Below are 64,592 nucleotides of genomic sequence, written 5' to 3' on the forward strand. Positions count from 1 at the left end.
TTTATTCCAAGATTTATTTTGATATTGTTCCTAATATTGCAGATTATACTATAGTGCGTATCTTATGTAGGGAATAATTAATCTTAGATTAACTGCACATATATCTATATGGGTTTACCTAGTAATAGTATTCTCATTTGATACTGTGCTACAAACTTATAACACATTCATCCATACTAAGCAGGCTTGATTCTTACATAATACTAAGCCTTAAAAGAAAATGGAACCTGCTGATATTCCCCAAGTAGTCTATAACCTGAGTCAAAAGGTAGACAAAATGGGACAGGCTATCCTGGACTTACAGCTTGAAAATCAGGTTCTCAGAGAACTTATAAAGGAGGTAAAAGAACAACAAACCCCCAGTTCTGAACCACAGATAAGCTTGCCAGAATTATATAATGGGGATAGAAAAACCTACAGGCAGTTTAAGAATGCTTGCTACTTGCTCTTTAATTTAAAACAAAAAACTTACCCCACTGACAGGGTAAGGGTTTTGTCCACAATATCATTTCTAAGATCTGAACCCAGAATTTGGGCAGATCATTTGTGTGGAACAAATGATCCTCTACCAGACTCACTAACAGATTTTTTTCAAGCTATGGATGAGCTATATAGAGATACTGATATTCAACTAACGGCTGAACAGAAGATGAGGAGCTTAAAACAAGGAAAAAAGACAGTGGAAGAATATACCACTGAATTTAAGCTGTACGCATCAGATTCAGCATGGAGCTTGGTTTCTCTCAGAAACCAATTTAGATTGGGATTGTCTGATCCCGTCAAGGATGAGCTAGCTCGTATAGAGCTTCCAAGTACCTTGGATGCCTTAATGAAAGTCGCAACCCAAATCGACCGTAGGCTCAGGGAACGCAAAGCAGAACGTGGTCATTTTGATCCAACATTTAAAGCCACCACCTCCACCTATGCACATACAAAATCCCCTCCTACGGAGCATGTTACCCCCATGGAAATAGGAGTTATACGTGGACCGTTAACTCCTGAAGAAAGGATAAGGAGAAGAACCAACCACCTCTGTATGTATTGTGCGAATCCCAGTCATACAGTTACGGACTGCCCAACACTACGAAAAAATAAAAAGAGTAAGTTTGTTCATATTAACAATACTCAAAGTTTAGATAAACAAATATCTTACTGCAAACTATCTCTCCTTTTACAGTGGGACCTTAGGAGATTGTCTACATCTGCCATCGTTGACTCTGGAGCCTTTGGCAACTTTATAGATAAATCTACTGTATTGAAAAATAAAATACCCATTGTGTTGAAGAAAACACCAGTCTCACTCAAAGTTATTGATGGCTCTGTGATTGCAAATAGTCCTATAACACACAACACAATACCTATATTAGTCATTACTGAGGATGGACACACCGAATATATAACATTCGATGTAATTCCATCACCCCATTTTCCTATAGTATTAGGTTTATACTGGCTACAGACACACAATCCTCATATTGATTGGACTACTTTAACTGTTACCTTCCAATCAAAATTTTGTGAAAACACTTGCTTTCCACATCATAAAATACTTCACACAGAATTAGAACAGATACAAATACCGGAACCATACCAGGACTTCATAGAGGTCTTTAGCAAAGTTGAGGCTGAAACTCTTCCTCCCCATCGAGTATATGATTGCCCAATTGAATTAATTCCAGGTGCAACATTACCGGTTGGTCATTTGTATCCATTGAGTCACCCAGAGTTGATACATCTAAAACAATACTTACAAGATAATCTACGGAAGGGTTTTATCAGACCCTCTTCTTCACCCACAGCAGCCGGAATATTCTTTGTAACCAACAAAGACACATCCCTTAGGCCGATAATAGATTATCGAGAGCTTAATAAACGGACGGTAAAAAACCGTTATCCATTACCTCTCATCCCGGAATTAATTGAAAGATTAAGTAATGCTACCATCTTTACTAAGTTGGACTTGCGTGGGGCATACAATCTCATACGTATAAGGAGACTCACAGCATTCAGAACTCGGTATGGACTTTATGAGTACCTTGTGATGCCATTCGGTCTTTGTAATGCCCCCGCAACGTTCCAACACTTCATCAATGATATTTTCCGGGATTTATTAGACATATGTCTAGTAGTATATTTAGACGACATCTTAATCTACTCCAACAACTTGTCAGAACATATAAAACATGTCCGTTGGGTATTAGCTCGTTTACAAACGCATAAACTATATGCCAAATTAGAAAAGTGTTCCTTCCACAATACCACTATCTCATTCCTAGGCTACACTATATCACCTGACGGTATCCAAATGCAAACCGAGAAGGTTGAATCAGTAAAAAATTGGCCAACTCCTAAGGACAAAAAGTCTCTCCAAAGGTTCTTAGGGTTTGCCAATTATTACAGAAAATTTATAAAGAATTTTTCTTCTATTGTGAGACCACTCACACAACTTACTGGTTCTACTCAACAATTTCATTGGAATCAAACTCATTCCAAAGTATTTGAATTCCTGAAACAAACTTTCACAGAAGCACCCATACTTAAATTCCCGAATGTTGATTTACAATATGTACTGGAAGTTGATTCCTCAGACTTTGCGATTGGTGCAGTACTTTCACAACAGAAAACATCCAAAGATCCTTTACATCCAATCTCCTATTTTTCAAAAAGTATGACATCAGCAGAGAGGAATTACGCAATAGGAGACAAAGAATTACTCGCCATCCGCAAATCGTTAGAATTCTGGAGACACTTACTAGAAGGTGCAAAAATGCCCTTCATAATTTACACGGACCACAAAAATCTCCAATACCTGCAAAATAACAAAACTCTATCAGCTAGACAGGTAAGGTGGAGTCTTTACTTTGCAAGATTCGACTTCCAAATCCTATACCGCCCTGCAAACAAAAATGGAAAAGCGGATGCACTTTCTCGACAATTATCTGAACCTATTCCTAATGAAAATCCTAGATCTATAATTCCTTCTGAACGCTTCATCGGATTAACTTCAGACTTTCTTACTGATATAAAGAACTCTTCGAAAAATTCACCTACTGACACTAAGGTTCCTTTGGAACTGAAAGACGGATTATACTACTTCAAGAACATGATCTATATTCCTAAAGATTTGAGACATCAAATCCTACAACACCACCATGATTCACCCTTAGCTGGTCATCCAGGGGAATCACGCACCATCGAACTTATAACAAGGACATACTGGTGGCCTCAGTTGAGGGAAACTGTCTCAAGTTACATAAAGAGTTGTGTTACTTGTCAAGTATGCAAAACAGAACGGAAATTACCATACAGGCTTTTAATATCCATTCCAACTTCTGACAGACCCTGGAAGCAAGTAGGAGTTGACTTTATTGTGGATCTACCTCCATCAAAAAATTATACTACTATCATGGTAGTTGTTGACAGTTTCACCAAAATGTCGCATTTTATCCCATATCATAAACTTCCCACTTCAGCAGAAACAGCTAAACTTTTCATACAACATGTGATTCGGCTTCATGGAGTACCAACAGTTCTGATATCTGACAGGGGATCCCAGTTCACATCTAAATTTTGGAAAAGTCTCTGTCAATCTCTTAACATAACCCATCAATACACAACAGCATTCCATCCACAAGCAAACGGACAGGTTGAAAGAATCAACCAATGGTTAGATGAGTACTTACTTTGTTTCTGTTCTTATCAGCAAGACAACTGGATAACATACCTACCCTTCGCTGAATTCTCCTACAATAACCTAACCAACTCATCCACAAAATTATCTCCGTTCTTTGCAAATTATGGGTACCATCCAACCATCACTTCAGTTAGTACTACTCCTTCCAATTCTCCTCTGGTTGATGAATGGAATAATGCACTCCTAGACAATTTTCGGGTTATCAAAGAGAACATTTCTAAAGCTCAGAAATCCCAAAAGCACTATTATGATTTGCAGCACAGACAACCACCTTCATACCAAATTGGAGACCAGGTATGGTTGTCAACGAAAAACCTAAAGCTACATCTCCCGAGTAGGAAAATGACGCAAAAATTCTGCGGACCTTTCCCCATTACTAGGGTAATAAATCAGAACGCAGTTACCTTAGATTTACCATCATCTATGAGAATACATCCAACTTTCCATGTTTCCCTCCTCAAACCATACGTTCCTACGAGAAACAATACACCCCAATTACTGCCGACCAGTTCCATCCAAGACTCAGATGTCTACGAGGTGAAAGAAGTACTCGATTCAAGGTTTTCCAAGGGAATTCTGGAATATTTAATTAGGTGGAAGGGATATTCAGAGGATGATGATACCTGGGAACCCGCATCTAATCTTAATACACCTCGACTTGTTTCCCAGTTTCACAGGAGATATCCAGATCGCCCCAGACTTCAAGCTGAGGATCAGCTTGTTTGAGGGGGGAGTCATGTCAGGGTTTAGGGTGTACTGTTTCCTTAATTAGAGATCAGCCAATCACAACCTTCTCACTCCCATAAAACACCTGATCACTAAGCACACCTTGCTTAGTATTTTGTTATTCTCCTCAGAGTAACACTGAGCCTCTCAGTTCTCAGTAAGTTTCTAAATTGAATCTTATCTCTTCTACAACTGGAGTTACTTCTTTCAAGAACATTTTACTAGGAATCACCCAGAGTATTCCAGCCTGATACAACTCCCTCAATATTGATAATCAAGTGTTTGGGCAAGTATTTACATCTATTCAAGCTGTCTGTTATTTGTGGACTTACGCTACCTGTACCATCTTATGTGCTCATATGTTATTTAAACAACCTTGTGGCTCCCATTAAGAATAACCGGTTATTGAAGTTCCAAACAGTTATAACTTATCTGCTCCGTTACCTTAACATTATCTTGTTTTCGGCTGCACCGGAGAATCGTGACGTCACACGCTGTCAGTCAGTCGGCTTCAGCGTGTCTCAACTCCTGCTGCACTCGCAGTGTACAGAACCCGGAAGTGATTGTCACTACCTACCGCACTCACAGTTTGCAAGGTACAATACCTCGTTTGCATTATAACTTTTTGCTGAATTTCTCCATTATGTGATTCTATCTATTTACCTTGGATAAGACTTACTTGCTGTGTATTCAATTTCTTCATATTACGCATTCAATTATTATTTACTCCTTACTTATTCATTTGGAAAGTTTCACCTATTCCTTTAACCTCTTATATTTTACAAGCCTGTTTATTCCAAGATTTATTTTGATATTGTTCCTAATATTGCAGATTATACTATAGTGCGTATCTTATGTAGGGAATAATTAATCTTAGATTAACTGCACATATATCTATATGGGTTTACCTAGTAATAGTATTCTCATTTGATACTGTGCTACAAACTTATAACACATTCATCCATACTAAGCAGGCTTGATTCTTACACCGAGGGATGCTTAAAAGGCGCCAGAGGCAGCAGACAATGGAAAGGTTCCTACAAAAACAGCCTAGACATGAAGAAGAACCTGCTTGTGTTAGTGCTGCCCAATTGCCCTCGTCCTCCTCATCTTCCAAACAGTGTTGAAATTGTTTTGCTATTTCCCATGTTTTCCCTGTTGACGTGTTATTTATGTACAGTTAAAGTGTACTGTACCATGTTACCAACAGTCTGCCATGTTTTAAAAGTTGATGTGTGATGTTTTAAAACATAAAGTTGGATGTTTGAAATGTTATTGCTTGATTAATCATGTCCCTGTACAGTATTTATGCCTTTAAAGTGCACTTTATAAAGAGTTTTGAACAGATAAAATACTCTATTTGACTTTTTTCTCACCTCCGGAACGCATTAATTGGTTTTCAATGCATTCCTATGGGAAACCGTGTTTCGGTTTACGAATTTTTCGCAATACGAAACGTCCCGGAGAACGCATTAAATTCGTAAACCGAGGTCCCACTGTATAGGTAAGTAAATCCCATCAATGAGGACTGTTCTGTACATTACACTATGAGGCCGAATTATCAAGTGTCTGTCGGAACTGATCCGACAGTGCGGATTAGGTCCGACAGACATCGCTGAATGCGGAGAGCAATACGCTCTCCGTATTCAGCATTGCACCATCAGGGCGATTTCTGTCTGCCTCATCAGAGCAGGCGGACAGAAACACAGGCCCTCAAGCTCCATAAGGAGCTTAATAAATGGGCCTCTATGTGTCAGTAAATCACACTGATATGAGGCCTTTTTCACAGATCACACTACATATCTTAGGGCCGGACTAGAAAACCAGACGGCCCTAGAAATGTTTGAAGACCGGCCACAGAACCCCCGGCCCCGTCTCCATCCCTTGCCCCAGTCCTGTTAAAATGTATTCATCACCTTCACATACTTAAAATCAGGTAATACCCCTCTGCGAGACACACTGTTCTGATGGTGAAAACTGCCTTTAGTGATGTAGGACAGGTGCTTCATAGTACTGGTGAGAAATCTTAGAAAATCTCATAAGTCCAGAGAGCTTTAGATCATATGGCCTGAAGGCTTTAGAGTTTATTTACAGAGGATCTATAATGCTTTTTCACACATTATACGTTTGACTTCCTTTATTTTTCAAGCCTATATCAATGGTCATGTGTCACATGTCATCATAAATGAAATACTTTCTGTTTCCTGTGCTTAAAGTTATACCTGAAAGAAAGAAATCTCTAACACTAAGTTCAAGGTTCTTTCAGTTTAAAATAATGTTTGACACACTTTTCAATTATACAAATTACCATTGGATGCTGCAAGGCAGAAGATGCTCTTGATTTATTATCATTGTAAAGATACATTTTTAGTGACAATTAATTTTTTTGTAATAGGAAAACAAATCAACATTTATTGTAGTGTTTTCTTTTTATATCATTCCAATTTTTTTTTTTTACATACAAAGATCTGTATAAAAGAGAGCAAATTGTTGATAACTACTAAATGAATCTCAAATAAAATTAAAGGGACATTGGATTTTACCAAGGATTTGGAGAACAGCAACCAATACAACAATATCATAGAAGCTGTTGCATTGTTTCAACAAAAATCGTTTAACAGCTTAAAAACATTTTGTTTCGGCTCAGTCTAACAGGTATTGGAGCCAAAGATCTCACAGCCTTCTTTGGGCTAGATTCATTGGGGCCTATTTATCAAAGGTCTTGCGGACCTGATCCGACAGTGCGGATCAGGTCCGCAAGACCTCGCTGAATGCGGAGAGCAATACACTCTCCACATTTAACATTGCACCAGCAGCTCACAAGAGCTTCTGGTGCAACGCCGCCCCCCAGCAGGGAGGTGTCAATAAACCCGATTCTTGTCCGCCTCATCAGAGCAGACGGACAGGGTTATGGAGCAGCAGTCTTTAGACCGCTGCTTCATACCTGCTGTTTCTGGCGAGTCTGAAGACTCGCCAGAAACACGGGCCCACAAGCTCCGTTCGGAGTTTGATAAATGGGCCCCATAGACACTTGTGAGGTTGGAGAGGGGCCATGAAATAAAGGTCAGATCATGTTCCAAATAAATTGAGTTCCACCATTTTTTAGTGGGCCCTTATACCGTTTACATGTATAGTTTTATATCTCGCACATCAAACAGGAACCACAAGGAATGCGGAAATACAACAATTACAACTGCAAAACTTAGGAAACTCGTCTGCAAAATGGTTCACCTAAAGTTTTCTAATTGTTACATATTTATATGTCTGTTATGTTATGATAAAGTTGTCTCCCTGGGTAGAATGTAAGGTGCCTCCCTGGCTGACTTTGGGCATTCCGGATCATTCTAGAGGTGTAAGTAAGCTTCTAACACCTTCCCTCAGCACAGTATGAATTATTATGAAAAAATGTATTTGCGCTGTGAAGTATCTTTTCTTGTGCTTGTGTCTCACTATTTTAAAGGTTGTTTTCTGATTATGCCCTTTGTTTACACAAATGTTCTATTTTCAATACTGCAGTAATGAATTTTTTAGTATAGGTGGCAGTTTCAACAGACAAAAGCAGCTATTTTAAATGATGAAATGAAAGTAAAGGAGTAATTTACAAACAATTTAATAGCCTTCAGCACTTCTGTGTTTTATATAAATGTTAATGTTATTAGATATCTATCACCTAGATTACGAGTTTTGAGCTCTATAGGGAAATTAAAGAACGCAACAAAAGTGGCGTTATTTAACCCCCTATAGCGCTGCCATTACAAGTTTAAAAAAACCTGGCTTGTGCGGGCGATATGGAGATTTTGAGCTCCATACCGCACCAAAAACAAGCAGTGTTTTGATGTGCCCTTGCACGCTTTCCCCATAGACATCAATGGGGAGAACCGACAAAAAAAGTCTAACACCTGCGATCGCGGTAACAAAAGCTCCGTAACGGACCCCCATTGATGTCTATGGGGAAAAAGAAAATACAGTTTAAGCCGAACATCCTAACATAAATCCCGAGTCTAAACACTACTAATCTGCTGCCCCCCGGCATCGCCGACGCCTGCCTATAGTTATTAACCCCTAATCTGCCACTCCCGATATCGCCGCCACTATACTAAAGTTATTAACCCCTATTCTGCCGCACCCCAACATCGCCGCAACTATATTAAAGTAATTAACCCCTATTCCGCCGCACCCCAACATCGCCGCAACTATATTAAAGTTATTAACCCCTATTCCGCCGCTCCCCGACATCGCCGCAACAAAATAAACCTATTAACCCTTAAACTGCCAGCCCCCCACATCGCAACAACCTAAATTAAACTATTAACCCCTAACCCTAATGTAACCCAACCCTAACATAACCCTAACATCCCTAACTTTAACATAATTCAAATAGAGCTAAATTAAACTTACAATTATTAACTAAATAAAACTATTAACCCCTAAACCGCCAGCCCTCCACATCGCAACAACCTAAATTAAACTATATTAACTCCTCAACCTAACCCTAACGTAGCCCTAACCCTAATCCTAACCGTCAGAGAAAAATAGGGGTGCTGAGGTTGGATGTGTACGATGTGTATGATTTCATATGCAGATATAATAATAAATCACATTGCATATCCAGCTTGGTTAGACAGACAAAAGTTCATAGTCATGCTATGTCAGTGGGTCAACCCCAATCTCCCCTGATAATAGCAAAATAAGAATAGAAATGTCTTATATGTATATATATAGAACTCTCCAATGCAGTTAAAATGGTATCACATATGTATGTATCATAAACAGACTCACCACGGTCCTGTTTCAGGTTAATCTTTATCATGTATCCTTGCGGTGCTGTTGATTTTATTGTGATGCTCCTCTTTGCAACTGGTGAGTGTCCCACTGACATAGCATGACTATGAACTTTTGTCTGTCTAACCAAGCTGGATATGCAATGTGATTTATTATTATATCTGCATATGAAATCATACACATCGTACACACCCAACCTCAGCACCCCTATTTTTCTCTGACTGTTTTGAGCATTAGATAGAGCTTTGGCCGAGCTCAGGGTGGGGTACATGATTATTGTGTACATTATTTGCCAATAACTCTGCAATAAAGGGTATGCAGGGTGAGAGTGTTATGTCCAGGACACCAATTTTATTTTCCCTACGCACAGCTGAAGAGAGAGAAACAGCAGCCTGGGACTGCAATCAAATCTTCTCGCTTAACAAAACAAATTACAGCTTGATTAATCTTTTTGAGGAAGTAGAATTCCTCCTCATAAAGGAAGATCAATTAAAATGGGATGTGAACACCTTAAATAAATATCTGGAGCTAGGCCTGGTACCTAGAGGTTTGAGATTAAACAAATTTCCAACTTTTATCACAGATGATAAATCTTTTATAGAAAGGTGGAACGATCATCTAACACAGTGTTCATTCAATCTAATGAAATTGATTTGTGAATTCAAGGCAAAGGCCATAGAGGATCTTGGCACTAAAATCAAAGAATTACAGGACGAACTCAATAAGATAAGTGAGGAACCAAGCTTCTTGAAATTTGATGCCACTTTGCAAAAAGTGTTGGCAGAAGCTAAATCTGCATTATTAGAAGCAAAACGCACAAAATATCTACGTGATTTACAAGATTATAACCTAAATAGGGTTTACGTCTGGAACAGGAGGGATCGCTTTGCCCTTAGAAAGGAACAAAACAGACAAACCCCGTTTTATAACAGGGGCAGAAGGGGCAACAGATCAAGGGGAAACAGAGATAGACGAGTGAATTTCCAAGAGAGTGAGGGAGAATCCTGGGATGAAGGCTCCTCTTCAGGAGAAGATTTAGTACCACAGGAAGCGACAGTAAGACTGAAGGAGGGATTGAATCGGCTCCCCCCGATCCTGAAGAACAAGGGGCTAGGCTCAGTGCCAACTACTTCACACTACAGGGAAGAACCGACACAACCGAGAGTAAGCCAAGGGCCCTCAGGAGATACGGAAAGATCCCAGATCGAGCAGGTTTTTCAGGTACCCCCAAGAACATCAGAAGGGGGGGAAGAGACACTTTAGAGCATTATCAACAACCGAGGGAACAAAGAAGATATCCCCAAAGAAGAGGACGGAAGAGGGGAAACTACAGGGACTAAATGTTATTAATTTGTCAAGTTATGTATTAAATAAATTTGAATTGGAGGTTCTGAGCTTAGGTCTAACCTTTGTACCAACTATGGACTTTAACCTATTTAAGACCCTGTTGGACGTTAACAAGATGATACGCAATATGACCCTTAAGAAGCATTTCAAGTTAGAAACAAGGGAGTACCACGAATCAGATGAGAGTCCACGTTCCGCAGACAATGAGATAGAGAGTGGGGTTTGCAGCGCAGCCATGAATTTTCAGGAACTATGTGATGTCAGGGTCTTGGAATCTCTCCAAGGGGAGATAGAAGAGGAAGAGGTTAGGAGTCTAAGGACTCCAAGATTAAAGAACAAATCTTTATTTTACCCCCTACAAAGTAGAGGTCCCCTTTTGGAGAAATTCCAAAAAAGAGTGGAAGGTGATCTAGTCAGGCTCCAATACACTACGCAAAGGGGCCAGGAATCTAATATAACACGCAGACAGAAGGAGGCTCTAGATAGCCTAAAAAACAACAGGGGTTTGGTGATAAGATCTGCTGATAAGGGCGGAGCCATTGTGGTTCAAGATAGAAACAAATTTGTTCAAGAAGCTTGGAGGCAGCTGAGAACAGAAACAGACTATGAAACACTACAACAGGACCCCACTAAGTCATTCCAGCGACAATTGGTCTCCCTGGTGGATGATGGGGTAGATCTGGGCTTTATTGATCAGGAAACTAAAACGTATCTACTTGTACAGAATCCAGCTATACCGGTGTTTAATCACCTACCGAAAGTACATAAGTCTACTGATAATGTCCAGGGGAGACCAATTGTCAGCGGGATTGGCTCACTCACTGAACACCTTTCAGAATGGCTGGATGACATCCTGCAGCCAATGGTAAATACCCTTTGGAGCTTTTTAGCTGACACAAAACATGTCCTCAATTTACTTACTGAAGTAACTTGGCAAAGCAATTATCATTGGTTAACTGTTGATGTTAAGTCTCTTTATTCAACTATACCTCATGAAAAGGGACTTGAGGCTTTAGAATTCTTTCTCTCCAGATGGTATACAGGGAATCAGGCATTTATTGAGTATGTTATAAGAATAACCAAGTTTCTTCTTACCCACAACTATTTCCTGTTTGAGGGGGAGTTCTTTCTCCAGAAGCGTGGGACGGCAATGGGGGCCAAGTTTGCCCCCTCTTACGCCAACCTATTCATGGGTTGGTGGGAGCTCTCCCACGTCTTTGGAGAACGGAACCCCTTCAGGCAGGAGATAGTGTGGTACAAACGGTTCATAGACGACCTGTTGTTCATCTGGAAGGGTTCGAGAGAAGATCTAGAAGACTTTATCAAGAGTTTAAACCAAAACACGGTAGAGATCAGTTTCACTTCAGAGGTTCAGGAACATAGGTCAGCTTCCTAGATATCACACTGAAGGGCCAGACAGGTCAGAAAATTATGACTGAAACCTATCGAAAACCGATCTCAGGTAACTCACTCCTACATGCAACAAGCTGCCATCCAAGGAGGGTTTTCAAAGGGGTAGCGAGAGGGCAGTTTATTCGTTTAAGAAGAAACTGCACTAGTCAACACATATATGAAAAACAAGCAGATGAACTTACAACAAGGTTGCTAGAAAGAGGTTACCAAAAATCGATAGTCACTAGAGAAAGAAATCTAGTCAGCAGAATGGACAGGGCCAGGTTACTAGAACAATCTAAAAGCAAGCAGGAGAACAAAAACAGGAACAGGAGAAAAGATAGAAAATGGTGGGAACAACTAAATGAAGGTAGTAGAATTCAATTTACAACTGATTATTCACGGCAGTACCATCAGATATGCCAGATAATCAAAAATAACTATCAACTTCTCTTGGCTGATGATGCATTAAAAGATATAGTGAATGAAGGCATACGATTCGCTTACAAAAGGAATCGAACGATAGGTAACATAATAGCCCCCACTAAACTGAAACAGGAAGAAACCAGTGGCTCAACCTGGTTAAGACTGAATGGTACTTATAGATGCAATTTTCTTTCCTGTAAGGCGTGTGAGAGAGTGGTAGTGGGAGATTCATTTAGGACCCTAGTCACGGGTGAAACTTTCCAGAAGAGACTGTGCTTAAATTGCCAGTTAAACTTCGTGGTATATCTAATTTCATGTACACATTGTGCCCTCCAGTATGTAGGTCTAACGACCAGGGAGGCACGAGTTAGAATAAAGGAACATCTGGCTGATATAAGAGCAGGGGAGCTAACTACGCCTCTGATCAATCACTTTTCGGTGACACACCAAAAAGATCCCAGGTACTTTTCGTGGACCATCATTGAGAAGGTCCCAGTACAAAACAGAGGGCTCGATAGAGCCTGAAAACTGGGTGAAAGGGAGGCCTTCTGGATCTTTCGGTTGAGAACCAGGTCTCCGGAGGGTCTAATTAATTTTTGGTAACTGCAGTTTCTTACCCCTCAGGCCCAGTCCCAACTTTTCTATTTCCCCTCATCCTCCTATACCTTACTCCCTCTCCCCAATCCCCCACTTTATAATACTGATCATGAACATACACTAGAGAGGAAGTACTTTATTATAGCAATTCATTACATGTTGTCTTTTCAAGGTTCAAGTGCTATATCCAGATGTTTATAATGAGGTATCAGGGAGTGAAGCAACATAGTATTCATACACATTCCTTTCACTTATCTAATCCATTAACGTATTTGTAACTATAGAAATTACTGTTTAAACGTAATATTATGACGAGCCTTGATCCCCCGCAGCGAAGCACTCGCATTATGTACAGTTTGGTATTCACGTTAGGGGAAGTATAACATGGTTCCAGGTCCGAGTGATCCTGTCATACCCATTAGGGATAAATATACTTTAATTAAGTGAGGGTATTAAGTCAGAGCAGTCGAACTAGCAAATCTGTTCATCAAGAAATAGGGGTCATTCGACACACCTCCTACACGCACATCACTCGAGGAAGAGGCGTAGTCTAGCTATGGCAGCTGAGGGGAACGCAAGCCTATAGGGCGAAACTAGAGGTGTGAACTATACGTCACTCTAGTAAACAAACAAACACATACGCAATCTGAATAGCTGAAAGCGCATCCCTTGCTATGAGGATACATACACTATCAGTCAGTGAGTAGCTTCTGACCCAGGCGGTCCCAGGTAACTTTTCTTTCTTTCCTTTTTAAGATGTGGTAATGTTTAAAGAACGCAAGGGATCTGTGAGCGTTCAGTATACTGAGATATGTAAACATATAAATGTGATCATACAAATGCAATTTTTTGGCTATATAAGCAAAATGTCTGATGATAAATACCACTTTTACTGGTTGAATAGACGTGGCGATGAGCATTTTTATGCGGTTTGGGTGACAGCATTGAAAAGTTTACAGTTAAAACTTTAGGAGGGCTGATCCGACATCGCCACACCTATTAGCAGTGAGTCAGTAGGGAAATCAAGTGTCTGAACAAATTAAATTGATTTGATGTTTAACATTGGTTAACTACTTTAAAGGTGTGTACTCCACACCCAATTGAAACACAGAGGTGGGTTTTTAAATTGTGAATTTACAAACAATTTTAAGCAGGCTAGGATTAAGGCAGACGGCGAAACTGGACAGCCTTTTTGTTCTCTGTATTTCGTTTTTTTGTGAACACACTTTTACCCTGGGGTTAACTAACCCTTTTGTTAAAATAACTGTAAATAAATTATGTTTTTCACTCGTTTTTTGGTGCTCCTAATCCTAACCCTAACATAATGAAATTAGATCTAAATTAAATTTACAATTATTAACTAAATAATTCCTATTTAAAACTAAATGCTTTCCTGTGAAATAAAACCTAAGGTAGCTACAATATAACTAATAGCTTTATTTGTTGTTTTATTTCACAGGTAAGTTTGTATTTAGTTTAACTAGGTAGACTAGTTAGTAAATAGTTATTAACTATTTACTAACTACCTAGCTAAAATAAATACAAACTTACCTGTGAAATAAAACCTAACCTGCCTTACACTAAAACCTACCATTAAAAAAAAATTAAAAAAAACTACCATTACAAAAAAATTAAAAAACTTACCATTACAAAAAATAACAAACAAAATTATCCAAAAAAATTAAGATTATTCCTATTCTAATACCCTTTTAAAGAAAAAAACAAACACAAAATAAAAAAGCCCAATCAATAATAAACTACCAAGGGCCCTTAAAAGATCCTTTTGGGGGCCCTTAAAAATGCCTTTTGTAGGGCATTGCCCTGAGTTTAACAGCTATTTTGCTCCCAAAAAATATAAACACCCCCTAACATTATACAACCCCCCACCCCCAAACTACCAAGGACCCTTAAAAGGGCCTTTTTGAGGGCCCTTAAAAGGGCCATTTGTAGGGCATTGCCCTAAGTTAAACAGCTCTTTTGCTAAAAAAAAAACACCCCCTAAAAATATACATTACACAAAATAACAAACAAATTATCAAAAATAAAAAAAAAATCCTATTCTAATACTCATAAAAAACAGCACCCAAAATAAAAAACCTAATCTAGAATAAACTACCAATGGTGCTTAAAAAGTCATTGTAGGGCATTGTCCTAAAGATATCAGCTCTTTTTCTGAAAAAATAAAATAAAAATACAAATACCCACTAACATTACAAACCCCCACCCCCCCCCCCCCAAACCCACAAAATAAAAAAAAGCTATCTAAAAAACCTAAGCTACCCATTGCCCTGAAAAGGGGATTTGTATGGGCATTGCACTTAAAAGGGCATTTAGCTCTTTTACTGCCCAGACCCTAAACCTAAATTTAAAAAAAACCCACCCAAAAAAACCTTTAAAAAGCCTAACACTAACCCCCTAATGATCCACTTACAGTTTTTTAAGTCCCGCTTGAACGATCTTCATCCTGGAGTTGAAGTCCTGATCCAAGCGGCGAGAAGTCTTCATCCAGGTGGCCTCTTCAATCTTCATCCAGGCGGCATCTTTTATCTTGATCCCAGGGGCGCGGAGTGGGTCCATCCTGAAGACATCCTGCGTGGAGCATCCTCTTCATACTGTCGCCGCCGTACACTGAATCTTCAATGCATGGGATGCGATTCAAGATGGCGTCCCTTGCATTCCTATTGGCTGAAAAATTTGAATCAGCCAATAGAATGAGGGCTGCTAAAATCCTATTGGCTTTTCAAACCAGCCAATATGATTTAAGCAGCTCTCATTCTATTGGATGATTCATCAGCCAATAGAATAAGAGCTGCTTAAATCCTATTGGCTGTTCAAATCATCAGGGGTTAGTGTTAGGCTTTTTTAAGGGTTTATTGGGTGGGTTTTATTTTTTAGTTTAAGGCCTGGGCAGTAAAGGGCATTGAAGATGAAGTGTGGCTGGGTCTTTCAGCATGACAATGATCCCAAACACACCACCCGGGCAATGAAGGAGTGGCTTCGTAAGAAGCATTTCAAGGTCCTGGAGTGGCCTAGCCAGTTTCCAGATTTCAACCCTATAGAAAACCTTTGGAGGGAGTTGAAAGTCTGTGTTGCCCAGCGACAGCCCCAAAACATCACTGCTCTAGAGAAGATATGCATGCAGGAATGGGCCAACATACCAGCAACAGTGTGTGACAACCTTGTGAAGACTTACAGAAAACATTGACCTCTGTCATTGCCAACAAAGGATATATAACAAAGTATTGAGATGAACTTTTGATATTGACCAAATACTTATTTTCCACCATAATTTGCAAATAAATTCTTTCCAAATCAGACAATGTAATTGTCTGGATTTGTTTCCACATTTTGTCTCTTATAATTGAGGTATACATATGATGAAAATTACAGGCCTCTCTCATCTTCTTAAGTGGGAGAACTTGCACAATTGGTGACTGACTAAATACTTTTTTGCTCCACTTTATAAGTCGAAGAATAGTGCACTCTCACTTCTGACGTTCAGCCTGGGGTTGCTTGAGAACAATAAGTATGCAAATACACAGCACTCTCTCTTTCTTTAAACATGTAGTTTATTATGACATTTCGGGTAAAGAAAGGGGAAGTTTTATACCTGAAACGTCACAATAAACTACCGTTGAAAGAAAGTGTTACGTGCTGAGAATTTGTACGTATTTATATATATATATATATATATATATTTATATTTATATATATATATATATATATATATACTGAATATATACATGCATACATAAACTGTATATATATATATATATATATATATATATATATATATATACATATATATATATATTATAATGCACTAGTTAGCTATATACAATAATTAATATAATAAATAATTTTATTATAAACAATTAAATGCTGTAGTCTTCATTTGAGTATACCTTGTTTCGCTTTCAAAATGAATCGTCAGTATTCCTTTCATATTTATATTCTTAGACACCTAGATTACAAGTTTTGTGCTATAGAGGGTGCAAAACGAACGCAACAAAAGTTGCTTTATTTCACCCTCCATAGCGCTGCCATTCCGAGTTTTGAAAAAGCCGCCTTGTGCGTGCGATATGGTGGCGATGAGCTCCATACTGCACAAAATACAAGCGCTGCTTTGACATGCTCGTGCATACTTTCCCCATAGACATCAATGGGGAGAAAGTGTTCGAAAAAAACTAACACCTGTGATTGCGGAATTAAAAGCTCTTTTACGCAACCCCATTGATGTCTATGGGGAAAAAAAAGTTACATTTAAACCTAACACCCTAACATAAACCCCACGTCTAAACACCCCTAATCTGCTGCCCCCGACATCGCAGACACCTACATAATGTTATTAACCCCTAATCTTCCGCTCCCGACATCGCCGCCACAAAAGAAATTTATTAACTCCTAATCTGCTGCTCCCAATATCGCTGCCACTATAATGAAGTTGCCTAGTCCCCCGCACCCCAACATCGCCCACACTATAATAAAGATATTATCCCCTATTCCGCCGCTTCCCAACATCGCCGCCACTAAATAAAGTTATTAACCCCTAAACCTCTGGCCTCCCACATTACTGCCACTAAATAAACCTATTAAACCCTAAACCGACAGCCCCCTACATCGCAAAACACTAAATTAAACTATTAACCCTTAAACCTAACAACCCTCTAACTTTAAATTAAGATTACAAGATCCCAAGATCCCTGTGAAATTACAAAAACCTAAGTTTAAACTATAAATTAAACTATCATTACTATTATATTAGAATTAAAATAACTATCAATTAAATAAATGAAATTACAAATTAAAAAAGCTAACACTACTAAAAAAAATTAAATCTACAATTACAAAAAAAAAAAAATCCTAAATTGCAAAAAATAAAAAAATACTAAAGTACAAAAAATAACAAACTTTAAATTAAGAAAAATAACAAACGAAAGTATCCAAAATAAAAACAATTACACCTAATCTAATAGCCCTATCAAAATACCCCCCCCCCAAAATAAAAATTGCATTTGTATGGGCATTGCCTATAAAAGGGCATTCAGCTCTTATTCGTTGAAGGCAGCGAGGTCTTCATCCATCCAGTTGGCGTCTTCTAGCTTCATCCAGATGGCATCTTCTATCTTCATCCTAGCAGAGCGGCTTCATCCTGAAGACATCCGGCGCGGAGCATCCTCTTCATAGGGTCGCCACCATATATATAGAATCTTCAGTGCAAGGGAGCCTCATCCTATTGGCTGATTTGAATTTCCAAAATCAAATTAGCCAATAGGAATGCAAGGGACGCCATTTTGAAAAGGCTCCCTTGCATTAAAGATTCAGTATACTGCGGCGATGCCGCCTGGATGAAGCTAGAAGACGCCACCTGGATGGATGAAGACCTTGCCGTCTGGATGAAGACTTCTCGCCGCCTGGATGAGGATGGATGTTCGGACTTCAAAAACTGTAAGTGGATCGTTATTTTTTTTTTAGTGCGGGACTGACGTTGCGTTACAGGCTAAAAGGCTTGCAGTACAGTTATACCGACAAGACTCTTAATGACTGCGTTGCTGTTTTAATGCTGAAATGGCCATTTTTTCAGCGTTAAGACACAAACGCAAAACTTGTAATCCAGGTGAGAGTTAGTTTGTGCTTTCTTGTTAGTCAGAATAAGATTGCTTCCTTGATGCACAGTAGAAATTTCCCCAAGGCTTAATGTGTAATACATAATAAATCTAGGTTATATATAGAGTCAGGCATACTTGTGACTCACATTAAAGTGTTAAATGACTTAATTGCTGTTTAGTTTCCTAAAGAGCAATTTTAAAACATTAGTCATTTTTATTATTTTGGATTTATTTATTTACTGAAAGTGTAATTTTTTATGCTAGAATGATTGCCACAATTTTAGAGCTCTGGTTAACTGTTTGCGAAGCATAGAAGTTGAACAAAAAATATCAAAAATACATTACAAAGTACACTTACATTCATAACACTATCTAATAAAATTATTAAAAAAATGATTGCACACAAAAGGCTTTAACATAGAAATACATACATATACATTTCTAAAGATGTATATATATATATATATATATATATATATATATATATATATATATATATATATATATATAGAGAGAGAGAGAGAGAGAGAGAGAGAGAGAGAGAGAGAGAGGTAGAAGAAAAGACTGCACTCACTGGACTTTGTTTGAAAAATAAAAGATAACTTTTAATATTAGATAGTAAAAACAAGGGGAATTGGCATGACTTTTTGGTGCTGTACTAGCACCTTTATCAAATGTTCCCAAATGAAATGGATGTCGAAAAGAATTATGCAAAGATCGTATACCCAATACTGATAATAAGGCACTTGTGCCAACTATGGTGCACCTCTGAGTAATGGATTCTCACCCCACTATGTGCAACTTGATATTATGGTTGATACTATGATTTTTAACTTTCTCTACAACCCGTTCTACAGTTTTTTTTTCATCTTGGCGTTTCAGTTTACTGTGACAAATATACGGGTTCCGCATATGGATTATCATCTTCATTCGAAGGCGCAACTGTCATTATACAACAAGTGGTTACTGTAATGAGGAACAATATGAGGAAAAGACACATCCGCTTTGTGTGGGGCACGAAAATGGAGTATGTTCTCCTAGAGGCAATAAGGTTGCTGACAACTGTGTGAATTGTATCCACCCTCATCTATTCCCTGTGGCTATCGAAGAATCCAAGCTATATGATGAGGTTAGCCGGAGGGGCTTGGCTGAACATCCGTGTTGTCAGATATGTAAATTAGCCATGGGGTTACTTTACAATGTGACTGGCTCACACAAGGAATGATGCCTACCAATTAGAAAGTGTTAAGATACGTGTAACGAGTAGGACATGCTCACTGACAATGCTGACATGGAACAGATGATCACTCTCACCAGAAAAGAATCATGCTTGATTGCTCACACATGAAGGGTTTAAATAAGCTGAGGCTTTATGGATTTTATGCTTTCCTTTGGGGCATCACATTGAGGATGAACCGACACTGAGACTCCTGTATTTTCATTTGGGAACATTTGATAAAGGTGCTAGTACAGCACCAAAACATCATGCCAATTCCCCTTGTTTTTACTATGTAATATTAAAAGTTATCTTTTATTTTTCAAACAAAGTCCAGTGAGTGCAGTCTTTTTTGGATCTCTGCATTACTTTTGACATATGCATCCTGGCAGTTACTATATTGTGGATTAGGAGTGCAACACCTTCTGGGACTGTATATACAGTATATATATATAGATCTATATATGTGTACCTATGTATTTATATTTATATGTGTTTATATGTATTTACAGACATATAAACACATATAAACATAAACACATATAAACATATAAATACATATTTGCATACGAAGAGAGAAGCACTCTACCAGGAATGAACAACAGCTCATTAGCTAGTTCTATGGCGATTTACTACCAAGGAGCAGCCTCTTTTAGAACAGTGTGCTTTTCACAGAGGAAAACTTTCCTGAAGTATATCAGTCTGATCCTGCCAAGTAAGGTCAGTCCAGCCCCGAAATACCAGGCAATTCTCCTCGGAACAAGGAACATGATAACCCCAGATGATCATTTCAGCCTCGCCAGTGAGCTGCAGCCACATTGTTCTAAGCACACTGGGCAAGGGGTCCACGTTTGGTTTCCCCCATCACCCATAGGGAGACCTCCCTAGGGTCATATTAATTTGCATACAAAGAGAGAAGCGCTCTACCGGGAACGAACAACAGCTCATCAGCTAGTTCTATGGAGATTTACCACCAAGGAGCAGCCTCTTTTAGACCAGTGTGCTTTTCACAGAGGAAAACTTTCCTGAAGTATATCAGTCTGATCCCACCAAGTAAGGTCAGTCCAGCCCCGAAATACCAGGCAATTCTCCTCTGAACAAGGAACATGACAACCATGTATATAGGTATAGATATATATTGCACCAAAATACCATCAGATATATGAAGAATTTGCTCTCCACTCTTAGGGCTAGATTTAACAATAAGTGAATGTGGCTCTCTCCGCCCGAAGTTTCCAGCTCGCCGGAAACTGAAGTTAAGAAGCAGCGGACATTGTCTGCCACCTTTTAGGTGACGGACTACAAATTGACAGACCGTGCTAGTGACAGCAGGCCACAAATGTGTAGGGGGTGGCATTGCACAAGCATTTTACAAGAAATGCTTGTGCAATGTTAAATGCTGACAGTGTATGCTGTCGGCATTTATCGATGTCGGGTGGACATGATTCGCTACAGCCCGGCATTTAATAAATCTACCCCTTAATCTGGCCCTTTATTTACTTTTTAGAGTTCCTCAGATAATACAGTCAGTTAAATCCCAAAACACCAATTCAAATTTTATAAAAACATAATAATAAAAAAAAACACTTAAAGGCAGATGGAAAAAAATGTGTATGTATATAAAAAGATAGCTAACTGCATGATTCTACACAACAAACTCTTGGGACTCTTTTCACGTCCACTTCAAAAGTATTTTTTGTGAGCTTCGGGTTTTGACTGTTTGCCGTACTGCTAGAGCGTCGACAGGAGCTCACACCATTTTTTTTGTAGCTAGAGCACCAATTGGAGAACCATTAGCTTACAAAAAAAAAAACCTTTTGAAGTGGACGGCCAGTGTGGAGGGGTATTAGAATGGCACGTCTAGATTATAGACTTTTGCGCAGCGAAAAAATTAGTTTTGGTTAGTTTCGGATTGATTCAGATGTTTTCGAATTTTGTTTTTGGATCGATTCAAATTCGGATACATTCAAATGCATTTGTTTCAGATTCGTTGGGATTCATTCGGATTCGAATAAATTCGGATGTATTCGGTTCGGATTCGATTTGTAAATTCGGAAGTTCAGTATGTGTTAGGTGGGATGTGCTGTGTATTAGACTAGTATTATGTACTGTAATATTAGGTGTAACCCATAGCAGAGTGATATAACCTAATATACAGTACAATACTAGTGTAATTGTGATTAGTCCATGGCCATCCGAATGTTACGAATAAATCCGAACTAATTCGGATTTATTCGTTAGATTCGGTGCTACGGTAATTTGGAAATTTGAATCAATCCGAATCTCTGAATTTGACAAATTCATCCGAATTTAAATTCGGAAAGCGAAACGAAACGCACATGTCTACTTAAAAGTACAGCACATTTCCATTAGGAGTCCCTCTAAAATTTTGATTAGAATCCAGACCTAATTTTAAAACAAAAAAGTTTATCATCACTTTAACGTTTTAAGAAACATTAAAAGTGGAACTGGAATTGTTCAGAAGTGCATTTCATATTTTTAGCAGCAGTTTTGAAATATGTTTTTTTCCTTCAAAAATGTTTATTTAAATGGCATCACTCAAGGATTAAGCATAATGCACTTGGCACAGGTCCAAGTTCATTTTAAATTTTTGTTTTATGTCTGTTTAAAGGTCCAAATTTTTTATGAATGAAAATTTCAGAGTTTAGAAGTGCTTAAGGTGATACAATTCAACATTTCCATCAGTTCAGTCCTTTCTATGTTTAATAAGGATATTCTATTAATATAGAATATTCTGTTCTAGTAACCTCTCTTAAAAAACTCCAGAAATATGCAGAATAGATGACTTTATCTATAGCAGAATCATTTTTTTCCTTCAAACTTTTTATTAAAAGTATTATTACGTTACATACATTCAGAATTTTTACACAACATAATTCAAAATATAATTAAAGCCATACCATCAAAGTAGTATCATTCTTTACAATGTCTTCTGTATACAACATTCATCATCATTATTTTATATCCAATCTTCCACACTGAGGGGGTAATCACATATTTGGAGAAGGGCGCAAAACCCAGCATCAGCAATTTTTAGTCTGTTTGAGCAATCACATACAGGGGGCAGTAGACAAGTTACACACGGATATTTGGCGTCGCTAGTCAGTATCACATATGCAGCGCAAGGACTTACATGCGCAGAATGGAGATATTTTACTTCATTTTCACCTTGCCACACATAGGCAGGTGCAGCAACCCTTGAGCATAGTAAAAAAGCACTGTAACTCGCTGTTAGCCTTAACAAACCACTTAACGCATACGCAATATTAAACCCTAATCCACCATCCCCCCACATCGCAATCTCTAATAAAAGTAAACCCCAAAACCATCACCCCCCACATAGCAATTACTTATAAAATGTTTTAACCGCTAAACGGCTACCACCCACATCACATTCACTAATAAAAGTTATTAACCCCTAAACCCCCAACCCCAATTTGCAAACACCTAATTAAACTATTAACCCCTAATCCCCCAACCACCCATATCGCAGACACCTAATAAAACTATTAACCCCTAAACTGCCAACCCCCACAACGCTAACACTTAATTAACCTATTAACCCCTAATCTGCCAACTCCCCACAATGCAAAGTACCTAATAAAACTATTAACCCCTAATCCCCCAACCCTCACAATCCAAAGTACCTAATAAAACCAATAACACCTAATCCGCCAAACCCCCACAACGCAAAGTATTACTAAAAACTAAGCCCACTAACCTAACACCCCCTAACTTTATACATCCAGGCAGCTCCATCTTCATCCATTGCGGGACCGCCTTCAAACTTCATCCTGGCAGCGCCACTCTTCATCCTTGCGGCGCAGAGATGAAGATGTTTCACTGGACTTCATCAATGGTGAGTATCGATTTTGGGGTTAGTGTTAGGTTTATTTTTTATTTTTGGGGAGTCTTTTTTTTTTAGATTAGGGCTTTTTTATTTTTCATGGGCAGTGCCCATACAAATGACCTTTTTGTGGCAATGGGTAGATTATTTTCTTGTTAGTTTTTTTATTTTGGGGGTTTGGGTGTGTGGGGGGTTGTAATGTTAGGGGGTACTTTGTTTATTTTTTTGGCAAAAGAACTGTTAACTTAAGGGCAATGCCCTACAAAAGGCCATTTAAGGGCTTTTGGTAGTTTATTTATAGATTAGTTTTTTGTTTGTTTTTTAAAATGGGGGTATTAGAATCGGAAAACTTTTTTTATTTTTTGTTTTGAATGGCGTTTTGACGTGTCGATTTTTTTTGTCCGGTTTAGATTTTTACATACAAATTCAATTTATACAGTATTTATCTTTTAGTTATGCGTGGAAGATGATATACTGGGGATGCCAGAAATGTGTAGTTGCACACATTTCTGAATGTCACCAGTTTTTCCGACTTACTGCAGTTTAGCATCTGGCGGCGTGTGTTATGTGGTTCACCCGATGTGCAAGGTGAACTTATGGGCGACGTGGGTTTAAGCAGATGCGCTGAAACTTATGCCGCACATGTAATCTATAGATTTATCATAGTGTGAGCGGACATGATACAATGTAGTGTATCATGTCCACTGCACATCGATAAATGCAGACAGCATATGCTGTTGGCATTTATCATTGCACAAGCAGCTCTTGTGAACTGCTGGTGCAATGCCGCCTCCTGCAGATTTGCAGCCAATTGGCCGGTAGCAGGGGGTGTCAATCAGCCCGATCGCATTCGATTGGGTTGATTTCTGTCCGCGGCCTCAGAGCAGGCAAACAAGTTATGGAGCAGCGGTCTGAAGGCTCGCGTGGAAACAGGTGCATCAAGTTTTATACGGAGCTTGATAAATCGGCTGCATAGCAAATCTAGCATAGATCTACATTTTCTTTTTCTAAATGGGAACATTAATTGATTTTGGGAGATTTCAGGTAGGTTTTAATGAAAATTGATCATTTCTTGAGAAATTTGTTCACTGGATTGTGGTGTATCATATTGTTCTATTACTAACTGTTTCATAATAAAGTTTTTGAAATCTTCTAATCTCGGTTTCTGTTTGTTTCTCCAATTTCTAGATAATATATTCCAGAATAAGTTTAAGCAAGGAAATTTTATAGAAAAAAAAAAATATGATTTAGAATTGTTCTTACTAATGCTAAAATCTGTTTAATCAGGAAAAACAATTAAACAAATCAATCTTCTGTGACATCCTAATGGAATTTAAATTGAAAATTGTTCATTGTGAGATCCTCCCACTTGTGGTAATAACACTCAACTACATGTTGATTATTATAAAACTTTTTCAGGATTTGTAATTTGGTGATGCCTTTCATGGATCAGTGATGGCCAACACATGGGGGCTGCATATCAATATGTTAGAAATACTTTCTAAAATGCCCAGTGGCACAGGGTCAGGTTTAGGTAAAGTTGCAGGTTACCCTTTGTCTTCTGTTACCTCCAGAAGACTTTTTTAAATTGTGGTCACCCAAAAGCAGACATTACATTCATAGTAACATAGTAGATAAGGTTAAAAAAAGGTAGAATTCCAAAGAGTTCAACCTATACAGATCCTACCGGATTTCCAATAAAAGCTCCAACTGAGCATAGTTTAATCCCATAAAAAAGGTGACCCATTCAACACAGGCAATGTATCTACTCCATTTTAAATGTATCTAAGATGTTGGCATTCACTACCTCCAATGTTTACGTTGCTAGAGATTAAATCTCCTTTCCTAAAGCCATAAATTGTGACCTCTTGTCACAAAACTTTTCTTGGAATAAAAAGAGCTTTCACCAACTGTATACGGGCCTTGAATATATTTATATAAAGTAATCATGTCACCTCTCAAGCGTCTTTTTTCTACAGAAAACAGACCCAGTTTGGCTAACCTCTACTCATAGCTTAAATTCTCCATTCCCCTTATTAGTTTTGTGGCCCTTCTCTGAAATTTGTCTAACTTTTTAATGTCTTTTTCTGAGATTGGTCCCCAGAACTGCACTCCATAATCAAGATGAGGTCTTACTAGGGATTTACATAGTGGCATAATTATGCATTCCTCCCTTGCATCAATGCCTCTTTTCTTATGGGAATTGTTTTTTCAATAGCGCGGTCTCGCTGCAGGAGAGAAGGAGGGTATAATAGCACGGTCTTTTAACTGGCAGTGATACCCGCACTATTATAGGCAGGAAAATCCTTAACAACCAGTGATGTACAAGGTACATCTGTCGTTAAGGGTTTAATACATGGTAGAATCCGATTAGCCTTAGAAGTCACTGCCCTGCATTGTGCACCAGTGTTAATTTTGACAGCAAATTTTGATTTAGTTTTAGTCATAGTCTTTTGACTAAAATGCCATTTAGTTTTAGTCATAGTCTTTTGACTAAAATGCTATTTCGTTTTAGTCATAGTCTTTTGACTAAAATGCCATTTAGTTTTAGTCATAGTCTTTTGACTAAAATGCCATTTAGTTTTAGTCATAGTCTTTTGACTAAAATGCCATTTAGTTTTAGTCATAGTCTTTTGACTAAAATGTCGTTTAGTTTAGTCATATTTTAGTCATCTGAACTGTTTTAGTTTTAGTCTACTAAATATCATAAGATTTTAGTCGACTAAATCTGTAATAGATTTAGTCAACTAAAGTCTAGTGTGTTTAGTTAAGGCGTAATGCATTATACAAGCATTTCTCTAGAATTTCCAAACTCATAGAAAACAACGATTAACCAGTTAAAACTTATAGTATTAAGGTTTGAACATGCAATACAGACACAGGTTTAACTGTTGTAATATATAATATGTCTTTATTTATATTAAAATTAAATAAAACCAAGTCTCATAAAGAAAAAAAATGGAATATTTTTCAAAAAGGGCCAGTAATTAGATATGCATTGATTATAACAACTTGCATATGGCATTCTTCATTTTTTCAAGCAGAAGTGAAACTCTAAAATATTAAAAAGTACTGTATCAGCTGCAATGCCATTGCACATATTACTTAACCTTCTATATAGGACTATAATTCCAAAGAGATTAGTCATTATAACTTAATTTATATTTAGTTTTAGTCTAGTTTTAGTCACTGAAAAAGTGTTGTCGACGAACACTATGACGAAAATTATTAGTCAACTAAATTAAAACTATTGTGCATCCTTTTTATCTTGTTATCTATAAGTACTCCCAAATCCTTTTCCTCTGTTTTGCTAAATCTAGTCCAATTTAAAGAATAGGTTGCCTACTTATTTTTACTTCTAAAATGTAGAATCTTAAATTTTCCAGTATTAAATCTCCTTTTCCATTTACCAGTTAATTCTTCTAATTTTTGTAAATACCCTTACAAAGCAATTATATCTTGCACTGACCTGCAAAAATAGAGATGTTACTTTTTAATCATTGCTCCAAGTCATTAATAACATTTTAAAAAGAACAGTACTGATCCCTGGGGGACTGCACTGATTTCCTTTGTCCAATCTGAGTATGATCCATTTAATACTACTCATTGCTCCCTATTTTTTAATCCTGTCATTTATCCCTGAGCTAACATTTTCAGCTATTCCCAGTCCCTTAAAGGGCCACTCAATGCAGCAGAATTACATAATTAACAAGTGCATAATTAAAAGATAATGCAATAACACCTACTCAAATAAGCAGTAGATTTTTTTCTGACAAATTTATTTTTTCTCCCATTTTCCGCCCCCCCCGTATCAAGTGACAGACATCAGCCAATCACAGACTAGTATACGTATATGCATACAAAGAGAGAAGCGCTCTACCAGGAACGAACAACAGCTCAGTGGCTTGTTCTATGGCGATTTACCACCCGGAAGCAGCCTCTTTTAGACCAGCGTGCTTTTCACAGAAGAAAACTTTCCTGAAGTATATCAGTCTGATCCTGCCAAGTAAGGTCAGTCCAGCCCCGAAATACCAGGCAATTCTCCTCTGAACAAGGAACATGACAACCCCAGACGATCGTTTCGGCCTCCTATGGGCCTCGTCAGTGAGGTGCAGCCACATTCCTCTAAGCACACTGGGCAAGGAGTCCACGTCTGGTTTCCCCCATCACCCATAGGGAGACTTCCCCAGGGTCATAATAATTTGCATACAAAGAGAGAAGCGCTCTACCAGGAACGAACAACAGCTCAGTGGCTTGTTCTATGGCGATTTACCACCCGGAAGCAGCCTCTTTTAGACCAGCGTGCTTTTCACAGAAGAAAACTTTCCTGAAGTATATCAGTCTGATCCTGCCAAGTAAGGTCAGTCCAGCCCCGAAATACCAGGCAATTCTCCTCTGAACAAGGAACATGACAACCCCAGACGATCGTTTCGGCCTCCTATGGGCCTCGTCAGTGAGGTGCAGCCACATTCCTCTAAGCACACTGGGCAAGGAGTCCACGTCTGGTTTCCCCCATCACCCATAGGGAGACTTCCCCAGGGTCATAATAATTTGCATACAAAGAGAGAAGCGCTCTACCAGGAACGAACAACAGCTCAGTGGCTTGTTCTATGGCGATTTACCACCCAGAAGCAGCCTCTTTTAGACCAGCGTGCTTTTCACAGAAGAAAACTTTCCTGAAGTATATCAGTCTGATCCTGCCAAGTAAGGTCAGTCCAGCCCCGAAATACCAGGCAATTCTCCTCTGAACAAGGAACATGACAACCCCAGACGATCGTTTCGGCCTCCTATGGGCCTCGTCAGTGAGGTGCAGCCACATTCCTCTAAGCACACTGGGCAAGGAGTCCACGTCTGGTTTCCCCCATCACCCATAGGGAGACTTCCCCAGGGTCATAATAATTTGCATACAAAGAGAGAAGCGCTCTACCAGGAACGAACAACAGCTCAGTGGCTTGTTCTATGGCGATTTACCACCCGGAAGCAGCCTCTTTTAGACCAGCGTGCTTTTCACAGAAGAAAACTTTCCTGAAGTATATCAGTCTGATCCTGCCAAGTAAGGTCAGTCCAGCCCCGAAATACCAGGCAATTCTCCTCTGAACAAGGAACATGACAACCCCAGACGATCGTTTCGGCCTCCTATGGGCCTCGTCAGTGAGGTGCAGCCACATTCCTCTAAGCACACTGGGCAAGGAGTCCACGTCTGGTTTCCCCCATCACCCATAGGGAGACTTCCCCAGGGTCATAATAATTTGCATACAAATAGAGAAGCGCTCTACCAGGAACGAACAACAGCTCAGTGGCTTGTTCTATGGCGATTTACCACCCGGAAGCAGCCTCTTTTAGACCAGCGTGCTTTTCACAGAAGAAAACTTTCCTGAAGTATATCAGTCTGATCCTGCCAAGTAAGGTCAGTCCAGCCCCGAAATACCAGGCAATTCTCCTCTGAACAAGGAACATGACAACCCCAGACGATCGTTTCGGCCTCCTATGGGCCTCGTCAGTGAGGTGCAGCCACATTCCTCTAAGCACACTGGGCAAGGAGTCCACGTCTGGTTTCCCCCATCACCCATAGGGAGACTTCCCCAGGGTCATAATAATTTGCATACAAAGAGAGAAGCGCTCTACCAGGAACGAACAACAGCTCAGTGGCTTGTTCTATGGCGATTTACCACCCGGAAGCAGCCTCTTTTAGACCAGCGTGCTTTTCACAGAAGAAAACTTTCCTGAAGTATATCAGTCTGATCCTGCCAAGTAAGGTCAGTCCAGCCCCGAAATACCAGGCAATTCTCCTCTGAACAAGGAACATGACAACCCCAGACGATCGTTTCGGCCTCCTATGGGCCTCGTCAGTGAGGTGCAGCCACATTCCTCTAAGCACACTGGGCAAGGAGTCCACGTCTGGTTTCCCCCATCACCCATAGGGAGACTTCCCCAGGGTCATAATAATTTGCATACAAAGAGAGAAGCGCTCTACCAGGAACGAACAACAGCTCAGTGGCTTGTTCTATGGCGATTTACCACCCGGAAGCAGCCTCTTTTAGACCAGCGTGCTTTTCACAGAAGAAAACTTTCCTGAAGTATATCAGTATACGTATACGTATACCCTGTGAGCTTGTGCACATGATCAATAGGATCTTGTTCCCCAGAAAGTGTGTATATAAAAGACCATGCAAAATTTAATAATGGAAGCAAATTAGAAAGTGTCTTAAACGGCATGATCTATCTGAATCATAACATTTTATTTTGACTTAAGTGTCCCTTTAATTTTGTACAATAATCACTCATGTGGCTCTGTACTTTGCAAAGTCCATGTACATCACGTCAACTAATTCCCCTTTATCTATATTTTTACTTACTTCCTTGTAGAATCTAATTAGATTAGTTTGACATGATCTATTTCTCATAAAACCATGCTGATTTGTACTCATAATCTTGTTTACACAAATATGCTCATCAATATAATTCCTTATAATCCCTTCATGTATCTTCCCCACTATTGATGTATGAATAACTGGTCTATAGAAATATGTTCACTAAATATATTAATAATCCTTCTCTAGTTTGCTGGAATAAATATTTAGATTATAAAAAGGAAAGAGACAATTTTCTGCTTTAGAAAACTGTGACTCAAAATCTAAAATTTAGATCCTCTTTCTTACAATTTAGGAATAAAACCAGTAAATTCCTTGCCAGCTTAAACAAAAACCATTTCACTCATAAGAACATTAAAGCTATGCAATCGGATATGTCACTACTCACTCAGACCCTTCAAATTAAAAAAAATTGTTCCAAAAATGCAATCAGCAAATTTATACAGAGCCTCCAATAGACTTTCTACAGAAAGAGACATTTTGAAAAGACCAACAACGCAATTCTGATCATCTAGACCTTTTAAATAATAAAATATCCCAAGAAGAGGTATGTGGGGTCATTAGTAACCTATCCCTAAATAAATCAGCAGGCCCAGACCAACTACCCAATGAATACAACAAATTGCTTTTAGAGATTATTACGCCTACTCTAAAAACGCTTATAATGAATATTTAATTAGTGCAAAAAAAAACCATCCAAATCTTTTTCAGAATCTTACATCACTCTAATTTTAAAACCTAATAAACAGGCTGACAAAATGGACTCTTACCATCCGATCTCCCTCCTAAAAACAGATTATAAAATTCTAACTTCTATTTTAGGTTTCAAAAAATTATTCAGAAGCTTATACATCAAGATCAAACAGACTTTATCAAGGAACGCATGTCTTTCAGTTAATTAAGAAAAGTATTTTTGACAGTTTCCCATATAGCAAATCTAAAAGAAACTGCTGACTCCTCTATGCAAAAAAAAACCCAACAATGCTATTCTTTCTTTAGACGCTGAAGATGCTGAAAAAGCTTTTAAATACTTCTCCTGGGATCATATCTTCACTACACTATCCAAATTTGGCTTTAAAGGGCATATTCTCCATCCACTTCAGAACTTATATGATTTTTGTAAGGCGTCACTTATAACCAACAGAGAAATCTCTGATTCCTTCTCTTTAAGAAGAGGGAAAAGACAGGGCTGTCCTCTTTCTCCCCTCATCTTTGACTTGGTTATTGAACCCGTTGTGATTCATATTCGAGATAATATAGATGGTATTCAAATTGGGACTAAGGCAATAAAACTATCTTTATACGCAGACGATCTACTTTTATATTTTATTAATACTTTTTCTACCTTTCCTAAAATAGTTAATTTGATCCAAGATTTTATTAAATTCTCTGACTACAAGTTCAATTTGAATAATAACAAAAATTAAAAAAGTATTACTGGATCTATCTAGGTGGCCATCTCTACATTTACATATATTTGTTAAAATGTACTTATTTTAAATGATAGCCTTCACAAAACAACTTTACATCAAGCAAAACTTACCATTGTCGATACATAAACAAGATCTTAAGTTACTGAATACATCCATAACAAAGTACCTTTGTGGGTAATAAAATTCCTAAAATTGTCTTAAGAAAGCTACATTTAGATAAGAATTCAGGCGGTTGGTCCCTCCATAACATTGAGACCTATTCCTTTGCTTAAGTTAAGTGATAAAGAAAGCACCAATTATCAGCACTCGCTTATAGAGAGTATATGAGGGTAAGAGCCCCAACAGGATGAAAAAATATAATGTTTAATGTTTTATAAAAATAAAAATCCATAGGAGATGGATAACATAAATCACAAACAGTGTTTAAAAAGGGCACCGATGGAGACCGGTGTATAACCACTCACGTGCAATATGTATAGTAACAAATCCTGAAAAGGTTAATGTAACCCCCACATATCAAAAACAGAGTAGTCACTTATTACGAGAGTGGAGACACAGTCCACAACGTATATAAGTAGCAATATAGACAAATGGGGGATACCAGAAACCAAAAAAGAATGTAGAGCCTAAATCCACATGTGGAACACATATCACACAAGCAGATACAGAGTATAGGCTAGGATACACAAATTAAGGTGAAACAATGTTATCACATACAGTACTGGGATAGATAAAAAGAGACTACATATATTATACACAATATGTGCTATTATAGCGGACACTGTCCCAAATTATACTAGTGAGGGGCAAATAGCCCAAAGAGTACTATCTGAACCCAGTACACAAAAACCTAAATCCAAATGTCGCACATATTTCACACAAATGGATAGTTAAACTAAAGAGGGGAATAGCCCCAGTTATATAACAATGAATAAGGTAGTGTAAATACAATAATTAGGCTAGAGAGAGGATGTGGAACAATTTTCACACATCAGAGTGGTATACACCAGGTCAGCGGTCGCCTGATGCACATTTTGCTGTAGCTTTCTCAAAGGCGAACAGTCTGCAGGGCTGTTTACCCTTTAAATATCGTATATTAGCCAATCAAAATGGGTTGAGGTTTTCCCACCCATATTTTAACCTATCCGCATTTAAGATGATATAATTGGACCCTCCGGTCATATGACCGGATCATGTGAGTAAAGAGGATGATGAAAGCAGAGAATCAAAGTAAATTGAGCATGGGGCGTGTTAGAACATGAAGCCTACTCCAATGTAATTGTTCATGGTCTGGGAGGTGTGTCGGCTGCACACAGTACACACTTATTGCTAATACAAATGTGAATGATCAAATTGATCATTAGCAAAATTGAATTGAATTCTTGGAAGTTGAATTCCTGGATATCAAACTCACCAAAGGTAACACAGGTATTCTGAAATCAGATCTTTATAGAAAACCTACAGCCACCAATTCAATACTGGAATTCAGTAGTTGCCATTCATGGCCCACGAAAAAGGCCATACCAGTCGGTGAATTTCTTTGACTGAGGAGAAACTGTTCTGATCTGCATACTTTCTTTTCACGAGAACTTAAGAACTTAAAGAACTTAAGATAAGACTTAAAACTAGAGGCTACACGTGCAAAGTTATCAGAAAAGTTTTTCATAGAGCCTTACACACAAATAGGGAAAGTTTACTAATACTGAAAAATAAAGTCTATGAGGCCTATTTAACAACGGTCTTGCGAACCTGATCCGACAGTGCGGATCAGGTCCGCAAGACCTTGCTGAATGCGGAGAGCAATACGCTCTCCGTATTCAGCATTGCACTAGCAGCTCACAAGAGCTGCTGGTGCCACACCGCCCCCTGCAGACTCGCGGCCAATCGGCTGCCAGCAGGGAGGTGTCAATCAACCCGATTATACTCCTGTCCACCTGCTCGATAGACCGCTGCTTCATAACTGCTGTTTCTGGCGAGTCTGAAGACTCGCCAGAAACACGGGCCAACAAGCTCCATATGGAGCTTGATAAATGGGCCTCAATATCTTAGTTCAAAGAAATAACAGATATTCTAAACAAACATCTTGACATCCTCAAAACAGATAAAGATCTGAAAGATGTAGTTGGTGAACATGTTGCTGTCAGGTGGAAAAGAGCTCCTACCATCAGCAATAAATTAGTGAGGAGTCACTTTGCATGCAAAAATCCGAAAAAAAGTGATCTTGGTTACTCATGGGTGTGGATCCTGCTCTTTCTGCAAATACATGTACAATCGCAAGGAATTTAAAATCTTTCCAAACTATCAGATTTCGCTAATTGCAGAACTAAAAACGTTGTGTATTGTCTTCAATGTGACTGCCACAAATTTTATGTGGGGATTACAGTGAGAGAGGTGCACACCCGGCTGGGTGAACGCATCAATAATATCAAGAATGGCGCTGAAAATAAGGAGAAAGGTAAAACTCTGACTTCAGTAGACAGACATTTTTTGAAACAGCACAAAGCCAAACCTCAACTTAAAATGAGTGTATTACTAATTATTAAAACAGGGATATGAGGAGGTAATATGGAATAAGTACTACTACAGTCTAAGAGCCGTTGGATTTTCTGGCTCAATTCTATGACTCCGAATGGCATGAACGAAAACAATGGCTTAGGGGCTTTCCTATAATAGGTTGTGTCATCATGGATCCTTCTCATTCTAGTTCATTCTACCAACTCTTTCCACCACTAGGGTAACTTGTTCTACTTAGTACCTTATGGTATCATTACCTTACATACTCTGATAGCCTCCAGCAGTTGTTATACACAGATATATTTAGACAGCCAACAATATCTCAGTATTAAGTGTGTTTAATGCATAAGTAGTAACATACAAATATGTTTCTCAGTTCCCCACTCAAATTGGGTCATTGGTAACAACATTAATCTGCCTAGTACATTGATTTAAACAGCCTTAATCAAATCTTTATGTTAAGTACTCAACTACGCTTTTTATGCTATCTAAATATAGGTACAGATTATATCTGCGTAAGATTGTACAATGAGTAACCACATACATGGTCAATCTTCTTAGTGCATTAATGTATGACACTGTTTCTATGTACCAATTATGAAGTAGCACAGATCTTGGTTATCTATAGCATTATGTGTGTTTATGGTGACATACACACTCCCCTTTGTATACAACCAATGCTTTTTTGGTGTGAGCGTTTTAATATCTCTCGTAATACACGACACACTGCCAATCTATTAAGGACATCACTGTAAGACACTTATGCTGAATGTCAAGTAATAGTTTGCAATGATTATGTCATCATTATATATAGTTATGTGTTTTCAATTTCTTGTATGTTTTTTCAAATACAAACAAACCCCTTTATGTGGAACCAATGTTCTGCAGTTGTGGGCATATCAATATGACACGTAATACAACTCAAGGTTTTATACACCTTTGTATATATAAAGTCTTTTTTATTGCACACATCCTATTTTGACATTTTGATAGCGATATATAAAGTCTTTTTTATTGCACACATCCTATTTTGACATTTTGTAGCGATCTAATTCTTACTCAATTACGCTAATCCTTTCAGTATATACAAAAGACATAAATAGATACATAAATCGATCAATTTGATCATTCAAATTTGTATTAGCAATAAGTGTGTACTGTGTGCAGCCGACACACCTTCCAGACCATGACCAATTACATTGGAGTAGGCGTATACATGTCGCATCACTAGCTTCATGTTCTAACATGCCCCCATGCTCAATTTACTTTGATTCTCGATTTTGGTCATCCTCTTTACTCACATGATCCGGTCATATGACCGGAGGGTCCAATTATATAATCTTTATTGCGGATAGGTTAAAATATGGGTGGGAAAACTTTAACCCATTTTGATTGGCTAATATATGATATTTAAAGGGTAAACAGCCCCGCAGTCTGTTCGCCTTTGAGAAAGCTATGTCGAAATGCACATCAGGCTACCGTCGACCTGGTGTATACCACTCTGATGTGTGAAAATTGTTCCACATACTCTCTCTAGCCTAATTATCATATTTACACTACCTTATTCATTGTTATATAGCTGGGGCTTTCCCCCTCCTTAGTGTAACTATCCATTTGTATGAAATATGTGCCACATTTGGATTTAGACTTTTGTGTACTGGCTTCAGATAATACTCTTTGGGCTATTTGCCCCTCACTAGTATAATTGGGGACAGTGTCCGCTATAATAGCACATATTGTATATAATATATGTAGTCTCTTTTTATCTATCCCAGTACTGTATGTGATAACATTATTTCACCTTAATTTGTATATCCTAGCCTATACTCTGTATCTGCTTGTGGGATTTTTGTTCCACATGTGGATTTAGTCTCTACATTCTATTTCTCGTGTCTGGTATTCCCCATTTGTCTATATTGCTACTTATATACTTTGTGGACTGTGTCTCTGCTCTCGTAATAAGTGATTACTCTGTTCTTGATATGTGGGGGTTACATTAACCTTTTCAGGATTTGTTACTATACATAATGTCACGTGAGTAGTTATACACTGGTCTCCATCTGTGCCATTTTTAAACACTGTTTGTGATTTATGTTATCCATCTCCTACGGATTTTTATTTTTTATAAAACATTAAAAGTTATATTTTTTCATCTTGTTGGGGCTCTTACCCTCATATACTCTCTATAAGCGAGTGCTGATAATTGGTGCTTTCTTTTTCACTTAACTTAATTACCTTAATCAGCACTCAGCACCCTCCACAAACTCTTATTTTGTGGACATATATAGGTACCTTGTGTTACACACAATATCCCCTTTTTCTCTTCTATTCCATTGCTTGTTTTTCTAAAACAGCCTTAGACTGGCTGACAAAAAGAGGCCATTTCGCTTTATTAGACATAGAATCAGAGATGGTAAAACCAGACAAAGGGCTAGAGTTTCTACATCATCATAGATCCAGAAAACTTGAAAGTTAAAACTTTTCAACAAATAAAGAATGAATTTCAAATTTCTAATCTAAATTACTTTGCCTTCCTTCAGGTTTGCCACCTTTGTGTAAATCTAATTAGTGGTTATACTGCCCACTGGTACTGGAAGGATTTTGATGACCTTCTTAAAATCTACTTAAAGGGACAGTAGACAACAGAATTGTTGTTGTTTAAAAAGGTAGATAATCCCTTTAATACCCATTCCCCAATTTTGCATAACCAACACAGTTATAATAATATACTTTTTACTTCTGTGATTACTTTGTATCTATGGCTCTGCAAACTGCCCCCTTATTTCAGTTCTTTTGACAGACTTGCATTTTTAGCCAATCAGTGCTTGCTCTTAGGAGCTTCACGTGCCTGAACTCAATGTTATCTATATGAAACACATGAACTAATGCCCTCTAGTGGTGAAAAACTGTCAAGATGCATTCAGATTAGAGGTGGCCTTCAAGGTCTAAGAAATTAGCATATATACCTCCTAGATTTAGCTTTCAACTAAGAATACCAAGAGAACAAAGCAAAATTGGTAATAAAAGTAAATTGGAAAGTTGTTTAAAATTATATGCCCTATTTAAATCATGAAAGTTTTTTTTTTAACTTGACTGTCCCTTTAAACTGGAGTAATAAAATCTCATATCTTTATGCCAATTTACTTAAATTAGATAATATAAAGAATATTTCACTACTCTCTCAAAAGTGGGTAAAGTCAGGTTTATCCAAATCTTCCCCCATTCTGATTAAGAAAATCTTGTCCAAAATTGAGAAAACAACAACTTCAATGGATAGAAGAGAATTTAATCTAAAATGATTGCATCAAATATAGCTAACCCCTCACATGTTAAATAAATGGTTTAAAGATTAGGTCACAGGTTGTGTAAAATGTTGATTACCCGGTGCATATTTAAATCATTATATTTTTGACTGTCCTAAAATAGGCAAATTTTGGGCTAAACTACAATTATAGCTGAGTAAGATCTGTAAAGAAGAAATAAACACCTACATTACGAGTTTTGCGTTAGGCTTAAAAAGCAGCGTTGGCAGGTCCTTACGTTGCTTTTTAACGCCCGCTGGTATTACGAGTCTTGCAGGTACAGGTGTACCGCTCACTTTTTGGCCAGACTTGGCAATACCGCAAATCCACTTACGTAAATTGCGTATCCTCTTTTTTCAATGGGACTTGCATAGCGCCGGTATTACGAGTTTGCCAAAAAGTGAGCGGTAGACCCTCTCCTGTCAAGACTGGTACTGCATTTTAAAGTCAGTAGTTAACAGTTTTACACTACAAAGCCGCAGCATAAAACTCTTAACTATAGTGCTAAAAAGTACACTAACACCCATAAACTACCTAGTAACCCCTAAACCGAGGCCCTCCCGCATCGCAAACACTAAAAGAAAATTTTTAACCCCTAATCTGCCGAACCAAAAACGAGGCCATCCCGCATCGCTGCCACTATAATAAATATATTAACCCCTAAACCGCCACACTCCCGCCTCGCAAACATTAGTTAAATATTATTAACCCCTAATCTGCCGTCCCTAACATCGCCAACACCTACCTACATTTATTAACCCCTAATCTGCCACCCCTAACGTCGCCGCCACTATGCTAAAGTTATTAACCCTAAATCTAAGTCTAACCCTAACCCTAACCTCCCCAAACTAAAACATAATTAAAAGAAATCTAAATAAAAGTTACTATCATTAACTAAATTATTCCTATTTAAAACTAAATACTTACCTGTAAAATAAACCCTAAAATAGTTACAATATAACTAATAGTTACATTGTAGCTATCTTAGGGTTTATTTTTATTTTACAGGCAAGTTTGTATCTATTTTAACTAGGTAGGAATAGTTACTAAATAGTTATTAACTATTTAATAAACTACCTAGCTAAAATAAAGACAAATTGACCTGTAAAATAAAACCTATCCTATGTTACACTAACACCTAACACTACACTATAATTAAATTATTTCCCTAAATTAAATACAATTAAATTAAATTATCTAAAGTACAAAAACAAACAAACACTAAATTACAGAAAATAATAAACAAATTACAAGATTTTTAAACTAATTACACCTAATCTAATCCCCCTAACAAAATAAAAAGCCCCCCAAAATAAAAAGCCCTACCCTACACTAAATTACAAGTAGCCCATGAAAGGGCCTTTTGCGGGGCATTGCCCCAAAGTAATCAGCTCTCTTACCTGTAAAAAAAATTACAAATCCCCCCCCAACATTAATACCAACCACCCACACAACCAACCCTACTCTAAAACCCACCCAATACACCCTTAAAAAAACCTAACACTAACCCCTTGAATATCACCTTACCGGAAGAAGTCTTCATCCAAGCCGGGGGAAGTGGTCCTCCAGACGGCATCTTCTATCTTCATCCATCCGGCGCGGAGCGGGTCCATCTTCAAGAGCATCCTCTTCATCCGACGGCTAACATTGAATGAAGGTTCCTTTAAATGACGTCATCCAAGAAGGTGTCCCTACCTAATTAAGGTAGAAAAAATCCTATTGACTGATGCAATCAGCCAATAGGATTGAAGTTCAATTCTATTGGCTGATCCAATCAGCCAATAGGATTGAGCTGGCATTCTATTGACTGTTCCAATAATGGGCAATGATGCAAATGAGCGGCTGGCACTGGACATTCACAGGCATTTTAGAGGCATGGTCAAGATTTTTTACCTACACTTATGTCCCCACATAATATTAGTTTCACAGCAACTGTCTATTTTGCTTGAGGCAGGGTGGTGCAATAACATGGCATTTTAGTCTGCTAAAAGTTAACCAGAGTGGTGCAAGGGTTACTATTGGGAACTGCATTCTCTACTTTTTATTCTTATATTTTTATCTCCTCATTCTTACCTTTTTAACTCTTTATTTGCTATTTGGTAATCAATGAGAATTTAAACATACATTGCATTGCAAATTCGGGGCAGCTGGCACCTTTTAGGTTATGGGTTTTACAGTAATGAGTAGCACACCCAACCCCCCGTCCAAATGACACTACCTTGAAACCCCATAAACGAATGCTTATCATAGGTTTACCATAACATTCTTAAATAGAATATTACAATCATTTTTGTCAATTTGTTTTTCACTTCTCCTTTAGTACAGGATCTGTGTGCCGCCGCCGCGCTATGCCCTCTATTAGCACAGTCGGGGTTCTGTAAAGCAGAGGATGGGATTAAGGTTTCTCACCAGTGCGCTAAACTAATAATACTGGTGAATTTGTTATTATTCATTTGTTTGGTTTCATTTTCATGTTGCATTTGTTTGGATATTTATTTTAGTGGAAACAAGATAATATCCATGTTTCGTTAACGAATGTGCATTTGTAACTAAATTAATGCACATGTATATATATAATAGAAAGAGAAAATCAGATAGTGGCACACAGCTGATTACTATAGGTCTATATGTTGAAGTGATATCAATATCAATATCAATATATTGCTGGTTGATATGTCATAGAAATAAAGTACATATGTCCATCAAATAGGTTTTGAGCTCAAGTTTTTTCTTATATTTTGACAGTTTTTTTCCCTTCTAAGGTAAGTAAGATGTGCTTACCAGAAAGTACCTCAATCCTATGCGGTAAGGTGTCAGCTTTTTTGGGGGGTTTACAGATGGTTCTTGGACTCTTGTCGAGGGGAAAGACTTTTCTTTTCTTTTAAATGAGAAATCTTGCACTTCCCGCAGTATGCCTTTAATGGAAATCCTGGACTCTCTTGTTAAGATGTTTCAGCTTGGTGTCATTTGACGCACAGTAATGGAGACTCCTGGACTCTTTTCTTTTCTTTATGGTGGTAAGGATCTTTATCTTGTATCAGATCATTCCATGGATCATAGAGGAGAAATAAGAGACAAATACATAGCGTAATACAGTTTAAGATAAAATGATGTTTATTCTGCAAGATCAGTTATGCTTACATTTGTCAACCTCAATCATTTATGAGATAAGATAAAGGCACGTAAAATATCTTTGTTTTCTTATTCCCTGTAGTTGATGACACTGTATATCTGGGTAAAAAATGTTTTTCTGAAAAAGCGTATATGTCACCCCAAAATAGGGTACTTTTATGCTGCCAGTTGTGTGACTCAGTGTATTTATGGCCACAATAAGTCTGGTGTAGGATAATATGCAAGGTGGTAAGAATTGTGGCTAATTATTACTGTTAGGTTATAGCCTGATTACAATTAGTCGGAGTAATAGGAGCGTTTTATACTTTACCACCTTGCTGTAATGCTTATTGGAAGCTTTTCTTTGAATCAAAAAATGCCGTATTGGAACTTGGAAGTCCGCCCGCTTTCTTCAAATTCTTACGCGTTTCGAAGTGATACAACACTTCTTCATCAGAGAGTTGAAAGTGGAATGGGCTGTGAACGGCATCTCGGCTTTTTAAAGTTAGAAATTGGGCGCGTTTTTTCCTTGTAGTTCCAATACGGCTGTTTTGCGTGTGACGTCAAGCGTATTGACGTTTTGTCTTAATGTTGTCATGGATACGCCTGGGAGGGGGAGCGGTTGCTACTGGGTCCTATTCTCTCCCTTACGTGTTGTGATATGTCTATTTGATAATCGGAATATATTTTCTTATTTTCTCTTTTTAAGAAAAGAAATTGTTATATCCTAAAATATGTTCTTTGCCTGTTTAAATATTTAGTGCAAAGTTGGGTCTAACAGTTAAGAAGTTTTTTGTAGTTTCCATGTCGTTATTACCTAATTTTTCAATTAATGAAAAAAGAGACACAATAAATGAAAAAAGAAAAAGAAGAAGAAACAAACATTGGCATATATACATTTCATTATCTGTGTATATATATTTATGTCATTTTATTCTAGTGCAATTCTAGGTTTTTAAAGATGTTTGTGAAACTATATGCATACCGGTTTCTGACTATACCTATGTGTATCTGAGTATGTACCTAGGTATTTGTCTAGAAGTAGATGCTTTGGAGTGTTTTAGGGATTTATTAGATAAATTATTGTTATGTCCCTTTCTTTAGGAGAACAGATGTACGCTTTATGGAAGGTCCTTGCATATTGTAACAAGTTTTTTGTGCATTATAGGAAGGCTGCTAGATCTATGTCCTCATTTAAGCCCATTGGACTCATGGTTCCCATATAGTGGATCCAAAAAGTCTCTCTTTGGCGTAATTTCAGAAATCTATCTCCACCTCTCCGTGGGATTTGTATTTGTTCCAGTATTGTACCTCTGAGGAATTTTGGATCTTTATTGTGTTTCTTTTTGAAATGTCTGGAGACACTATGGCCTTTATAGCCTGCCTCTATGTTTTTGAGGTGTTCATGTAGTCTTTTTTTGTACGGGCGTTTCGTACGTCCTATGTACTGTAAATTACATGTGCATTCTAAAAGATAGACTACATATGTACTTTTGCAATTGGTTAATGTTTGGATTTGACAATTTTTTTGGGGAAAAGTTTTTGAATTGACACTTTTAGTTGTTTTTTTTTCCCTCATAGGAATGTTCACAACTGGAACAGTTAGCTCTGTTACATTTAAAAAAGCCCTTTGTATTTGAGGACAACCAATTGGTTTTCTTGATAGTGTCTTTTAGTCTGCTTGGTGCCAATATTTGTTTCAGACTTCTATTTTTTCTGAAAGTTATCTTGGGTGCAGTCCCTATGCTTTTTTTTAGGAATTTGTCTTGTTGTAGTATTGGCCAATACTTTTTAAGGATTTTCTTGATTTCTGGGGCTGCTTCGTTGTAAGTAGTAACCATTCCTATTTTCTATCAATTTTTTTGGATAATTTTTCTGTAACAGTTTTTCTTTGAGTAATTCTGCTTCTTTGTTAAAATCACTCTCTTTTGTGCAGTTTCTTTTTAGGCGCTGGAACTGCCCATACGGAATATTGTGGATCCACGGTTTGTGGTGTCCACTATCTGCTCTCAAATAACCATTGCAATCAGTACTTTTACGATAGAGTTTAGTGTATATATTATTTTTCTCATTGAACATAGTCAAATCAAGAAATTCAATTGAATTTTTTTCAATTTTTGAGGTGAATTGTAAATTGAAGGTGTTATTGTTGATATACTGTAAGAAGTCGGTGGTAGTGGGCATATCGCCTTCCCATATTAGTATAATGTCGTCTATGAATCTACCCCACCATATGATGTTTTTTTGGAATGGGTTATTTTGGTAAATGTATGTGTCCTCCCAGAGTCCCATATAGAGGTTAGCATAACTTGGTGCCATAGTGGTACCCATGGCTGTTCCGCTAATCTGTAGGTAATATGAGTTGTCAAATTCAAAGTAGTTCTTTTCTATAACGAATTTGATACATTCAGAAATGAAATTTTGGTGTTCTATGGTCAAATTTGTTTTGTTTAAAACCTGTTTCATTGCTGCAATTCCCTTTTCGTGGGGTATGCTTGTGTAAAGCGAAGAAACATCCAGTGTCATCCATTGATATGTTTCTTTCCATTCTACATTTGAAATTTTGGCTATAGTATCACTTGAGAGAGAATAGGACCCAGTAGCAACCGCTTCCCCTCCCAGGCATATCCATGACAACATTAAGACAAAACGTCAATACGCTTGACGTCACACGCAAAACAGCCGTATTGGAACTACAAGGAAAAAACGCGCCCAATTTCTAACTTTAAAAAGCAGAGATGCCATTCACAGCCCATTCCACTTTCAACTCTGTGACGAAGAAGTGTTGTATCACTTCGAAACGCGTAAGAATTTGAAGAAAACGGGCGGACTTCCAAGTTCCAATACGGCATTTTTTGATTCAAAGAAAAGCTTCCAATAAGCATTACAGCAAGGTGGTAAAGTATAAAACGCTCCTATTACTCTGACTAATTGTAATCAGGCTATAACCTAACAGTAATAATTAGCCACAATACTTACCACCTTGCATATTATCCTACACCAGACTTATTGTGGCCATAAATACACTGAGTCACACAACTGGCAGCATAAAAGTACCCTATTTTGGGGTGACATATACGCTTTTTCAGAAAAACGTTTTTTACCCAGATATACAGTGTCATCAACTACAGGGAATAAGAAAACAAAGATATTTTACGTGCCTTTATCTTACCTCATAAATGATTGAGGTTGACAAATGTAAGCATAACTGATCTTGCAGAATAAACATCATTTTATCTTAAACTGTATTACGCTATGTATTTGTCTCTTATTTCTCCTCTATGATCCATGGAATGATCTGATACAAGATAAAGATCCTTACCACCATAAAGAAAAGAAAAGAGTCCAGGAGTCTCCATTACTGTCCGTCAAATGACACCAAGCTGAAACATCTTAACAAGAGAGTCCAGGATTTCCATTAAAGGCATACTGCGGGAAGTGCAAGATTTCTCATTTAAAAGAAAAGAAAAGTCTTTCCTCTCGACAAGAGTCCAAGAACCATCTGTAAACCCCCAAAAAAAGCTGACACCTTACCTCATAGGATTGAGGTACTTTCTGGTAAGCACATCTTACTTACCTTAGAAGGGAAAAAAACTGTCAAAATATAAGAAAAAACTTGAACTCAAAACCTATTTGATGGACATATGTACTTTATTTCTATGACATATCAACCAGCAGTATATTGATATTGATATCACTTCAACATATAGACCTATAGTAATCAGCTGTGCGCCACTATCTGATTTTCTCTTTCTATTATTTATTACTTACAGTGACAAGGGTACACTGCATCATAGGCAGCACGCGTACACTTAACAGTGACCCATACAGAATTCAAACTAAAAAATAAGAAGTGTTATAATTTTTTTAGCGCTGGTGCCCCCTCTTGATTCTAAAAAACATGTATATATATATATATATATATATATATATATATATATATATATATATATATATATATATACACAAGTGGCCCTCGGTTTACAACGGTTCAATTTGCAACATTTCAGAATAACAACCTTTTTTCCCAGTCATGTGACTGCTATTGAAAAGCATTGAGAAGCAGTGCATTTATTAAAATACCCAGTAGGTGGAGATGTCCGCTTGTGTTGCAGCAAAGCCAAGCAAGCTGAAATTAATCAATTTAACCAGACCTGAGCTATCGAGTAGATTTCAAAGGAACAAGATCTTCCTGTCTATAAATCAGTCCAGAATGGAATGCATAGAAAGAACTGTTTGCAGAAAAATGCAAGTGAAGTCTGTGTAGTGTGATTATTTTATTAGGTTTATAATGCTGTTTAGCAAATGTTTGTGTTCATTTAACTTAGTTTAATTATATATTCTGTGTTGTGTGATTATTTTATTAGGATTATAATGCTGTTTAGCATTTAAAGTCTTCATTTCAAAGCTTTAAAAATAATGTATTAGGTGTTACTTATAACAATTTTGAGAGAGGCCTGGAACCTAACTCCCTCACTTCCCATTGACTTACATTATAAACTGGGTTTCAATTTACAATGGTTTCGATTTACAACCATTACTTCTGGAACCTAACCCCGGCGTAAACTGAGGGCTACCTGTATATACATATATATATATATATATATATATATATATATATATATATATATATATGCTGTGTGCTATAGGAGTCTTATTTTAAATGTTTTCTATTAATATTTGTCACTATTTTATGTTTATTAAAACAAGTTTATAATACATATATATTTTATATATATTTAAGATAAATTATCCCTTTACTTCCTTATTAGCTTTGGCTTTATACTTTCAAGGGTATCATTTCTTGGACTTTTTTTAAGTGAAGAACTGGTAGCTCTCATTTCTAAATAAGTCACATGTGAACAATTTGACAGAACAAATAGACAGCTAAAATTGTTCTTTTAAAAAAAATATATTAAGGACATTCATGATTTTGGGTTAGATTCGATCCCAGATTAAACATTTATAATCTTTTTTTTGTGAGTTTGCATATTATTCAAATTATGTCTAATGGGATTTTTGTGGATACATTAAACTAAAACAGAATCTAACCTACAGTATCTATTTCTTAAAAGATACAATATTGTTTAATTAATTAAATGAGTCTTTTTAGGGGCTACAGCAAGACAGTTTGGATAGGGTGAGAAGGACAAATGATCTTACACTAAAGTGATCTTCAGAAAGAAAAAGAAAAATAATAATAATTTTTTTTTCTTAATTTTTAAAATTGATATTTCAATCTAAACTAATTATACTCGCTGAATATTTTAGAAACAATAAGATGAGTCTTGAATCCATATGACCAATATAAGTAAGTAGAAAATATCTATCCTTATAGTTGTTTATTTGAATTTTTTTGACAGAGAATAATTCATATTTGTATACACAGAGTTAGTCATTGTTGGTGTTTTTAGTATGTGCAGATTTTAAATTCTTAGTTTTACTTCCTAGAAAAATTCCCAAGACAGATCTATTAACTGGGTGTGCCTAGTCTGTGATAGCCCAGCCTATTTCCTTTTATATGACAATGACATCACTCTAACAATGTGCTTGTGTTTGGGCTTCTAAATAAATACCCCTTCCACAAGGCACAAACAGTATCAGATCACAGGTCAAGACTCAAACTTGTATACAAGAGTCTCAGATCACAGATCAGAACCCAAACTTGTATACAGCAGTCTCAGATCACCGGTGAAGACTCAAACTTGTATACAGCAGTCTCAGATCACAGGCGAAGAACCAAACTTGTATACAGCAGTCTCAGATCACAGGCGAAGAACCATATTTGTAAACACATCGTTCTTCAAGATGCTTTCTTTGGCAGTTCAGGTAAGATGGGACATTTTTCAGTTGTCATTTAATTGTGTGCACTATAAACAGATCTACATTGTTAGTATGGTGCTTACAAATCTAAATTTTACCCACTGCTTTATATTTGGAGATTTTCCTTTGTGATATAATAGTAATTTTTATGAAAATATTTGTTTTATGTATTCTTAATAGCTTGTAACTTTAAATTAACATACTGAAGCTGAGAAAATGTATATATTTTCCCTCAAATAACCTTAGTAAACACACACTATCAACCTATGTTATATATATATATATATATTTATATAAACAGTAGTGTAGAAGTCACACTCTCAAACTTCAGAGACATATATATATATATATATATATATATATATATATATATATATATATATATATATATATATATATATATATATATATATATATATATATATATATACAGATCTCTATAATATTATTTGCAGCAGCAAATGTATAAAAAGTTTTGTCTATCTTAGAATAGATTACCCAAAATATGTTTTATCTAATCTATCTATCTATCTATCTATCATCTATCTATCTATCTATCTATCTATCATCTATATATTAAACACTATATTGAAATATTACACTTAATTCTACAATGTTTTTTACTTTTTTATTTCAGAAAACAAAGAGGCTTTGTCACCTGTCCAGACAAATTCACCAGACAGTCTTAAAAGGTAAATATTAATTGTGCTGTCATTTAATCAAATAAACAATAACAAATTACTATATTTTCTTGCAAACTGCTACTGCTGTTACACTTGAAGTGGTAAAGTTGTATTAGAAATTCAACACCTTCTACAGGTTACACAAACCACTATAAGTGTGTGTGAGGTATAATATATATATATATATGTGTGTATTTATTTATATATTTTGTGAAATAGAGTAATTTGTTTCAAAGTAGAACAGTTATCACAAAATCTCAGTTTGCCCTCTAGTGGTTTTAAAATGCTTCTCCTTTCTTATTTTTTGTTTGCTATCTCATTATAAATATCATATATGTTTGTGAACATAGCCTAATTCAAACACAAAACCTGCTAGCGACTTGCGTTTTCCCTTGAGTCAGACTTTGAAACGTGTAAATGATAAAACCTTATAGAGTGTGGTTGTGATTGAAGCTTCAGGGTTTCATGTTGGGACTTATGTTTTTCAGTTGCAGAACATCCGCAATTAGAAGATTCTGTAACCAACAGTTTTGCTTCTTTTATCAATGAGATCAGACCTGAGCACATGTCTGACATTGTGCGCCACAGAAGTAAACGCATGATCTTGGATAACATTGGTGTTGGCCTTGTTGGTACCCAAACACATGTATTCAACATTATTCTGCAGTATTGCCAGGTAAGAAAACAACACTCATTAGAGACCAGTAATATCTGACTACGTGTAGCCCTACATAGCTATATATTTATTAAACTTATCATTTGCTCTTACACTATTCCTATTATATGAAAAAAGCACATCATTGTATTAAATTAATTTGTTTTAGCATGCAGTATCTTGTCTGGAGAGTAGTATTATACCATGTCCCAAACATCTATTATCTCAACCCAGTGACTGGCAAGCTGGAAAATTGTCCTCCCCAATCATGTAGTCATTGTAGCAGAGAGGCATGTATAGGGATTGGGTTAATTGCTACTTGGTCTGGGGTGTGACTAAGTACCCTGGGGTGTGGTCAGACATTTCTGTGTGGGCTTTTGTCAGACATATGGAAAGGGAAAGTAGCGAAAGTGATAAAGAAACAGAATTCTCAAACCTGGACCATCCCCTAAAATTCAGTATTCCTGTAAGCTCTATTATACTTCAGACAATTAGGTAGAATCACAGACTACATATAAACTAATGACAACATCCTGTATATTGGTTTATAGCTGACATTTTTCTCTTCCTCAGGACCTACAGGCATCAGCTTATGGAAATTCTGCTTTGTGTTCAGTATATGGTGGGAAGGGATTGAAACTCTCTCCAACCCTGGCTGCATTTGCCAATGGTGTAGCTGTGAGTATCATTAGAAGAATAAGATGACATCAGCGTAAGTCATTTTTGTTTTTTTTCTAATCTAATGTTTTTATTTTCCATATAATGAAGGTTCACTCCATGGACTTTGATGACACCTGGCACCCTGCCACACACCCTTCAGGTGCCGTGCTGCCAGCTGTACTGGCCTTGTCACAGATGCTTTCAAATGACAGAAAGATAAGTGGAGAAGACCTCCTGATGGCTTTTAATGTGGGCATTGAAATCCAAGGAAGACTGATGTGTTTTTCTAGCGAGGCAAAAAATATTCCTAAAAAGTAAGTATTATAGGGTTCACTTTAAACGTGTGTGTGTTTGTGTGTGTGTGTGTGAGAGAGAGTGTGTGTGAGTGTGTGTGAGTATGTGAGTGTGAGTATGTGTGTGTGTGTGAGAGTCTGAGTGTGTGAGTGTGTGTGTGTGAGAGTGTGTATGTGTGTGAGTGTGTGTGAGTATGTGTGTGTGTGAGTATGTGTGTGTGTGTGAGAGAGTGTGTGTGTGAGTATGTGTGTGTGTGAGTGTGAGTGTGTGTGTGTGAGAGAGAGAGAGTGTGTGTGAGTATGTGTGTGAGTATGTGTGTGTGTGAGTTTGTGTGTGTGAGTGTGTATGTGTGTGAGTGTGTGTGAGTATGTGTGTGTGTGAGAGTCTGAGTGTGTGAGTGTGTATGTGTGTGTGTGAGTGTGTATGTGTGTGTGTGTGTGTGTGAGAATTGTTACATTTAAAATACACTACTAACTTTTCATCTTTTATCTAAAGCAGTGTTCCCAGTGTTTCAGCGGTCCTCAAGCACCCCCAACAGTCCTGGTTTTCATTACAGCTGAACTAGAGCACAGGTGAAATAATCAGCTGATGGATGAGAGCAGGTTGGTTACTGATCAGCTGATTACTTCACCTGTGCACTGTTTCAGCTATAATGAAAACCAGGACTGTTGGGGGTACTTGAGGACCGCGGTTGGGAAACACTGATCTAAAGGGACGGTAAAGTTAAAATTAAACTTGACAATTTACTTCTATTATCAAATTTGTTTTGTGCTTTTGGTATAATTTGTTAAAGAGTATACTTATTATGTCTCTTGAGTTTAGCTAGCTACCAGTAGTGCATTGCTGCTCCTGACACTAGTATTCAACAAATGATAACAAGAGAATAAAGCAAATGTGATAGTAGAAATATATTGGAAAGATTTTCAAAATTACATTCTCTACCAGAATCATTAATATTTAATTTTGACTTTACTGTCCATTTAAAGGGGAACAACTATAATATGCCAACTAATTTAGCACTAAAATAAGTCTAAAAAGTTTAAATTAGTGAAATAAATTATTCAAGCTGAGCTTTTTTTTAACTAGCATTTAAAGGGTTAACTTATACTAACTCAATACATTAGGACAGGACCTAATAATCTCAGGAGCCAGGGTGGTATGGCCCATAAAATTCTATTCTTGGGATATATATTAATTAGTTAATTGATAAAAAATAATATATAATAATATAATATATATAAATATATATAGGTAGATATAGATATATGAAGGATAAATTATATCTGTTTGATCTGAACTTATATTTATATATATATCTTTATAAAAAAAATATGAATTTATAAAAGTGAAATTATGTTTGAAATTTAAATAGACAAATATTATTATTATTATTATTAATGCTGCATAAATCTTTTAAAATATATGTTTTATTAGCTTTAATGCAATTGAATTTTATTTTATTTGCTAGATTTCACCCACCATCGGTTGTTGGCACAATGGGAAGTGCTGCAGCTTCAGCCAAGCTCCTCTCATTAAACAAAGAACAATGTACCCACGCATTAGCTATTGCAGCCTCTCTGGCCGGTGCCCCAATGGCAAATGCTGCTACTTTAGCTAAACCGCTGCATATCGGCAATGCTACTAGGTTAGGTCTTGAAGCTGCACTTCTGGCTGCAAAAGGAATGGAGGCCAATTCTCTTATATTGGATGATACTCCTGGATGTTCAGGGTTTAGTGCTTTCTATGGAGATTATCAGCCAAAGTCATTATCCCCAGCAGGCAAGGACTATGAGTTTCACCTTGAGAAGCAGGACATCGCTTTTAAGTCCTTTCCAGCTCACCTTGGGATGCACTGGATAGCAGATGCCTCAGTATCAGTGAGAAACAGACTTATAAGCCACTCCGGCTCATTCAGTCCATCAGAAATTCAATCCATCATTCTTAGAATCCCTGTTTCCAAATACATTAATAGGCCCTTCCCGGAATCAGAGCATGAGGCGCGCCACTCCTTCCAGTTCAATGCTTGCACTGCGCTCTTAGATGGTCAAGTCAGCATTGACTCTTTTAATGAAGACAAAATGTTTCGACACGAACTCCAGAATCTCCTCAGTAAGGTGGTAGTGGAGCATCCAGAAGATAATGTTGCTAACTTTGATAAAATGTATGGAGAGGTCGCTATTCTCCTAGAAAATGGAGATGTAGTCACAGGAAGATGTGATACATTTTATGGTCACTGGAGGAACCCACTGAGCAGAGAATCCCTCCTAAAAAAGTTCTGCACTAACGCAAAATACGCACTCAAAGAAGACCAAACTGACGCAGTTATCCAGATAGTAGAAAATATAGAAAATATAACAGACAGCTCACAGCTACCAAAGTTACTTCAGTAACTGATGTAAATGTATAAAATCTCAAAATCTCAGGTTTTGTTGCACAAATGATTAACTTATGGATTTGTTTTAAATGAAGTAAGCATTGTACATTCTCATATTGTAAATATTTTAAGGCATGAAACTGTTATAGAGTGTTGTGATAAATTTCTATTTAATTGAAGTATTTCGCAATCAGAAGATATTATAGCAATATTTTTACAATGGTTAACAAAGCAGTAATATTATCTTTACAGATATTTCATTTCTCATCTTAATTTAGCAGTAGGAAGTATGATTTCTGACTAACTTCTCAGCACAATGGAAATTGATCAATTTTTATATTTTGTACAGATATTTAAACTATTTTATTACGTTAACATTATTTACATTACTAACATATGATTTTATTGTGAAAAGACTTTATATTTATTTTGTCGGTGGCATAAGTTTACTTTTAATAAATGTGTTCAATGTTTAAATTATATTGTTTAGTAAAAATAATGCCAACTATATTTCTCTGAAGGAAATGGTTTACATTTTGTATATAAAGTGTATTTTATTCTATTTGCAAATAAAAGTGATTTTATGTACAGTAATGTCTCATGCTTGAGCTGTTTTTAAGCCTATATAAACTACCAAACAAGTGAAATGAAGTAGATATTATAACTTAAATTGTTTATTTTCAAATAGATATTTGTGGTTATATTAAAATGACAAAAAGTACAACCCTTAGTGACCCTAATAAAAAGCTTTTTTCATTTCTAAATAAGCCTATGCATTTTGCCAAACATAATTTTCTTTATCAACCTTAGGTAAAATAATCCCTTAAACAGTCCTCTAAACCTTATTTCTCAACCTGTGGTATATGTTCCCTGGGGGTACCTGGAGCACTGGCAAGGGGTACTCCAACACTTGCCATTTCATAATTTTTTGTCCTGATGCAGTTAATGTAAATATTCAGTTTATCACAGAAATCAGTGACTCTCAGCTCTACTCTCAAGCACCACTAACAGGTCAGACTGTATTCCCTTTCTGATTGGTCAGCTTCTGACGCACTATGACTAATTCAACTGTACTGTAGGGATATCCTTGGATTCTGGCTGGTTAGTGATATTACAGGACTAGAGTTGAGAAACTGTTATATAAAGTGTGCCATAGGGAAAGTGCCAGGTAATGTATATAGCACTGTGACAAGGTGTGCCAGGTATAGGGCCACAATTAGATTTCACAAAGAAAATGTGCCTACAACGAAATTAGCCTGATAAGCTGCATATGAGATTAATTTAGATGCAATAATGTGGTAACATGATTTTTGTTATGTCCCTCACCATACATTTGTTTTCTAAAATAAGTGACATAATTACTATGGGCCAGTTTACAAGTGTAGTGAGTAATACCAGTGCACACTAATGTGCACTGGTATTTGAAGTTGAGTACATTGCAAACACAATCTAGTGTTTGCATTGATGGGAAGCATTGTGCTCATGATAGCGCACTTCCATAGGCTCCAATGGGAGCCTTATTCTCATGCCTTGAGACACGGCATGAGAACTAGCGCAGCAAAGGTGGTAAGTCGTGAAGCGATGGCAGCAAATTATAAATATATATGTATATGAATATATACATATATATTTATCTGTTAACCTGTGTATATACACATAATAACACATACAGTAAGTATTCATGAATATAAGTATATACATATATATTTATCTGCTAACCTGTGTATATATACATAATAACACATACAGTAAGTATTCATGAATATAAGTATATACATATATATTTATCTGTTAACCTGTGTATATATACACATAATAACACATACAGTAAGTATTCATGAATATAAGTATATATATATATTTTTTTTTCTGTTAACCTGTGTATATATACACATAATAACACATACAGTAAGTATTCATGAATATAAGTATATACATATATATTTACCTGTTAACCTGTGTATATACACATAATAACACATACAGTAAGTATTTCTGAATATAAGTATATACATATATATTTATCTGTTAACCTGTGTATATAGACATAATAACACATACAGTAAGTATTCATGAATATAAGTATATACATATATATTTATCTATTAACCTGTGTATATATATACACATAATAACACATACAGTAAGTATTCATGAATATAAGTATATACATATATATTTATCTGTTAACCTGTGTATATACACATAATAACACATAAGTATTCCTAAATATAAAGGCAGCACTCCAAAGTATTGCAAATTAAAATAGGATATTTAATCCAAAGTCAATTTCAAAATACAAACAAACACACAGATAGGAGGTAAGAAGGGGGCATGTTCTTACGCGTTTCGTGCCTCCAGGCACTTAGTCATAGGATGTTAGCCTGTTGTGCACGGCCTGACTAAATTCCAACCTGCACCAATCACATCCGTGAATCAGGGCTGGAAATAATCAGGCAAGTGCAAAAAGGCTAGAACAATTAAAATACTGTATCAAAGGACTAAACAAATCCCCAGCATTCTATCTACTTAGAGAATAAATAACTGGGGATTGTTATCAACAGTTTAAATCTAGCAGATCTATTGTGTGTGATCCAAATATTTACCAGTATTTCAATAATAGAGTTTGAGAAAATATAAAACACTAGATGAAATATATAAACATATAAACACTCTAGTTTGGGTTAAACACAGGCACATGATAAAAATTTATTTTTCGTTGTACAATTTAATCTAATCTGTAAATAAGCTAATATCCAATTCCTTATTTAAACCGTGGGGTTCCCTTGTACACAATGTAAAAATCCAATATAATTCTTTCTTTGTCAGAATATTGGTGGGTGGTGATAGATGTGGTATCACTTTATTCTAATATCCCCCATGCTTTAGGATTAAAGGCAATAGAATTTTTTCTGAGAACCAGGACTGACTATTCTGATATCTTCTGTGCTTATATTTGTAATTGTGTCTGGTTCCTGCTATCCCATAATTTTTTTATGTTTGACAATGAGTATTTTTTGCAAATTTGTGGAACAGCGATGGGGGCAAAATTTGCCCCTTCATTTGCTAATTTGTTTATGGGATGGTGGGAGCTCGATGCAATCTACAATATGAACAACCCCTTTAAGGACAATATTCATCTATACATGCGCTATATAGATGATTTGATTTTTATTGTCAAAGGGGATTTTGTTTTTGAGGATTTCATGAGGTATATCAATGACAATAAACTTGGCCTGGGGTTCACGGGTGGCATGCATTTGAATGAAACCCAGTATTTGGATTTAAAACTGGTCGGTTGTGTTCAAAGTGCTAGTATATTTACTGACACATAAAGGAAGCCGACAGCAGGGAACACAATTTTGCATGCCACCTCGTGTCACCCTAGACATTTGATTAAGTCTATTCCCAGAAGTCAGTTTCTTCGTTTATGAAGAAATGCTACAAGAGATGTATCATTTGAAAAACAGGCTGTTGAGCTCAAATACAGACTTCAGGCGAGAGGTTACAACTTGAACTCTTTGGAAAAGAGTCTTTCAGAGATTAGAGAGGAAGACTGTGTAAGAGGAAACAAGAGAAACATAAATAAAAAGAAAGATGGTTTCTCAGATTCAATAGTTTTCTCGACACAGTATTCCTCGCAATTTAATGAAGTTTGCAAAATTCTAAAGAGGAACCTAACTCTCTTGGAGGGTGATGAGATACTAAATCCATATTTGAGTCACATAAGATTTGTTTAAAAAAAAGCTCCCACTTTGGGAAATATGCTGGCGCCTAGTATGGTATCTAGTCACCCTGATAAGAAGAAGAAAAATTGTTTAGATCGCAAAGGTACCTTCTGTTGTCTGTCACCAAATTGTGGCACGTGTGAAGTTGTCTCTAGTGGTGACAGTTTTAGAAGTTTTACAACTAGTCTGAGTTATAAAATTAACTACTACATTAATTGTTCTTCAACTTTTGTCATCTATCTGTTGCAGTGCAACTTTTGTGGGGTTCAATACGTGGGTCAGACCTCACGCACCCTGAGAAAACGAGTGGGAGAACACAAAAGAGACATAAAAAATTATGTAAAGACATCTAGCGTCGCAAACCATTTTAATTGGTACCATTTTACTAATGTTCCCAATCTCAACATAAAAGCCATCGATAAAGTGTTCCTGCCACCTAGGGGTGGTAATAAATTCAATATTCTGACAAAGAAAGAATTATATTGGATTTTTACATTGTGTACAAGGGAACCCCAAGGTTTAAATAAGGAATGGGACATTAGCTTATTTACAGATTAGATTAAATTGTACAACGAAAAATACATTTTTATCATGTGCCTGTGTTTAACCCAAACTAGAGTGTTTATATGTTTATATATTTCATCTAGTGTTTTATATTTTCTCAAACTCTATTATTGAAATACTGGTAAATATTTGGATCACACACAATAGATTTGCTAGATTTAAACTGTTGATAACTATCCCCAGTTATTTATTCTCTAAGTAGATAGAATGCTGGGGATTTGTTTAGTCCTTGGATACAGTATTTTAATTGTTCTAGCCTTTTTTGCACTTGCCTGATTATTTCCAGCCCTGATTCACGGATGTGATTGGTGCAGGTTGGAATTTAGTCAGGCCGTGCACAACAGGCTAACATCCTATGACTAAGTGCCTGGAGGCACGAAACGCATAAGGACACGCCCCCTTCTTACCTCCTATCGGTGTGTTTGTTTGTATTTTGAAATTGACTTTGGATTAAATATCCTATTTTAATTTGCAATACTTTGGAGTGCTGCCTTTTTGTTCACATCGCTTACCCAGGGGACGGCTTGGTCTCCATCCAGTACCTGAACCTTTCCATGACTCCAATAGCTCTGTGTTCTACTTTGAACTCATTTGAACTCATTTGCGTGTGCATCTCACAGCACCGGAAGTCTGTACCCGGCGTCTGTATTACTCACCCGGCAGGTTCGCCTGAAGCTACGCCACCACCTCTACATTCCTGAATATAAGTATATACATATATATTTATCTGTTAACCTGTGTATATATACACATAATAACACATACAGTAAGTATTCATGAATATAAGTATATACATATATATTTATCTGTTAACCTGTGTATATACACATAATAACACATAAGTATTCCTGAATATAAGTATATACATATATATTTATCTTTTAACCTGTGTATATACACATAATAACACATACAGTAAGTATTCATGAATATAAGTATATACATATATATTTATCTGTTAACCTGTGTATATACACATAATAACACATACAGTAAGTATTCCTGAATATAAGTATATACATATATATTTATCTGTTAACCTGTGTATATACACATAATAACACATACAGTAAGTATTCATGAATATAAGTATATACATATATATTTATCTGTTAACCTGTGTATATATACACATAATAACACATACAGTAAGTATTCCTGAATATAAGTATATACATATATCTGTTAACCTGTGTATATACACATAATAACACATACAATAAGTATTCATGAATATAAGTATATACATATATATTTATCTGTTAACCTGTGTATATATACACATAATAACACATACAGTAAGTATTCATGAATATAAGTATATACATATATATTTATCTGTTAACCTGTGTATATACACATAATAACACATAAGTATTCCTGAATATAAGTATATACATATATATTTATCTGTTAACCTGTGTATATATACACATAATAACACATACAGTAAGTATTCATGAATATAAGTATATACATATATATTTATCTATCTGTTAACCTGTGTATATATACACATAATAACACATACACTAAGTATTCCTGAATATAAGTATATACATATATATTTATCTGTTAACCTGTGTATATACACCTAATAACACATACAGTAAGTATTCATGAATATAAGTATATACATATATATTTATCTGTTAACCTGTGTATATATACACATCATAACACATACAGTAAGTATTCATGAATATAAGTATATACATATATATTTATATGTTAACCTGTGTATATACACATAATAACACATACAAGAAGTATTCATGAATATAAGTATATACATATATATTTATCTGTTAACCTGTGTATATATACACATAATAACACATACAGTAAGTATTCATGTATATAAGTATATACATATATATTTATCTGTTAACCTGTGTATATACACATAATAACACATAAGTATTCCTGAATATAAGTATATACATATATATTTATCTGTTAACCTGTGTATATACACATAATAACACATACAGTAAGTATTCATGAATACAAGTATATACATATATATTTATCTGTTAACCTGTGTATATATACACATAATAACACATACACTAAGTATTCCTGAATATAAGTATATACATATATATTTATCTGTTAACCTGTGTATATACACATAATAACACATACAGTAAGTATTCATGAATATAAGTATATACATATATATTTATCTGTTAACCTGTGTATATATACACATCATAACACATACAGTAAGTATTCATGAATATAAGTATATACATATATATTTATATGTTAACCTGTGTATATACACATAATAACACATACAATAAGTATTCATGAATATAAGTGTATACATATATATTTATCTGTTAAACTGTGTATATATACATAATAACACATAAGTATTCCTGAATATAAGTATATACATATATATTTATATGTTAACCTGTGTATATACACATAATAAAACATACAGTAAGTATTCATGAATATAAGTACTGTATAAACATATATATTTATCTGTTAACCTGTGTATATACACATAATAACACATAAGTATTCCTGAATATAAGTATATACATATATCTGTTAACCTGTGTATATACACATAATAACACATACAGTAAGTATTCATGAATATAAATATATACATAAATATTTATCTGTTAACCTGTGTATATATACACATAATAACACATACAGTAAGTATTCATGAATATAGGTATATACATATATATTTATCTGTTAACCTGTGTATATACACATAATAACACATACAGTAAGTATTCATGAATATAAGTACTGTATAAACATATATATTTATCTGTTAACCTGTGTATATACACATAATAACACATAAGTATTCCTGAATATAAGTATATACATATATCTGTTAACCTGTGTATATACACATAATAACACATACAGTAAGTATTCATGAATATAAGTATATACATAAATATTTATCTGTTAACCTGTGTATATATACACATAATAACACATACAGTAAGTATTCATGAATATAGGTATATACATATATATTTATCTGTTAACCTGTGTATATACACATAATAACACATAAGTATTCCTGAATATAAGTATATACATATATATTTATCTGTTAACCTGTGTATATATACACATAATAACACATACAGTAAGTATTCATGAATATAAGTATATACATATATCTGTTAACCTGTGTATATACACATAATAACACATAAGTATTCCTGAATATAAGTATATACATATATATTTATCTGTTAACCTCTGTATATACACATAATAACACATACAGTAAGTATTCATGAATATAAGTATATACATATATATTTATCTGTTAACCTGTGTATATATATACATAATAACACATACAGTAAGTATTCATGAATATAAGTATATACATATATATTTATCTGTTAACCTGTGTATATACACATAATAACACATACAGTAAGTATTCATGAATATAAGTATATACATATATATTTATCTGTTAACCTGTGTATATATACACATAATAACACATACAGTAAGTATTCATGAATATAAGTATATACATATATATTTATCTGTTAACCTGTGTATATATACATAATAACACATACAGTAAGTATTCCTGAATATAAGTATATACATATATATTTATCTGTTAACCTGTGTATATACACATAATAACACATACAGTAAGTATTCCTGAATATAAGTATATACATATATATTTATCTGTTAACCTGTGTATATACACATAATAACACATACAGTAAGTATTCATGAATATAAGTATATACATATATATTTATCTGTTAACCTGTGTATATACACATAATAACACATACAGTAAGTATTCATGAATATAAGTATATACATATATATTTATCTGTTAACCTGTGTATATATACACATAATAACACATACAGTAAGTATTCATGAATATAAGTATATACATATATATTTATCTGTTAACCTGTGTATATATATATATATATATATACATAATAACACATACAGTAAGTATTCATGAATATAAGTATATACATATATATTTACAGGGAACACACAGTTCCCATAGACCGCTATGTAAAGGCAATTTTCACACCCGCCTACTTTAAACCCTCATAACTGCTTTTTGCAGTTTTTTTATTAAAATGTCACTTGATTTTGAGGGACATTTATTAATTAGCGCTTCACATGTAAACTGGCCCAATATGTATTGTATTAAGCAATATAATTAGTACTGTCCATTCATATACACACACACACTCCTTCATAAACATACACACATTATCATTATTATCATCATCATCCTTTTTGTATAGCACCAAATTTAATAGCTCATACAGTACATGCACGCACACACACCCATACACACACACACACACACACACTCATATACACACAAACACTCATACATACACACGTACACTCATACATACACACACACAAACACTCATACATACACACACACACTCATACACAAACACTCATACATACACACACACAAACACTCATACATACACAAACACTCATACATACACACACACTTATACATACACACACACTCATACACACACACACTCATACACAAACACTCATGCATACACACACACTCATACATACACACAAAAACACTCATACATACACACACACTCATACAAACTCTCATACATACACACACACTCATACACATTCATACACACACACTCATACACACACAAACACTCATACATACACACACACTCATACAAACTCTCATACATACACACACACTCATACACATTCATACACACACACTCATACACACAAACACTCATACATACACACACTCATACACACACACACACACTCATACACAAACACTCATGCATACACACACACTCATACAAACTCTCATACATACACACACACACTCATACACATTCATACACACACACTCATACACACAAACACTCATACATACACACACTCATACAAACACACACACTCATACACAAACACTCATACATACACACACACACTCATACACACTCATACACACACAGACAGGAAAGATGACATAGATATAAGAAAAAGGAGAAAGAAATGAGAAAGGGGGAAGAGGATAAATGAGATAGGGAAGAGAGGAGAAAGAGGAGAGAGAGGAGAAAGAAATGGGAAAAAAGAGGAGATAAGGAGAAAGTAGAGATGAGAGAGGGGTGAGTGAGAGCGAGCATAAAAGAGAGAGATAGCAGAAAGGGGAAATAAACATGACAGCAGAGGGGGCAGAACTGTAGCAGTCAACACAGCAAGAAAAATGTACTCACTACTTGTCTGGCTGCTGCAGCTGAAAGTTCTTTCATCTCTGCTGCCTAGAAGATTGGCATTGCATGGATCGTTGAGCGGCGACTGTGATCCCATTGTACCTGGGTTCTTTGCATCAGCAGCATCCGCCTAAGCATGGCCCTGGTGTAGAGGTGGTAGGGGATTGGGATAAAGGAGCAATAACTAGGTGGGAAAGTGGTGTACAGGTAGGTATGGGTGAAAATCAGGGATGAAGGGTATTTATGAGGCACAATCTTCTCAAAGCAGATGTAATGATAACACAAACATACAACAATCTGCTCATTCAACAACAGCCATGGGCATTTTTTGATTATGATTGAATTGCAACAAAAAACAAATGATGCTAAATATGTTATCATCCTTATAGCTATGTTAATGTAAACACTTTAATAAAACATATGTACAATATATTGCCAATGGCAAAATCAAAACAATACCAGTGTATAACCTATCTGTAATTTAAATTAAAATGCTATTTTATAAAATATAAAACTTCACTCTATCTACTTGCTACTTACACACACAGACCCCATTAAACAACTATAAAAGAAAGCACTCGCTGATAGGGCCATGTTGCATGCTGATCATGTTGTCAATGTTTCTGTGACTGTGGAGGCAATAGGGATGTGATGTGAGGTAAAAGTGTACAAATCCATGATTGTAGAATTGCCGTTTTATTTGGTGTATTGATTTTGGTGTTTGATGATTGATGGCCATTATTGTTGTGGGGCTTAAAGATCAGTTAATAAGTTTGTCTGTATTTGACTCAGAAGGACTGTGATTGTTTTAATATAAAAAAGGCCATAACGAAATAGAAAAATGGAAAGATTGTTATTTAACCCATTATTTGCAAATTAATGATTACGATCATGGTGAGAGTCTGGAATAAGGAACAGCTGGGGTTATTTTCTGAAGGAATGATTATAGTTAGATTTAAATTCCTGTAGTTAGGTATAGATTTATGGAGGGGGTTCAAGCTAGGGCTGATCTTCCTTTAAGGGAACATACAGAACTTCTGTATGTCATTCTGGCACATGGAGTATTGTTAAGCACATGCACAGTACGCTTTCAAAAATCTGAATGAGCAAGAAGCATTGTTGCATATGCACTTGATCAGGGGAAATGTGCAGATATATAGGGAACTGGAATAGAAAATTCTCATAGAAGGGAGTAGTTTTTCTCAACCTTTTTGTAGCAAGTACCCTTTAGGCATAAGACTTTTCTATTGGCTGTTCCAATAATGGGCAATGATGCAAATGAGCGGCTGGCACTGGACATTCACAGGCATTTTAGAGGCATTTTCAAGATTTTTTACCTACACTTCTGTCCCCACATAATATTAGTTTCACAGCAACTGTCTATTTTGCTTGAGGCAGGGTGGTGCAATAACATGACATTTTAGTCTGCTAAAAGTTAACCAGAGTGGTGCAAGGGTTACTATTGGGAACTGCATTCTCTACTTTTTATTCTTATCTTTTTTATCTCCTCATTCTTACCTTTTTAACTCTTTATTTGCTATTTGGTAATCAATGAGAATTTAAAAATGCATTGCATTGCAAATTCGGGGCAGCTGGCACCTTTTAGGTTATGGGTTTTACAGTAATGAGTAGCACACCCAACCCCCCGTCCAAATGACACTACCTTGAAACCCCATAAACAAATGCTTATCATAGGTTTACCATAACATTCTTAAATAGAATATTACCATCATTTTTGTCAATTTGTTTTTCACTTCTCCTTTAGTACAGGATCTGTGTGCCGCCGCCGCGCTATGCCCTCTATTAGCACAGTCGGGGTTCTGTAAAGCAGAGGATGGGATTAACCTTGCTCACCAGTGCGCTAAACGTAAATATTTAAAGGAAACTAATAATACTGGTGAATTTGTTATTATTCATTTGTTTGATTTCATTTTCATGCCGCATTTGTTTGGATATTTATTTTAGTGGAAACCAGATAAACCAGATAATATCCATGTTTCGTTAACGAATGTGCATTTGTAACTAAATTAATGCACATGTATATATATATATATATATATATATATATATATATACAAGTGGCCCTCGGTTTACAACGGTTCAATTTGCACCATTTCAGAATAACAACCTTTTTTCCCAGTCATGTGACTGCTATTGAAAAGCATTGAGAAGCAGTGCATTGATTAAAATACCCAGTAGGTGGAGATGTCCGCTTGTGTTGCAGCAAAGCCAAGCAAGCTGAAATTAATCAGTTTAACCAGACCTGAGCTATCGAGTAGATTTCAAAGGAACAAGATCTTCCTGTCTATAAATCAGTCCAGAATGGAATGCATAGAAAGAACTGTTTGCAGAAAAATGCAAGTGAAGTCTGTGTTGTGTGATTATTTTATTAGGTTTATAATGCTGTTTAGCAAATGTTTGTGTTCATTTAACTTAGTTTAATTATATATTCTGTGTTGTGTGATTATTTTATTAGGATTATAATGCTGTTTAGCATTTAAAGTCTTCATTTCAAAGCTTTAAAAATAATCTATTAGGTGTTACTTATGACAATTTTGAGAAAGGCCTGGAACCTAACTCCCTCACTTCCCATTGACTTACATTATAAACTGGGTTTCAATTTACAACGGTTTCGATTTACAACCATTCCTTCTGGAACCTAACCCCGGCGTAAACTGAGGGCTACCTGTATATACATATATATATATATATATATATATATATATATATATATATATATATATGCTGTGTGCTATAGGAGTCTTATTTTAAATGTTTTCTATTAATATTTGTCACTATTTTATGTTTATTAAAACAAGTTTATAATACATATATTTTATATATATTTAAGATAAATTATCCCTTTACTTCCTTATTAGCTTTGGCTTTATACTTTCAAGGGTATCATTTCTTGGACTTTTTTTAAGTGAAGAACTGGTAGCTCTCATTTCTAAATAAGTCACATGTGAACAATTTGACAGAACAAATAGACAGCTAAAATTGTTCTTTTAAAAAAAATATATTAAGGACATTCATGATTTTGGGTTAGATTCGATCCCAGATTAAACATTTATAATCTTTTTTTTGTGAGTTTGCATATTATTCAAATTATGTCTAATGGGATTTTTGTGGATAAATTAAACTAAAACAGAATCTAACCTACAGTATCTATTTCTTAAAAGATACAATATTGTTTAATTAATTAAATGAGTCTTTTTAGGGGCTACAGCAAGACAGTTTGGATAGGGTGAGGACAAATGATCTTACACTAAAGTGATCTTCAGAAAGAAAAAGAAAAATAATAATAAATTTTTTTTCTTAATTTTTAAAATTTATATTTCAATCTAAACTGATTATACCCGCTGAATATTTTAGAAACAATAGAATGAGTCTTGCATCCATATGACTAATATAAGTAGAAAATATCTATCCTTATAGTTGTTTATTTGAATTTTTTTGACAGAGAATAATTCATATTTGTATACACATAGTTAGTCATTGTTGGTGTTTTTAGTATGTGCAGATTTTAAATTCTTAGTTTTACTTCCTAGAAAAATTCCCAAGACAGATCTATTAACTGGGTGTGCCTTGTCTGTGATAGCCCAGCCTATTTCCTTTTATATGACAATGACATCACTCTAACAATGTGTTTGTATTTGGGCTTCTAAATAAATACCCCTTCCACAAGGCACAAACAGCATCAGATCACAGGTCAAGACTCAAACTTGTATACAAGAGTCTCAGATCACAGATCAGAACCCAAACTTGTATACAGCAGTCTCAGATCACCGGTGAAGACTCAAACTTGTATACAGCAGTCTCAGATCACAGGCGAAGAACCATATTTGTAAACACATCGTTCTTCAAGATGCTTTCTTTGGCAGTTCAGGTAAGATGGGACATTTTTCAGTTGTCATTTAATTGTGTGCACTATAAACAGATCTACATTGTTAGTATGGTGCTTACAAATCTAAATTTTACCCACTGATTTATATTTGGAGATTTTCCTTTGTGATATAATAGTCATTTTTATGAAAATATTTGTTTTATGTATTCTTAATAGCTTGTAACTTTAAATTAACATACTGAAGCTGAGAAAATGTATATATTTTTCCTCAGATAGCCTTTGTAAACACACACT

General features: G+C 36.1%; 2 protein-coding genes across 2 annotated transcripts in view; both read left to right on the forward strand.

Moving 5' to 3' along the window:
* The first annotated feature begins 45,962 nt into the window (after nucleotides 1-45,962).
* On the forward strand, nucleotides 45,963-51,467 carry LOC128639171 (cis-aconitate decarboxylase). Its single transcript, XM_053691391.1, has 6 exons — nucleotides 45,963-46,217; nucleotides 46,849-46,903; nucleotides 47,383-47,570; nucleotides 48,123-48,227; nucleotides 48,318-48,523; nucleotides 49,972-51,467. The coding sequence occupies exons 1-6, from the start codon at nucleotides 46,197-46,199 to the stop codon at nucleotides 50,891-50,893; spliced, it is 1,497 nt and encodes a 498-aa protein (XP_053547366.1). The 5' UTR covers nucleotides 45,963-46,196; the 3' UTR covers nucleotides 50,894-51,467.
* A 12,658-nt stretch (nucleotides 51,468-64,125) lies between these two features.
* The window catches only part of LOC128639178 (cis-aconitate decarboxylase-like), a 5,587-nt gene continuing 5,120 nt past the window's right edge, over nucleotides 64,126-64,592 (forward strand). The window contains exon 1 of the mRNA XM_053691404.1: nucleotides 64,126-64,340. Coding sequence (XP_053547379.1) covers nucleotides 64,320-64,340 — 21 coding nt within the window. The 5' untranslated portion in view covers nucleotides 64,126-64,319. The remainder of the gene's footprint in view (nucleotides 64,341-64,592) is intronic.

Source organism: Bombina bombina, chromosome 1, assembly GCF_027579735.1.
Source record: "Bombina bombina isolate aBomBom1 chromosome 1, aBomBom1.pri, whole genome shotgun sequence".
Lineage (NCBI taxonomy): Eukaryota > Metazoa > Chordata > Amphibia > Anura > Bombinatoridae > Bombina > Bombina bombina.

What these genes read in the sequence shown, in the direction of transcription:
- LOC128639171 (XM_053691391.1), top strand. Translation starts at nt 46,197, where the DNA reads ATGCTTTCTTTGGCAGTTCAG. An exon ending in TGCTTTCTTTGGCAGTTCAG is followed by an intron (nt 46,218 to 46,848) that starts GTAAGATGGGAC and finishes TTTTTATTTCAG; the next exon opens with AAAACAAAGAGGCTTTGTCA. An exon ending in CATTTGCCAATGGTGTAGCT is followed by an intron (nt 48,228 to 48,317) that starts GTGAGTATCATT and finishes CATATAATGAAG; the next exon opens with GTTCACTCCATGGACTTTGA.